A 62,914-nucleotide genomic window follows, 5' to 3' on the forward strand; every position below is an offset into this window, starting at 1 on the left:
AAATTATAAGTTTTCTTTCTTTCCCCTCTGTATCTTATTTACCTTTTCAGGTTTCTCTCGATTTTTGTGGTTGGATATCAAACTTTCCATTTAGCCCCGGTCTTTTCTGTGCAAATACCTGGAATTCTTCAATTTTGTTGAATGCCCATACTTTCCCTTGGAAATATATAGTCAATTTTGATGGGTAGTTGATCCGTGGTTGCAGGCCCAGCTCTCTTGCCTTTCTGAATATTGTATTCCACGCTTTGCGGTCTTTTAGTGTTGAGGCTGCCAGATCCTGTGTGATCCTGATTGTTGCTCCTTGATATTTGAATTGTTTCTTTCTGGCTTCTTGTAAGATTTTTTCTTTTGCTTGGAAACTCTTGAATTTTGCAATGATGTTTCTTGGTGTTTTCCTTTCTTGATCGAATGCTGCAGGTGTTCTATGAATCCTTTCAATGTCTATATTGCCCTCTTGTTGTAGGACTTCAGGGCAATTTTGCTGAATTATTTCTGTTAGTATAGAGTCCAGGTTTTTATTAATTTCTGGTTTTTCTGGAAGACCAATTATTCTCAAATTGTCTCTTCTAGACCGGTTTTCTTGGTCTGTCACTCTCTCATTGAGATATTTCATGTTTCCTTCTATTTTTTCAGTCTTTTGGCTTTGTTTTATTTGTTCTTGTTGTCTTGAGAGATCATTAGTTTCTACTTGCTCAATTCTAGCCTTTAGGGATTGATTTTCTGCTATAATCTTTTTGTTTTCGGCCATAAGCTTCTGGTAATCGGCCATAATCTTTTGGTTTTCGGCCATAATCTTCTTGTTTTCGGCCATAATCTTCTGGTATTCCTTTTCAATCTGGTCATTTCTTGTGTTCAATTTGCTTATCAGTTCATTTGGTTTCTGAGCCTCGCTTTCCAGCTGTAAGATTCTACCTTTTAAGCTGTTATTTTCTTGCCAGATCTCTTCCATTTTCCTCAAAATCTCAGATTTGAACTCGTCCATAGCTTGTGAGGAGTTTTCCTTATTTGGGGAGGGTCTGGATGGTTGTTTGTTCTCCTCCTCTGTTTGCTCGGTTGTCTGGATTTTCTCTGTGTAGAAGCTGTCGAGTGTTAAAGACTTCTTTTTTTTGTTATTATTCTTTCTCTTCTGAATTTCCTGTAACTGGTTAGCCATCATTAGCCCAGCAGCTTCTCAAGTTTATCCTCGCTCTCAGTGTCTGTCTGAGATCTATTGGCTCCTGAGGTCTGAGTTCTAGTTTTTTCCAAGGTCAAGCCCCCTGGTGGATTCCCTTGCTTGATCCTCTGCAGGAAGTTTCTTTACAAGTCTCAGGGCGCTGCTTCCACAGTCGTATACCCGTCTGCACTGGTTCCCCACTTAGGCTTTAGTTCCTGGCTGTGTTTGCCTCCACCCACACCTCTGCTCAGCCGGCACCCACGCCTCTGCTCAGCCGGCACCCACGCCTCTGCTCAGCCGGCACTCTGCGCGCCCAGCGTCCACTCTCTGCTCCCGCGCGCTCAGCTTTCGCGTGCGTTCTTGACTTAATGGGGTCCTAAGTCTTGCTGCTCTCAGGAACAGGTCCCGGAGCTGCTGATGACTCGATGGGTGCCCCAAACTTGCTCTATTTCTTTTTAGCTGGGTTCGAAGCTATAGGTGAGTGTGGAGGGGGTGGGGGTGGGGCGGTTGCTCAGCTCGCGATTTAAGGAGAGCCCTTTTTAGCCTGGAAATGTCTCGATTCCACATACCTTCCACGCTGTGCCCTGTTGTGGGGTTCCTCCGTTCGTCTGGACTTGTTTTTATGTCCCCTTGAGGAGTTTTGTGTGTTTCGGTCAGGAGAGGTTAAGAGCTGCTTCTTACTCTGCCGCCATCTTAACCCGGAACCCCTGTCTTTTTTAATCATATCTATTTTTACTTTGGCTTTGTCAGAAATCATAATTGCCACTCCTGCCTTCTTTTTCTCATTTGACGCCCAAAAGATTTTGCTCAAGCCCTTTAACTTAAACTTCAGTATGTCCACCCGCCTCATATGTGTTTCTTATAGACAACATATGGTAGGATTTTGGTTTCTAATCCACTCTGCTATTTGCTTCCATTTTATGGGTGAGTTCATTCCATTCACATTCAGAGTTATAATGATCAGTTGTGCATTCATTGACATTTTGGTATCCTCTCCTAGTTCTACCTCTTCTTCTTACTCTTTCCTTTTAAATCCGTGGTTTGCTTTAAGCCAGTAACCCATATCTCCTCCTTTGATTAACTTCCCTTTCTACCCCTCCCTTATTATTCCCCTCTTTTTATTTTTAAAGGCCTAATGAATTCCCTCCCCCTTTTTCTCCCCTCCCTTTTTTGATCTCCCCACTCCCCTGTTCCCCTTGGTTTATCCCCCTGGCTTTCTCAGTAGAGTTAGATAGAGTTTTATATCCCAATGGACATAGCTACTCTTCCCTCTCAGGGTTAATTACACTGAGAGTAAGGTTTAAATATTACCTCTTAATGCTCTCTTCCTCTCCTTCTTATAATAGTATTCATCCCTTCCCCTTCCCATGCCCTCTTTGTGTGTAATAGAATATCCTATTTTCTTATTCATTTAAGTTTCTCTTGATGTCCCCTACTATTCAGCCCCCTCTTTCCCACGCCCCATATCATCTTAGACCATTTAGTATTCCAATCTCTCCCTGTGAATTATTCTTCTGATTACTATAATAGTGAATCGAGTTCATTACTGAGAATTATACATAGTATTTCTCCACATAGTAATACAGATAATTAGATCTTATTTAAGCCCTTAAAGAGTCAAATTTAAAAAAGTATAAGTTTTCTTTCTTTTCCCTCTGTTTCTTATTTACCTTTTCATGTTTCTCTTGATTTTTGTGGTTGGGTATCAAACTTTCCATTTAGTCCTGGTCTCTTTTGTGCAAAAACTTGGAAATCTTCAATTTTGTTGAATGCCCATACTTTCCCCTGGAAGTATATAGTCAGTTTCGATGGGTAGTTGATCCGTGGCTGAAGGCCCAGCTCTCTTGCCTTTCTGAATATCGTATTCCAAGCCTTGTGGTCTTTTAGTGTGGAGGCTGCCAGATCCTGTGCGATCCTGATTGGTGCTCCTTGATATTTGAATTGTCTCTTTCTGGCTTCTTGTAAGATTTTTTCTTTTACTTGAAAGCTCTTGAATTTGGCTATTATATTCCTTGATGTTGACTTTTCTGTGTCCAGTGTAGAGGGTGATCTATGGATCCTTTCAATGTCTATATTGCCCTCTTGTTGTAGAACTTCAGCGCAATTTTGCTGAATAATTTCTTTAAGTATGGAGTCCAAGTTTCTATTAATTTCTGCCTTTTCTGGAAGACCAATGATTCTCAAATTGTCTCTTCTAGACCTGTTTTCTTGGTCTGTCACTTTCTCATTGAGATATTTCCATCTTTCCTTCTATTTTTATCAGTCTTTTCACTTTGTTTTATTTGTCCTTGCTGTCTTGAGAGATCATTAGCTTCTATTTGCTCAATTCTAGCCTTTAGGGACTGGTTTTTGGCTATAATCTTTTGGTTTTCCTTTTCAATCTGGTCATTTCTGGTGTTCAATTTGCTTATCAGTTCATTTGATTTCTGAGCCTCACTTTCCAATTGCAAAATTCTGCCTTTTAAACTGTTATTTTCTTGCTAGATCTCTTCCATCTTTCTCATCATCTCATTTTTGAACTCTTCAATAGCTTGTGAACAGTTTTCATTATTTTGGGAAGGTTTGGATATGATTACTTGTTTGTTCTCCTCTGCTGTTTGCTCTGTTGTCTGGATTTTCTCTGTGTAAAAGTTGTCAAGTGTTACAGATTTCTTTTTTTTTTTTCATTTTAAACCCTTAACTTCTGTGTATTGACTTATAGGTGGAAGAGTGGTAAGGGTAGGCATTGGGGGTCAAGTGACTTGCCCAGGGTCACACAGCTGGAAAGTGTCTGAGGCCAGATTTGAACCTAGGACCTCCCGTCTCTAGGCCTGGCTCTCAATCCACTGAGCTACCCAGCTGCCCCCTACAAATTTCTTTTTAATGATCTTTCTCTCTGAGGTTCCCGATTTTGGCTTGCCATTGTTAGCCCAGCACCTTCTCCGCTTTATCCTCACACTCAGGGTCTGGCTGCGCTCTCTAGGCATCCGAGGTCTCAGGTCTCGTTGTTCTCAGGGTCAAGCCTCCTGGTTGTCCCCCGGCCTGCCCCTCTGCCCAAGGCTCCTTCAACAGTCTCAGGGAGCTGCTTCCACAGCTGTGCTCCTGTCTGCACAGGGTCCCCACTAGAGGTCCAAGGCTGGGCTCAAGATCCTAGTACGCGCCTATGGCAATGCCTTTACCTGTGCCTGCACTCAAAGTCTGTGTTCAAAGTCTGTGCGTACTTTAGCCTCTTGAGGTCCTAAGTCTTGCTGCTCTCAGGAATAGGCCCTGGAGCTGCCAATGACTTAATGGGTGCCCCAAACCTGCTTTAACTCTTGTGTACTGGCCTTGGCATTGTAGGTGGTGTGGGGGGTGGGGGAGGGGTTTGCTCAGCTTGTGCTCTAGTGAGAGCTGTTTCACCCCTTTATAGTGTGGAAATGCCCCAATTCCACGTACCTTCATTGCTGCACCCTGTTGTGGGGTCCCTTCGTTCATCTGGATTTGTTTTTATGTCCCCTTGAGGAGTCCTATATGCTTCGGTTAGGAGAGGTTAAGCAGCTGCTTTTTACTCTGCCGCCATCTTAACCCAGAACCCAGATTTGATCTTAAATTAAATCACTTACTCTGTTTTCTTTCCAGAAGACTTCATAATTATTGATCCAGGTGTTCCCTTCCTAGGACTTTAAAGAAAAATTCCTGTAATCTTAGAGTTGAATGAGAAAGAGGCCATATAATCCCAACCATACCTGAATGAGATTCTGTTTTCCAACCTACTTGATCATGCAACTCTTTTTTGAAGTCCTCCACTGGAAGGTTACTATTTCCTGAAGCAATCTAACTTGGGGAAAACTCTGTTTGATATGAAGTCTTTCTTATGTTTAAATTATCTTGATTTGCTGAAGTTGCCCTACTGTGTGGGTGATGAAGCTGTGTAAGATTGACTCTATTTACCTGGGACCCAGAGAAACATCAGGAAACTGACTGTCATGGAAAGTAACAGCCTGGATAAGTAATCAAGGAAACGAGATTTATCAGGCTTGGAATATCAGACTGAATTTGGGTTTCACCAGCCACTGGCTCATTCCACACCAGCTGTAACAACGTCTCTAAAATGAGATAACCAAAGTTCTTGCGCTTTATGGAAACATGTCTCAGCCCACCCTCTATCTCAGATTGAGTTATTCTAGTGCTGTTCACCATTACATTTATTTAACCTTGACAAGATACCTGTTTGTGCTGCTAGTCTGTAGTACATTGTATTTTCAAGTATGGGGACCTGGTTGGTTCATGCTTGTTGTCATGCTAAAGATTGTGTTTTTGCAGATGTCTTTATTCTCCCCTTGCTCCTGACAATATGTTACTCCCATTCTGGGAACTTTCTACCCATTCTACCTCAGATCCTTACCTGGATTGACCCCTTCTGGACCCTCTTCCTGCCTTCCTTCCCTAGAAGATTATTTAATTCACTCTTTGCTGCTTTTTAGCTGAGCTTTTAGAACTAGATCAATTTGCTTTGCATGCAAATATATTTCTTTGCTTAATAAAGATCATTTTGATTTTTAAAGCAGTATCTCTTGGTTATCTTTCTCTTCTGGGAAAGTGAGATGGAGTTATCTAGGGATCTATGTGCCCCAAGATGTTTGCCCACCTTTAGGGGAAAGAAAGACCTAAATTCGATAGAGTTCATGCTTTAGTTTACATTTGAGATTATTAAGATTAAAATTCTCTAGAGACTAATTTATAATTCTTAAATAGTGAAGGCGTGTTGGAGAGAAAAAAGGCACATCATCACATGCTCAGCCACTTAGCTAACCCAAGTTCATTACTCCTTGCATTTCCCATTCACCCAGATGCTCCATTAGAAGAGTGAGCTCTGCTTTCTAGGAAAGCAGTGTGTGCTGCTTCTTAAATCCATAACTTATACCTCCAGTCATGTCACTTTTTCTGGGTCTTCCTTGTTGGACAGATGTGACCTCAGTCCAGGTCAGAGGCTAGTCTTCCAGATGACAGGAGTCACATTGGACAAGAGGAAAGCATCTTCCTGGATGCCAGGGAGCCACAAGGTGTCCTCCTTATACTAATAAACCTCAAGCCTTACTCTTAACCCAATTAAAGGGTGGGGTCTGAATGAAAACCCAAATCACTAGAGAAACACTCTAAGGGTGATCTTATCATACCAAGAAAAGGGGTACAAACTGGAGTTCAATTCTCACAAGATCAAACCTAGAGTAATTTTCTTTGCGGTTTCCATTAATTGTTTTTAGGTCTGTTCTTAAGACAAATATCATGAAAATGAAACTTTTTATGCAAAAATATCAATAGCTGGTTTATGTATAATAGCAAAAAATGTAATAATTTCTAACAAGGGATAGAAATTAAGTGGTATTAAATTGGTTGAGGTAGATTTATATATATGTGTATATATCTATGTACATAGATATATGCATGTGTGTTTATATGTGCATATATGTTATATATCTATTTGGGAGTAGACAGAAATCAAAGGAAGCATCAAACTATAGAAAGTTATGCAGAGTTGTACAAAAATCAGTAGAATGATGACATCTACATTGAGTCCAATTTGAGATTAGTATTTTTTAATGAAACATTTGTTAGTTTCTGTTCATCTATGTAGTTCTCCTATGTAAAATAATATAGGGTTTAGGTGAAGATTATTTCTTAATTTATATATTTTCAGATCTTTGATGTGAACAATAATTTACAACTTTTTCATAAAAGTAGAAGTTAAACTAATCACTATCTAGATATAACTTGAAGTTCTTCCCATCCCTGGTAATAAGTCCACTACTGTATATCAAAATATTCATAACAGAAGAATCTTTCACTGAGTGTCCTCATGCCCATCCCTGGGTGACTAACAACTAGTTCAGTTCATCCAACACAAGGGAAAGGTCCTCATTGTAGGCGGGTAAAGGAAATTGCAGGAAAGGGTTGTCCACAAAGACTGGAAGTGACATTACCTTCAGATTAAGTAGTTTCTGCTGGAATGGCTCCTTCAGAGCTCTTAGGCTTTCACTGGAGAAAGGGTTTCGAAACAGACCAAGATGGGACAGTCTCCTGCATTTATGCAAGTTTGGCAAGATTTTACAAAAGTGAGTGTCCCAAAGATTACATTTTACAACATTTAGAGATATCAGTGAGTCTGAGGCTGCTTCTAGTAATTCCAGGAAGGCGTCTGTTAAGCTATTGCCTGAGAGGTCCAGTTTTACAAGATTAGTCCCATGGTGACTTTGGACCAGGCAGATGAGGTCTTCATTGGTCAAAAAGCAGCTCAACAAATTCAAGGCTTTCCAGGTCACCTTCAATGCCACTGAAAAGAAAATGAAAATAAAGGTATAATTTATCCATTGAAATCCAGAGATCTATTTCTAGCTCTACTCCTATCCAATTGCCAAGTTAAAAACTTCCAGCTTTAACAAGATCACACCTCTGCTGAATATTTTTGACTTCTTGTTGGGAAATTTAAGTTTTGACTAAGTTAAGGGCATGAGAGCTAAAGCAACAAACACCAACTTAGAAAATGGGCAATACTAAGGAGTAAACAAAGTTAAAACAAAAAGTCTATTTAATGACTTTCAAAAATGAACCTCATAGTAAAAAAGACAACAACTTGCATATAGAAAAAGAGCAATAAGAAAAAAACCTGCAGTTGGATGTTGTGGGAAATATTGAGCCCGAGAAACACAGGAAGATTGATCTGGAAGGGGTAGGGTAACTTGGATGTGAAAAAAGATAATATTGGGAATGGGGAATAATAATAAACTGGGACATACCCACACCTCACAAGGGAAAGACAGACAGAGGAACACAGGTAAACCTAATAGGGATGTGAGGTTTGGGAATGGCAGTTAGTAACTGCCAACCTGCCAACCAGGGAAAACCAATGAAGTGGATTTCCTTAAACTAAGAAGAGACAAGAAGTGCTAACAAACTGGGTTTATTTGTAATAACTGAGGGAAGGAGAGGTGTATTTCTATTCTAAAGAATTAGCCTAATAGTTTAACTAACTAGATTTCTAACTAAGTTGGTCTCTAAACTAGGAAGGGCTGAAGAGGGGTTCTCACAGTACAGGTTCAGAGATGCTCCAAGCTGGTCAAAGATGTTACAGGACAAGTTCAAAGGCAGCCAGTTAATTCAAAGCAGACTCCAGGGAGTAAGGAAGATTGATCTGCTGTCCACCAACAGATAACCCAGTCCTTTCCTCAACCTAGGCCACAATGTTTCCTTGAAGAATATTCTTCTCAGTGGTATCCCATACTGACAGCTCCTTGGGTATTTGGCAAAAGTGGACCACATAGCCACAATACCTCCTTTCCTCCAGCTTGGTCAAACTCCTACACCTTTTCAAAATCCCAGCTTCATTCCATTATAGAACTCTTAGGTCTTTAAAGTCAACCTGGCAGCCTGGGTGCTAACGTTTAATCTCCCTTTTACAGTTCCCCCTTTGCACAAAGCCAAAATGTGTTCCACACAATATTTTGGTATTTGTGTACTACAAACTTAACTAAAATTCTACCCCATAATAACAACCTACAGTAACTCTATCTAATGCTATCTTACTCTACCATACACTAGGGATTTTAACAAGGAAAGGTAAAGGGAAAAATACATTGAACAGTTAAATAGTTCAAAGCACAAAACAACAAGTAACAATGCAAAATTTCTAACAAAATTAACAAAATCAACAGAAAATATGAAATATCAACACAAAAGTCAAAACAAACATCAAACACAAACTCCTAATCTAATACAGAAATATTCTACTAATAAATGCAAACAATTTTGGAAAATACATATTTAACACAACATTGCATAAGTTTTTACATAAAAAATTTATCAAACTCACTTATACAAATTACATTTAAATTTTTGCAACTCAAGTAATAGCAAATTATTCACAGAATTTACATTTATATATACACATGACATGTACACATTATATACATGTATGATATACATATGTGTACATATAATATACATAGAAAATATACATATGTACACCTTTTACATATAATACTTACACTATAATACAATTTATAATATATACATACTACTTACACATCTATTTACATTATTTTGTGATATATGATGTGTAGTATATATTCTTCATGTAATGCAATTTTGTTATGTTTGTATCTGCACTGTAATATACATTAGTACTTTATGTTATCCTCTAATCTAATCTGATACTATTCCTACTTCACTAAACTATTCTAAACTATCCCTATGATATTAGTATATTAGTCTAAATAAATCTTACCTAACTAGCTGATCTTTGTTAGTAATTATCCTTTGTTAGTACTTATCCTATAGCTAATTCTAATTTTTGTTAGTATTTATACATTGTTTTATTCACAAGGAATACAATGTATCCTAACATGTTTGAGTTGTATGTATCTGATTGACATGTTGTTCCTTTGCTATATTGTATTGCAACATGTTACTGTTGGATGTATGATACCTACCGAAACTTCAGATCTCCTTCAGATTCCTTTTTCCTTATGATGTTCCATTCCTCAAGGAAATCTTCTCTTCATTTCTCCTCTTCTCTTCTCCATTGAAGTTCTTGATAGTTTTATGTGCAATGTTGGATGCATATGAGTATGTAGTGATACTATTTACATTACCCAAAATACTTCCAAACCATTTATCCAAATTGTTCATGATTAATTCTTTTCTTTAGGAAAATCCTTGAAAACAAAGTTTTTATCAGTTCAATTTTATAAGTTCATCAGTCTGAGTACAATGTCCATAAATCCTGAATCTTCTTCATCCATGTCCTCTTCCATCCAAATGTCCTCTTCCGCTGAAATGGTCCTCTTCTTACTGAACTTTCTGATTGCACACTGATTGACTGAAGATCTCAAATTCCTATAATTTCTTCTTCTTATTATTAATAATTTCTACATTTTCATCATCTATACCATGTGCTAATTTAACATGAGAACAATGATACCACAAATCTCTACCTAAAACTTTTACAGAAGATGGTGAAACTAATACAACTGTATAAGGACCTACCCAATTTTGTTCTGTTGCCAATGTTTTGCCAAAATTTTTCACATAGACCATATCACCTGGTTGAAAATTATCAAGAGAATAATCCAATAGACCAGATTGAATTAATACTCACATATCTTGTAATTCTCTTTGCCAAATTGCTTCATATTTGAGTGCTTTACAGCAGAGGCTATCACTTCCCAAGAGTGATGCATAAACAGCCTTACAAGTTTTTGCTTGCAGTGGAGCAAGTCCAAAGAGCATCTCATGTGATGATATATGTAGATCTGCTCTTGGTCTCGTACGTAGGTAAAACAAAGCTATGGGAAGAATCTCTGGCCATTTGAGATGAGTTTCAGCATAGTTTCCCAACCATAATCTTAAGTTCCCTATTCATACACTCCACTTGACCTGAACTTTGTGGGTAATGAGGAACATGATATTTAGTGTTATTCTTAGATTCTCATAGACTCTTCTAAGGATATCCTGAGTGAAATGAGATCCCTTATCTGAATCTATGGTTAATGGTACACCAAATCTAGGCACAATTTCCTTGAGTAACACTTTCACCACAAGCTTTGCTGTGTTGGTATTTAATGGAAAAACTTCAGGCCACTTAGTCTATATCAACTATCACAAAACAATACTTGTATCTTCCAGCTTTAGGCATACAGATATAATCAATCTGTAAACTCTCAAATGGACAATATGCTAAAGGCCTACCATTCAAACCTTTCTTTCTGAATGTACTTTGATTGAACTTTTGGCAGACTGGACAGCTATTACAGATTTTATTTGCAACAGTACTTATTCTAGGAGCAACCCATTGCCTCTTGATGGAATCCACAACAGCTCGTGTACCAAAATGACCTTTTGTGTGAGTGGCTGACACAAATAGGTATATAAGTCTTTTGGTAACAATGGTCTTCCTGTATCAGTAATCCATATCCCATGTTCTTTCCTAGCTCCAAATTTATCCTTCCATTTCTGGATATCTGAGTCTACCTAAGCTTTTTCTATATCATCAATAGATGTTAAATTCATTTCATATATTGGAGCTTTCTGGGCTGCATACTTCGCAGTGATATAAGCCCTCTGATTTTCTTTAGAGACTGAATCTCTACCACTAGTATGACTCTGACAATGAATTATTGCCAGTTGTTTTGGCTTTTGGATTGCTTTTAACAACTCAGCTGTTATTCCTGCATGAGCTATTGGTTTTCCCGATGCAGTAATAAAACCTCATTGTTTCCAGATCTATCCTGTTGCATGGCAAACAGAGAATGCATATCGAGAGTCTGTGTATTTACACTTTTACCTTCAGCTAGAAGACAGGTTTGCTTCAATGCCCCTAATTCCACACCCTGAGCACTAAGATTACTAGGTAATGAGCCATACCAGTGTGTCAAATTCTGTGACAACTGAAGCACCAGTACATCTGATTCCATTACATAAATATGATGATCCATCTGTGAATAATATCAAGTCTGGATTTTTGAGTAGAGTGTCTTTTAAATCCACCCTAGTGTAAGGAATAAAAATTTAGGTATTTATAGATATATATTAAAATTATGTGGCCGCCAGGAATCAACAATTCAGGTTGATTCCGTAATTAAATCAGACCCAAGTCAGCATCGGGGTTGAAGAGTTTATTTACAATCAGGTAGGTAAAAGTAGGGATAAAGAGAAAAAGGAGGTTAGAAGGCTAAATAAATGAAGCTGTAAGCCACAGGGCCCAACAGCCAGATAGGCAGAGTTTAGAATTGGCCCAGCTAGGCCAAGGAAGCCAGCCTAACTTACCCAATACAGAGTGTAAGCTGTCTGTGGTCTCAGGAGATGCTTCTTCTTCCAGTTCGAGACGGCAACTGCCCCCACAGCAAGTTCACTCACTTACTTAAAGAGATAGTGTCTTTCATCACTTCCTGTGGTCCACCTCTAATTCAAATGGACAAATGGCAGTTTCTACATTGATTTGGACTGCCCAAAGGGCAGTCCCTTATTCTTGATTTGTTACTTATTGTCACGTGTGGGTAACTCGTCTCCCCTCCCCACTAAGGGAGGTGGGAGTGACGTCATTAGCACGCCTGGGTTGAGTAGATTTTTGACTATTAATGGGATAGAGCTAATTCTATTTACACACTAGGCATATCTACAAGATCTACCTCAACGCATTCATGCAATGGCTCACCGTTCTTAGGAAAATCAGGAAGAAGAGTAGCTGGATTGAGTATGCTACATCTCTTCAACAGGATGTTCTCACTACTGAAGAGAATAATTTCATACTTAGATATTCGTTGGTCGGAATATGCTTGAGTATGAAACTTCCTCATTAGTGCTTCTATCTGATGTGAACAATCCCAAAACCAGATCAACTGACTTCTGGACTAACACAGCTGCTGCTGCTGCTACCCCCCTTAGACAGAGTACTGTCCAGGCAGCTACTGGATTGAGTTGACAACTGTAGTACCCAATGGGATGATAACCCTGTCCAAGAGTCTGTGTCAGCACACCAGAAGCTATACCTTTTTTTTGTTGACAAATAGCTGAAAAGGTTTCTCACAGTTTGAAATTCCTAACGCAGGTTCAGATAGAATGGTTTCTTTGAGTCTATTTAAGGCTACATGATGTTCAGGCTTTAGTTTCAGAGGTTCTGGTTCTGTATTCCTAGTCAGATCTGTCAAGAATTTAGTGATCTCACTATATGCAGGAATCCATTGTCTACAGAAACCAGTAGTTCCAAGAATAACTCTTAACTTGTTTTTTTAGTTTTAGGTACACTCAGTTTCTGAATGTCAGCTATTCTCTTTTGTGTGATACTTCCAGAACCCTCTGACAACACAAATCCAAGATATTGCACCCCAGGCAAAACCCATTGTAACTTCGCCTTGGAGATTTTATGCCCTCATTTGTATAACTCAAAAGAATTTTGCTGTCTCTAAGACACACCTTTGCATTTGGGGATGCTAAAAGAATATCATCCACAAAAATGCACCAATTTACTCTTTAAATTTAATTGTTTTTAGATCTCAAAGTCGAATTTGAGAGAACTGGCTAGGTGAGTCAGTATACCCCTGTGGAAGATGAGTCTATGTCCTTTTGGTTTTCTCCCAAGTGAAAGCAAAGATCTTCTGAGAGTTCTCATGAATTGGTATAGAGAAAAACACAGAGCATAAATCTACCACTATGAAATATCTAGCCTGACTTGGAATGGAAGAAATTATAGCAGCTGGACTAGGCATAACTGGATGAGACTTGATGACAATCATTTACTGCTCTTAGATCTTGAATAAAGCGGTAAACATGTTGGCCATTTTCATTGAGTTTTGGCTTCTTTATAGGCAAAATTGGTGTATTAAACTCAGAAAAGCATGGTATTATTATCCCTTGTTGAATTAGGGACTCAATAATTGGGAGTATACTGTCTATTGCTTCCTTAGTCAAGGGATATTGAGGCACACAAGGAACTAGTACTCCCTTTGTCCTCACCCTGACTGGAGTAGCTAATTTTAGCAACCCAACATCTGTGGATGATCTTGACCACAAATCCTTAGGTATATCCTCAGGTATTGGATAGATAGTATCTAAGTCATCCTCTGTACTGTTAGAATCTAAGAAAAGCAATGGAAAGGCCTTCAAAGATTCCTCTGGGAAATGTAAAGAAATCACCAGATACAAAGAAATCACCAGATACATTGGATAGTAGCCCGTAATTTACATAAAAGATACCTCCCTAAAAGATTCATTGGACATTCTGGAACACACAGAAATGCATGTTCTACAGAAAGGGGTCCAAGGGTTAGCATTTCTGGTTGCAATTTAGCTTTCTGAGTTATGCCTGTAGCACCAACTACATCCATTGTACTAACAGCTCTACAATTTTCAGGAAAACTTTTCAAAACTGATTTAATTGCTCCCATGTCAACAAGAAGATAATAAATCTGGTCTCCAATAGTTACAGACACATGTAGTTCTGTGCTATTGGGAGGTTGAAAAGTTTCCAACACAGGAGCTAAAACAGTAACATCATACAAAGCTCAGCTATTTCCTGTCCATCCAAGTTAACATCTTCTTGAGTTACAGAATTTTCTCAGGATTTTGCATCTTTGGTCCTTTTCACCTCTATTCTGGTATTATTGTTCTTATTTACAAACAAATTATCCTTAATTAAATCACAATTTCCATTATTCTTCTCAATTACACAATTACTCAAACTTCCAACACAATTTACAACACTATTTTTCTTTTTCTCACAATTATTTATACCACTAATTAAATTACCAACACCAAGTAAATCATTATCAATCTTAGTCAAATTATTATGAACACTAGTTAAATTACTACTAACAGTGAGTAAATTACCATTAACATTAAGTAAATTACCACTACCATTCATAACACTGTTTAATTTAGTTAAATTAGCAGTAATATACCACTTAAAGTATCATTCCTTCCTTTTAAATTACCATTTACATTGATCCTTTCATTTCCCTATTCCATATGAATGCTAACCTTATCATTTGTATTCTCTGTAACTTCCATGTCCTCCAACACTCATTTCTTTCTCAGACTATCACCTCTCTCCTGACTTGCCCTCCCTCCCTTCCCTATATTGCTCCTCTGGGGAGCCAGTTCAACTGAACTCTATTCTCTACTATTGAATTCCTTAAACCCTCTTATCTAGCATTGTATTACAAATCCAAATCCAAATCCCACCAGCTACTTTCTTCACTCCTATTCAGAAGTGGCTTGAATAGAACTAAAGAAAATTATAAAATTGAGTTGATTTGGTCTATTTCAAATTTAAGTTAGGTGATTTCATTTGGAAACTCATTGCAGCAAAGCAATACCTTTGCACTTTCCTAATCACTTTGCTATCCCACTCACCACCATGGCTATTCCATACTCTTCATTCCTCCTCAAGCCTCCCACCCCACCCCTTCCTCTACCTCTATCAGATTAAGGAACTTGCTACCTATTTAACAAAAAATTTGAGGCTATTGGATGAGAAGTTTCTCTTCTTTTTTTTCTCAGCTCACATCACTCAAACATCTTCTCTATGTCCTCTTTCATTCCTGACTCTGAAAAGGTAGCTTTTCTCCTTGCCAAGGGCAAGTCCCTCTCTATGAACCTTTGATATCAGAGCTTACTCGCTGTCTACCTTATGCCAAAACTTTCTGTGTCTGCATATCTTTATTCTTGCCTTATGTTCTCTTTCCATTAATCCTTAACTCGTAACCCATTTTCACTCAGTCCTTGGTTCCCCTTTCTAAGTGTCCAACCCACTAGAAATATTCGTGAAGCTGCTGGATGGCTTCATCTGGCACCCAGCGTGGATTGACACCTGAGAGGAAGACTGCAGTGCAGGACCCGGGACGGTCAACGGACCTCAGGTGGCCTCTGGGGTGAGTCACTGACCACTAGAAAATGGGTCAGAAACTTTCTTCTCACACTAGTTACATATGATAGCTAAAATCCTTAGTGCACAGGCAAGGATACAGAGTACCAGAAGCTAAACTTCAGGCATTGTTTAAGGTAATTTTGAAATGTGATCCCAAGTTCCTAGAAATATAAGTACTCAATGTACAACAGTGGGACCAACTTGGACAGACTTTAAAGAAAGCGCAAGAAAAGGGACTTAGAGTTGCATCATCAGTATGGTTAACTTGGAAGGTAGTTAGAACAGCTTTAGAGGCAGAAACCATTCAAGGTTCATTGTCCCAACCTGCCTCACTCTTAGACTTTCCTTCTAACCTGAATTTCGTCTATCTTGCTCCACCCATCCCTCTGATGACTTCTTTTCCTTCACAGAATCAAGCTGACTCTCAGCTTGACCTTCCCCTCGAGCTATCTCCTGAGCTCCAGCCTTCAAAGGCTGATTCTCCGATTCTGCTTATTGCTTCCACACTTGTGCTTACTGATCCTCTACCTACCCTAACCTCTCCACTTTCATTTGTTCCTGCTGACTCCATCCCTCCACCATCTTACTCAGTTTCTCTTAGAGCCCATAGGCTTTCTGACACTCAGTTTATTCCTCCTCCACCTCATGCAGCTTCTCTTGACTCTGATGAACTGACTAGTGCTCAGCCCACACCTTTTCTTCCTCCTTCTCCACTCAGTACTAACTGCAGCTTTACAACCAGCCTAAATCTAGAAGAGAAAGCAGAGAAATCAGCTTCTCCAACAGAAATTAAAAATAATCCTGAGAATGCAAAAGTAAACTTAGAAAAGCAGAAAGATGTTGAATTCCAAACTCTTGAAGCTCTCAGGAATAGTGTCATTCAGTATGGTAATGCAGCCCATGACACCACGTCACTGATAGATGAGATTAGCCAGCAATCTCTACCACCAGATTTTTGGTATGAATTAGTTGGATTTGTGCTTAATGCCAAAGATTTCATAATATGGAAGTTATTGTTTCAGGAATTATGTGAGGAACAAGCTAGAATCAACAAAAAACACAATGTAGATATTGCCTATGATGAATTAACTGGCACAGGTAAATTTAGAAGTCTTACTAGGCAATTGTTATATTCAGAACAAACCTTTAATCCAATTGGACTAGCTGCTCAAAGAGCATGGCAGATTGTAACTACAAAACGCAATGCTACAGGTTTCTTTGAGGAGACAACTCCTCACTAAGCGGCTATAAAAGCATGTCAAGACATAAAAACTTTAGACCATAAGAATCTGATGGCAGATCGATTTAAAAAGACAAAACCTGTCTGCTTTGCTTGGTACAAAGCTGGACATTTTACAGGATCCTGTCCCAAATTAAAGTTGAAGTGGACTCATAAATTTTTCAAAGGGTGTCCCAAAGTACAGCATTGGGCCTCACCATATCTCCTGAGAACACAGACTAGGACAGCTACAACCAAACAGCATTTAAACTGTTTGGGGGGCCAGCCTTGAGCCCCTTAAAAATTCAGGGCACCAGAGATAAGTCTTTGATTCCCCCAAAATTTAACTCAGGTAAGAGTAGAAGCCTCATTTCTCAGGGACTAAAAACCTGCCCTGAGGTCATTGGTGAAAATACTAAGGGAAAGATACTAGTCAAATCCAAAGCATTTCACATTTTTTCAATTGGAAATGACAAAAACCTTGCACAACCAATTCTATCTCCAAATAAATCTTTGCTAAATGCAAAAGTTAGTGTGAAGTCAAATTTAAAATTAAACATTTCAAATTTAAATTGGACACAGCAAATTACGAATAAAAGATTGATTATGTTCTACATGAAAAGTAAGACATTTTCTGGTATTTTTTATATATCACGGTCTCTTTGGGAAAGAGATTTTATCTGAAGTAAATTTTAGTCTAAATACTAAGTACTATAGCACAAAAAGACTTTTCAATTAGACACATGCTTAAGATCATAGCACAGACTTGTAATATCATATGTGACTTATATGTTGTTTATCTGAAAAAAATTAAACTAATGCAAGATACAGAAACTGTTCTGTTCTTTCACACCACACAGAATGCAATCTTGCAAAGTTAAAAGGAAAATTTTATTTGCTCTCACAATCTCCATAGACCTCAGACAGAGAGAATTTCAAAGGCAAATGGCCTAGTAACCACTGCTTTGCAGTGTTGTACCCAAATTTTAATACCTAACCCAGGTTCATGGCCAAAGGAAGAATCACACTGACAATGCAATATGCGAGAAGAGGCTCATTCTTTACTAGCAATGATAGCTAGGGTTGCTAGGCAGAGAGGCATGCCTGAAGGACCCCTTGGAATTCTCAGCCAAGAGTTTATATAGAAATGTTTGGGGAAGGGGGTTGGTACCTACATAATTATCAAGGTAGTGTCAGGGACAGGTGGTCAGGAAGCATCTGGGGAGGGGGGGTTTCAGGGTCAGGGTCAGAAGCATTTGGCAAATATACATTAAGTAGGCAAATATTGTAAAGCAGGCAAACATAGACAAACATTCCTCAAGAAGGTTAATATTCATCAGATAAGATAGCTTCAGTTTTAGGTTTATGATAGGGGGAGATAAGGAAGACTGTGCTGGGAAACCTTGGGGGCTGGGGGTAGCTTGTCCAGGCCAGAAATAGTTCAGTAGACTACCAGACTGATTTTTAAATCCAACAGCAGGAAACGGTTAATTTGTTCTCAATATTACATCAGAGTGCAAAATTTTGTGAACCTCAATTTTCTATACAAGTCAATGAAATTGATTGGCAATGCAAATCTTGTGCTCCTTATTCTGACACTCCTCAAGGAGGCAACTGCAAAGTTGTAAGACCTGCACAATTGTGGCAAAAGGATGCATTACAATATGCCTCTTTTGTAAAAATAAAAAATGGATATGTAATTGGAGATAATTACTCTCATGCTGTATGGGCGAAAGCTCAAAATGGAGAAGTATGCAATGTTGTTGCACAACTTTCAAATATTTTTGCACATTTGGCTATTCCAAAACAGTTAAAAAATTGGAATAATAATGCTTATACCAGCAAGAGATGGGCAAAATTGGACAAATCATGGAACATCTCTCTTAAGGCTGGTATCCCAGGAAATTGGGAATTACCAATTGGGAAAAGAGTTAAAGGAAATATAAAAGCCCAAATTCAAAATTCAAAAAGCCCAAATTCAAAACCAAAAAGGATGTTATCAGGCACTTTCTAACAAACCAGTTCCAAGAAAAAGACCCAATGAGTTTTTCATTTGGGGTGGAGATTTTGCTTCTAATTTTCACAGGTATCAGGAATGCATGGAAGAAAACCAGAGTCATCAAGCATTCCCAGAAAAGACCAATCCAGAGAGCAGAGAAAGCAGATGTCTGTCCAGCACTAACCATAGGACAGCACAGCTACCAGATCCCATAAAAACAGCATATGAGCAAACGAGGCACAGCCACTGACTTGAGAACAAGTCTAATGAACTATCCACACAGATAAACTTTTTCTTTAAGAGACAGTTTAACTGCAAAAGACTTATTAACTTGCTTAGACATTTTATTCTAAAAGCATATGGGTATTTATTGAAGATCAACTTTTTACATGCACCCAAAAAATTTAAACTGTATTGTACAATATATATCTTGCAATTATTTTTGTTGGAATTGTTCCATGTTACTCAAATTTGATCTGAAAATTATTTTCATAATTGGAAATGTCACCTATACCAACGTTACTGCTTGTGTATTTGCTCCCTATGTGATGTTATTAGGTGACAATCTTTCCATCACAAAAAATGAAAAGGGACTGTATGAAATTCAATGCTTGAATTGTCAACTAAACCAATGTGTAGATTCTATGCAAAAGAATGCTTTTGTAGCTATCATGTATCAACCACCATTGGTGTGGTTGCCTGTGAATCTCACAGAAACTTGGGCTTCTACTCCAACTGTTAATTTTGTTCAAAAGGCATTTAACCACATAATACATCCCTCCAAACGTTTGATATTATCTATTATTGGAGCTCTAGTCTCCATAATCACTCTTATCACCTTGCTAGCCACAGCATCAGTTGCATTATCTAGCTCTATTCAAAACCAAGGTTTTATACAAGAGGTTGTATCAAATTCATCTGAACTTTGGCACACCCAGCAAAGTCTTGACCTCCCTTTTAAAGATGAATTAGAAACCTTGAAAGACATGGTATTTTGGCTTGGAAAAGAGGTTGAAGCCTTACACACTAGGATCAATTATCCATGTCATTACAACCAAACAGGATTTTGCATTACACCTTTAAAATATGATAATGTCTCTTATGAATGGCAAACCGTGGTACAGCACATAAAAGGTGCTTGGGGGCATCATAATAGCACATTAGATATTGTACATTTGCAACAAATTAACAATTTAGACCAAATTGTTTATGAGCAAGAAGCTAGGAAAATTGCTGCTAAGTGGGAAGAAACTCTGACTTCCCTCAACCCAAGTAATTGGTTTGGCAAAATCAATCTGGCCAGCATTGGCAACTACATCATTTTATCTTTTATTCTTATTGTTCTACTTATAATCTGTAGAAGAAGATGTATAAATAAGGCTTCTATTGAAAGCATACAACCAATAATTCCAAAATCTCATCTTAACAATCCATTGTACAGACATATTAGGGTATAATATTTAGACAAAACTACAATATTATTGTAATATTGGCAGTTTCAAAATCTTACATTGGTTCGATTATTCTCTTATTATTGGTTCGATTGTTCTCTTGCAAACAGAAATTGTTTCTATTCTTCCAAACATAAGTCATAACAGCTTTTAGTCAGCCTTTATAATATGTATTTTCTGTAATTAGACTTGAACTATTTTTGTAATGTTATAACAGTACATTAGATACTGTTCACTTGCATAAGAAATTGTTTCTATTGTCCTAAATGTATATATGTGTTAATTCTCTTAACCTGTTTATGCTATATTTGCAAAAAATATATATGTATATGTCTTTGCTAGAATTTAACTTGTATAAAAAACTATTTGGATAGAAATTGCTAAAACAAAAAAAACCTACCTTTTAATTGAAAGGCAGATATAATGATTCAGCAACCAAATAGTATGTTATAATTTGGGAATATTTGTACTTTTGTATTTGCATCAATTGTTGTATTATCCTGTGTTGAAAAACCCTTTACCTGGTGAAAAATCTCGTGCACTCACACTGTGAATTTGGTTTAGGAAACTGATCTCATTTTGAGTGAGAAACTTTTGGTTGGCTAAAAAATATTTCCACATGAAATGTGAGCCAACAGTCTAACATTTTTCATTATTTTATTTTTCATCTGCAATGAGGCATTTGATTTTTTTTTCTTTCCCTTTATTTTTCCCATTTTATTTTTTCACTCTACTTTGGATACTGATGTATATGGGAATCAGTACCAAGATTTTGATTTTGTAGATTAAGATAATTTTTTATATATTGGCCCTATTTGTTTATCCAAAGGCTTAAGGATGTAGGAACCTGCAAGTATTTGGTAAACATCACAGGCCTAGTATGAATTATTATGTCTGATTTCAGAAGTAGGGACCACGATAGAGCCGTTACAACTTGCCAGAAAGCCTAAGATTGAAAGAGACCTAAAATCCATATAAGATAGATGGATGTCGGTTGCTAAGGTCCTGGTTGGAGGTAAAAGGACACAGTGTTTTGACACCCTCAAACGCAGGTCGGCCTTCTACCAAGTTTCCAACTAATATCTCAATGTGGCTGGCATCTTAGCTCCACCATCCAGTAAATCTGACATAAAATCAGACAAGGGAATAAGACTTCCCTTTCGGCTCAAACTAGATCCTTCTCTCACTTTAAGACTTGACAACTTCCTACACCCTTGACTGCCAATGGATAACATGCTATACTATATGTCCCACAGGTTTGTGGAACTTATGTTTCACATTAATTCGGGCCTTCTTACATTTTCTGATTTGAAATTTTATTTTCCAACATTATATATATATTTTTTAACAAGAATCTTGATTGCTAGATTTCACTTTGCATCTTTTTCAAATTTTTAATCCTCTTCCTACAATTACAGTTTTTACTTTTTTCTTTGAGATTTTCCCTTTTCCCTTTTCCTTTTAGAATTTTCCATTCTTTTTTGTTTTTAAATTCATTAAGTTTTTTTCCACTCTAATAATTTTTCTTCTTTTTTAATAAAAAAAGGGGGATATGTAGCAATCCAGGTATATATTAATTGTGATATTATTTTAAGTATTAAAAAAAAAACTTAACTCTTATACTGCTAATGATTGATCTCAGTAACTTTGAGTCAAATTGCCAAATCCCTAGCCCTTCCCTAAGGCTACACCCCAGAAGAGAGTCAGTTATCTCAGTCTCCTTACTTTTCCTTCAATGATCAATTAACATAGGTATCAAACTTCAGTAGATGCCTTAGGCCATATCCACCCTGGATCCCAATCTTAGCTCTACCTATTGTTTCAGGTTTTGGCAGTTTGCATTTTATGATGATTACCTCATAAAGTTAATGTATCAGGCCACTGGCCTCTCCCCTTCCCCCCATACTGTTGTAACCCCAATAAAAGTGACAAGACATCAGTTGGCAAGAGAGCTCTTAACCATCAGAGCTCCTAACCATGAAGCTCTTGACCATCAGAGCTTACTCGCCTTCTGTCTACCTTATGCCAAAACTTTCTGTGTCTGAGTATCTTTATTCTCGTCTTACGTTCTCTTTCCATTAATCCTTAACCCGTAACCCATTTTCACTCAGTCCTTGGTTCCCCTTTCTAAGTGTCCAACCCACTAGGAATCTTCATGAAGCTGCTGGACGGCTTCAGATATCAACCTCTTTAATCTTCTTCAAAGGATATCCCCACCATCATTTTGTTCATTCTTAACTTCAGTCTCTCTTCGTTTACCAGCTCAATTCTTGTCACCTAAGACATACATATGTCTTCTCCAGAATCTGCTTGATCTTGACCATTGCGCCTCTACTCATTGTCTGATATTTTTCTTCCTCTTTTAGTCTACACTCTTCAAGAAAGCCGTCTATAGTATGTTTCCATCTCTTCTCCACCCTTCCCTTATAATTTGGCTTCAAACCTAATCATTCAACTGAAATTGCCCTTCTACTCCTTTACTCCACCACTGGCAAAGAAAGAAGAACAAAGCTCTGGCCATATCTTAAAAATTTATGCATCTTTGAATGCACTGTCTATTCCCCTCTTTGTCTAGAGATGAGTGGCGTATTTCATCATTTGTCCTCTGACACATTTAAGTATAAACAAGGCAATCTTTTTTTCCTTTGGCATCTGGCACCTCTACCTATAAGATCCTTAGAAATATTTTTATACTCTTCCTCATTTACCTCATTTTACCTAGCACAGGACTAAGCATGTAGGAGACTCTCAGAAACTTGGTGATTGGTTGGTTGTACCTTTATCTCCACAAGCATTTCATCTTCCCCTAAAAGACACCCGGCATCCGATAGATTTATTCCAAAAATTCATTCTCTTCATCTCCCTTAATTATTGCCTGTGGGACTAGCAAGCCCCTATAGGCCCAAACTCTTGAATGGTGAAGGAAATGTCAGCTAAATAGGTTAATATTGATTAATTAGTACAATACAGGAAATCCAGGTGTAATCCCTTCAGCATCTAACAGTAATAATGGAATTAGACACAGGTGTCTTAGTGTAACAATAAGGTAGTATTGGCAGGGAGGTTATGAGAAGGGTCCCAGAAGAAGAGAGTTCAGTGTGACCTCAAGTAATACATAGAGGACCCTCATTAGGTGTATGTACTATTTGGCCATTATATTTTTATGATTGGACTACTCCCTGGGAAGTCTTCAGGTGAGTGGATGGTTGTTGGGCATTCTCAGTGCCAATACTGTAGGGTCTGGGTATTTAGAGGTAACATCTGTTAGTGAGAAGGAGGAAGGGATAGAAGCAGAAAGAGTCATCGGTCATGGGTTCTAGGGGGGGTTCTGTTGTGAAATCATTGTGATGACAGGCAAATCTTTTCCTCTTTTGGGGGCCTTGCCTTTCCTCTTGTTTAAAATGAGAATTGGACTCGGTAGACTTTAGTGTTTTTTCCAGTTCTATGGCATTTTAATATTCTTTGGAATGAAGTAGAAAGTGTTAGGTTCCCTGTGAATGGAGAAAAGGTATTTGGGGGACAGGAAGTGAGGTGGAAGTGGTCAGGGAACTAATAGGGATTTGATGGGAACGGCTGAGAGGCAGTCAATCATTTTTCCCTGACATTTTCCCTTTTCAGAATTGATGAACATATTTACATATCATTTTAAGCTCTAGAAACTTCCTTTCCTCATCAATCAGTGAGGGAGGTAGAATAAATTTTGCTGTCCTCATTTCACAGACAAAAAACCAGAGGCTCAGAGACCTTTAGCAACTTAGCTGATATCCTACAGCTAATAAAGTGTCTGACTTGGCAACAAGTCTCCTGACTTTAAGAAGAGTGCTTCTTCTACACTAGGAGGCTGATAGTAATGTTATTAGTTGGGATAGTAATAGTTTTTTCAGACTATGCTTTGATAAGGGATTAGAAAAATCTACCTAATTCTAATTTTATAAATTGACCAAAGAGGTTTGTCAGGGAGGAGTTAGGACAGACTGGCAAGAGAGGCATCGAGGTAAATTCAACTTAATCAATATTTGTTAAGCACTTATCATGTGCTGGATACTGTGGATACAAGGACAAAAGAATAGGTGGTCCTGGCCCTCAAGAAGTTTGTTTTACTGGGGAGGGGAGCAAAGAGATAAAGCATGTACACAGACACAAAAATGTAAAGTCAACTTGGCAGGGATTTTCCAGTGGGGGAAAAATATTTCTTTGGACTTTTTTTTTAAACCCTTACCTTCTGTCTTAGAATCCTTAATGTGTCTTGCTTCTGAGGCAGAAAGGCAATAAGTAAGGGCTAGGCAATGGGGGTTAAGTGACTTGCCTAGGGTCACCCAGGTGGGAAGTTTCTGAGGACAGATTTGAACCTACGCCCTCCCATTTCTAGGTCTGATTCTCAATCCACTGAGTCACCTCATTGCCCCTGACTTTTTATTTAAAATTTTTGGGGGTGTCATGGACTTCTTTGGCAGTTTCAAAGTTTAAGGAAAAAAAAGTTTTAAAATTATTTATCTCCGGGGCAGCTGGGTAGCTCAGTGGATTGAGAGTCAGGCCTTGAGATGGGAGGTCCTAGGTTCAAATCCAGCCTCAGACACTTCCCAGCTGTGTGACCCTGGGCAAGTCACTTGACCCCCATTGCCCACCCTTACCGCTATTCCACCTAGGAGCCAATACACAGAAGTTAAGGGTTTAAAAAAATTATTTATCTTAGATATATATTTTTAAGTGCAAACTAGAACAGAAAGGATTACAAAGGAAACCAATTATATTGAAACAGTAATTAAAATATTAAACATTTGATAGACCCTAGGTTAACAACTCCTGCTTTAAATGTTTTATTCATAACTTAATACTGAAAATCAATACAATCAATAAACTTGTTTAATTTCTCTTTTTATTTAATTTCAGTGAATTAAGTATATAACACTGTTTTAGTCACTCCCAAGTTCTCATCAGGGTTTTTTTGTGATCTCTGGGCTGAGGGCAGCTCTTCCCATAAAAGGCTTCCTTTAGGCATTAAGCTCTCACATCAGAGTAAAACTCTGGAAAAAAATCTCTAAAACACAGCATACATTTAGCTCATTTCTAGAGTCCCCTCAAAAGAGCTGAACAGAAAACCCTCTAAAAAGAGACGTTCAGTGTGAAAAATGTTTCAGTTATTGGATATTTGTTCCTTTCACCATCCAAGAAATACTTAACACAAAAGAATTAGAAGCATACATTAGTGAAAAAGTAAGCCTAAAAAATAATTTAATATCACCATTATAAAAAAACCTGAACTCAATTCTCTTTCCAGCCCCACTTCCATCCACTGAGAAGGCAAGCAATTTGATATTATACATTTGAAATCATGCAAAGCATATTTCATTTTAGACACACCACAAAAAGAAAAATAAAGCGAGAAATTAATATTTCAATTGGCACTCAGTTCCATCAGTTCTCTCTTTGGAGGGGAATAGTACTTTTCCTTTGGAATTATCCTGAATCACTATATCGATCAGAGATGCTAAGTCTTTCACAGTTCATCATCATTACAAAGTTGATTTTACTGCATACAATGACATCATGGTTCAACTCTTCTCACTTTGCATCAGTTCATAGAGGTTTTCCCATTTTTTTTTAAACACCCTCCTGATCATTTCTTATAGCACAAAAGTATTTCATCACAGTCATATGCTATAACTTGTTCAGTCATTCCTCATTTGATGGGCATCCCCTCTATTTCTAATTCTTTGCCACAAAAAGACTTGCTATACATATTTTTGTACAAACAAGTCCTTTTCCTTTGATCACTTTGGGGTACAAACCTGAGTCAAAGTTTTTTTATAACAGTTTTATAGCTCTTTGGACATAATTCCAAATTGTTCTCAAGAATGATTGGACCAGGGGAGCATGGACTAGCTTATCTATCTAGGTTTGTCTAATCTATGGATAAGGGAAAAAGAGAGAAAATATCTCACCCTGACCTTTGTGTCACAGCAGAATTTGATTTGAGGCATTATTTTAAAGTTGTTTGGATGAGAATATTGGGAAAGTTTGGCTGGATTATTGCCTCTACTCTTTTGCCTCTGCCTCTGGGCAGTTGGGTTTTTTAAATACTTTAGCAGCATCAGCAAATAGTGGTATTTTCACATGGATATTTTTGACTTCAAAGATCACAACAAACGAGCACTTCCCTAAAGGATAGAACCCTCTTTGGGGTCATTATCACTCTTGGGTTATGGTCTGTAAGCAGTACAGCTGGGGTGTCTTTAAAGTTACCTGTCTAATTTTTTTTTTTATTTGAGAGAGAGCCATTGAGGTTTTTTCCCCCCCTCAGGAAGAAAAGGCAAAATATTTTTAGACTTTTTGATCTCTTAATTACTCTTGCTTTTTTTTCTTAAAGAATATTAAGTGAGATTCCTCTCAGGGGATAAGGGATAATATGGAATTCTGGCAATATAAAAATAAGACAAAAGATCTTTTAAAAAGAAAAGGTAACATGCTGAGGGACTTATGGAAAAGAATGCTACCCACATTCAGAGGAAGAACTACAGGAGTGGAAACAGAAGAAAAACAACTGCTTGAACACATGGGCTGAGGCAGACATGATTGGGGATGCAGACTCGAAACTACCACACCAATGCAACGATCAACAATTTGGAAATAGGTCTTGATCAATAACACATGTTAAAACCAGTGGAAATACGCATCAGCCATGGGGGGGGGACTTCAGGGGGGTGAAGGGGAAAGTAAGAGCATGAATTATGTAACCATGTTAACTTTTCTAAAATATAAATATTAATGAATGTTTTTAAAAAAAGAAGAGGTAATAGCAAACATCACCTCATAATATTTTATCTTAACGACCCTTATCTAACTTTGAATTCTGAGTATAAGAAATCATTTAATAATTATACTCACTAAGTAGATAAGTAATAGAATTGGATTGGGGTAAATTGGTTGAAAACATAATTGGTCATTTCCTTATGCTCATTTCCTAGAATGGCTGATAAATTATTTATTTGAGAGTATCCATATAGAACAGTATTGGTGAAGGTTTTCAAGTTCACATGCCCACACACTGCAAGTTCAGACTGCCTTCTGAGCCCCACCATAACCCCAGAGCGTCGAGGGGGGAAGTGCTTACCTTAGGGGGCCACACAGAGGGTAGGACATGCTAAAATGTCCTCAGGAACTGGGAAGAGGGGGAACAGAGCAGCTCCCCCATGCTGGCCCCAGCATGAGTGCCAATACATTGTCAACACTGATATAGAGTCTCATCATTGAGTTAATAGGGTGATATCTTTATGTACCATATAGGAGTATTATTCTTTCCCACTCAATGACTTTCTCAGTATCATGAAGAAGGAAAATACTAAAAAGAATGAATCCATTATATCTTGTGAGAAAATAGAGATTATAAACATATGCAGTGGTAGGTAATTGAAACAAAAATATTACAGAAACCACACCAAAGCTCATCTCCAGTAGTGTTCCTGGGTTTCACTTATTGGCCTCTCTACATAATGGTTTCTACCATTAAGTTCTCTTGAGTTAGGCTCTGTTAAGTGTTTTTTTCTTTTTATTTCTAGCCCTTAGCACAGTGTTAGGCACAGAGGAAATGCTTAACAAGTCCTCCTTGACTGAATAATGGTTTTTAATGCCCTACCACTTATGCAATTTTGCATTTTTCTCCCCTGTGTTTGATCAAGGAGCTGAGATTTCTGACTATACATCCCAGAAATGCTTAATAAAGAGAAGAAAAAATGCATAAGCAGACAAATATGTCAAAAGATATGACCACCAAGGTCCAGGTTGACAATTCTATGAAAATCAGAGTCAGAGATACAGAATCTATACTACTATTCAGTATTCTCCCTTAAAAACTAGCTTTGAGTTCAAGAGAAAGTACCCTGTGGGTCTGCTTTCCTAACTCTAACCCAGGAACCCCCATCAGAGTGCTTCACATTAATAGTCATCCAGAGGACACAATAACTAAAATCTGTGGCATAGTAAGGATAATATATACAATACATTCCTCTCCTCATAAACCTGAGGGCATAGCTTCCCACAACATATAGAGCATTCATGGGAAGAATGGGCATAAGCACAAAGCAAACCAAGGTAGCTCACAACTCTAGGAATTCAATGTCTTTTTCTTTCCTCATGGAGTCCACTTTGTAGCTCCCCACCTGGCATAGAATTCCTACTGGGAGGGGGAGCCCTGCTGGGTATGCTCTTATCCACTCTTCTCTCTCAATTGCCAGGGCTAGTTCTCTCCACAAGGGCAGATGCTCTCAAAGACCTTTGGCAGCTCAGTCCTATCAAAAATCAATGCCTCTAATAGGAAAAAAAAAGTGTGAATGGGAGAAGGTCCTCCATCTTCTTTCATTACCAGAGGCATATATGGGTCCTAACTCCAAGGGCCATGACCATAGGTATTACCACTTTACTTTTGGCAGGCAGTCCAGAATGACTTGGGGCATAGCATCTGTTCACACTAACAGCTCTCAGGGACCTTATCATCATATCTTTGAGTTGTACAATTGGCACCATCTCTTTCTTTATATCTCTTCTTTATGTGAAACAGACATACATGCAAAATTGAAACTAGAAACTTCAAGTGCAGATCTAGCACTTTGAAAAAGACCTTTCATAATCCTATTTCTAACAACTACTCCTTACTCCATAGATAACTCTAGTTTTGTGCTTGGATGATTGATACCTAAGAATCTCAAAAATGCACGGACTTTGACAACAATAGCTAAGCAGCTGGAGCCTACTTCAGCTAAGGTTATAGGGACAATGGTTGGAAAGTGCTTTGTAAACATAAAAACTCTAAATGCTGTAAGGATTTTAATAGCAGCCATGTTGGGTCAAGTGTGATGGCCAGTTACCTGAATGGAATCAGAATGAACATGAGCCTGGTGTGAGCTAAGGGGCAGTTGGAAACAGAGTAGATAAGGGGTGAAACTGAACCTATCCTGGTCTCAGTCTTGAGATACAACTGGGCAAGGAGGGAGGTGGTTTAGGTTTAGGCCGGGGCATAGTATATTCTGATATTAGTCTCAACCTTTATCAACTAGAAATATATTCAACCTTACCAACTTCAGTTCTCTGATATCTACATCATCAAGAAGATTTATTCAAACAACCAAACCATCATCTGCTGAACAAACCTTCAATCAATCAAGCCTTCCAAAGGCTCCTGAACATCAGTTAAAATATCTGGGAGATTTCACAATTATCCACCAACTTAGATTCAAACTTAGAAATCCTATTCCCACTTTCCATCATCAATCCCATTTCCCCATCACCTATTTTTACCAACATCACACCATTTACAAAGAAGCCATCTGCTGACCTGTCTGTGATTTCAAGATTCCAGAGAAGGAAGGTGTCAGTTGAAAGCCATCTTGGTTGTTAGGGAAAAATACTTAAAAGTTATTAATTCTCAAATCAACTTTTGAGTTAATCTGCAGTCAGAATCAGTTACCTAAACTAATTAGTCTTGTTAAATCTAACACACAAGTCTATAAGTTTAGTAATTAAAAGAACACTTCTTATCTTCATTAGTTACTTAGGGACTTAGTGAGAACTGGTCAGTTGTGTCCACCAATCAACTGATTTTTCAGTTTCTAGCTAAGGTATTAATCAGCAGTCAATTAGATTAGTACCAAGGTTGTTCTGAGCAGTTAAGTAAAGGGTCTTCCATAAAAGCCTGGCTGAGACAAGTACTTATGAACCTAGAAATACAGAAAAGAGATGATCCAGAGATGCCCAAAGGGTTAAGAATGGAGGCATGGAGATAGGAATGATAATAGTTCGATAAGAATGGAAAAATTCATAATGGGATACACCAGGACCTCTGAAAGTGTTATAGCAGGCTGGTCTGTTAGGCCCCTAAAAACACTGAAGATTTTAGGGTTTAGAAGTCAAAGAATATAGGAATTATATTAGGAATGTAAGTTTCGTAAAAATATAAAGAAAATTTCTTCTTATTGTTCTGTCATTTCAGCTTCATCTGAATCTTTGTGACCCTCATTTAGTATTTTATTGGCAAAGATGCTGGAATGGCTTGCCATTTCCTTCTCATTTTATATATGAAAGAACTAAGGCAAACAGCGTTAAGTAACTTATCCAGGGGCACACAACCATTAAGTATCTGAAATTAGATTTGAATTCAGGAAGATGAGTCTTCCTGATTCCAGGCCCAGTGTTCTATCCACTGTGCCACCTCACTGCCTCAGAAAAAAAATTATAAACACACTAATAACTATGTTGATAACCATACTAATAATTAAAATAATAAAAACCATGAGAGCATATTAGTAAAAGAAGAATATAACTCTTGACAAAATACAACATATTTCCATTAAAAAACACTTAGAAAGTCTAGGGGGAAATGGCCCTTTCCTAAATATGGTAAATAATATCAGTCTAAAACCAATAAACTATCATCATATGTAATGGGGAAATTCTAGAGGACTTAGCCAAAGAACAACAGGTAAAGCAAGGAGATTTGTTATCACCACTGTTAAGTGACATAGTCCTAGAAATGCTAGTCATAATAAGACAAGAAAAAGGTAGATATTTCAGTGGATTGAGAGCCAGGTCTAGAGATGGGAAGTCCTAGGTTCAAATCTGGCCTCAGACATTTCCTAGCTGTGTGACCCTGGGCAAGTCACTTAACTCCCATTGTCCAGCCTTTACTGCTCTTCTGCCTTAGAACCAATATACAGTATTGATTCTAAGGTGGAAGGGTAAGGTTTTTTCAAAATTAAAAAAAAAGAAAAAAGAAAAAGAAGAGGAATGCATGGGCAAAGAACAAACAAAACTATTGCTTTTTTGCAGATGGCATGAGAGTATTTATAGAAATTTAGAGATTTAGCTAAAAGTTAATCGAAGCAATTAAGCTCAACAGAATTCTAGGACATAAGATTAGCTTACATGATTTTTTTTTACTACTAACACAGCCAAAGAGAGAAATTCTGTTTGACAAAACTATTTTGGAATCCATCTACTAAGACACAAACTATAAAAGAAACAGTTTTTTTTAAAAAACCCTTGTACTTTGGTGTATTGTCTCATAGGTGGAAGATTGGTAAGGGTGGGCAATGGGGGTCAAGTGACTTGCCCAGGGTCACACAGCTGGGAAGTGGCTGAGGCCGGGTTTGAACCTAGGACCTTCTGTCTCTAGGCCTGACTCTCACTCCACTGAGCTACCCAGCTGCCCCAAGAAACAGTTTTTAAAGAAATCTAGACAAATAATTGTTCAGCTCTTAAATGTACATATTTAGTCCATGTCAGTAGAATAAAAATGATAATATTTTCACATGCCGTGCCAACCAAACTACCAAATGTTTGTTTTGGAACTAGAAAAAAGTGAAATTCAAATTAAAAAATAAGATCAAGAATCTCAAGGAAAATATTGGAATGGGGGTTAAAAGGTAAGAGGTTTAAGAGTATCATATCTTAAACAATAGCATACATAGAAATCATAAAGTGATTTCATTCTGACTAAAAAGTAGAAAAGTTAATTTGTTAATGAAATTAACTACACAACATACAAAAACAAAGTAGCATAATAATATAATATTGAACAAACACAAAGACTCCAGCCAATTGAATAGGGACACACGACCTAACCTAATTTCCACCAAGATGCTTTCTAAGGAATTTTTGTTAAGACTATCATATACCATACTAACCTCCAAATGGATGAATGTCCTAGATGTAATGTCATATCATAAAGACAGTAAGGGCCTTTGGAAAGGAAATGCATTTCCAAAGAATGGATAAGGAAAGAATTCTTGACCTAACAAGAAATAGAGATTACATGAGATAAAATGGAAATTATTACATAAAATTAAAAATCTGCTTCACAAACCAAAAATAATATAGGTGTAGGTCTTCCCCAAATGGGCCACCATTAAGTTAGGGTCCCTAGAATGTGTGGTTACCTAATTCACCCCTTAGGGCTCTAAGTATCATCCTGGTGTCTTGGCTTCTAATATTATGGCTCCTTATCCACCAAAGTCTTCCACATAAGTCATATAGACTCCATTAAATATATGATCCAAAGATGTGAACAAGAAGCTCTCAAGGAGAGAAACTCAAGCTGTCAACAGTGATTCAGATACATATGTCGCCTGTTGTTGTTGAGTTGTTTCAGCCATGTCCAATTCTTTGTGCCCCTTTTTGGGGCTTTTTGACAGACATTGGAGTGATTTGCCATTTCCTTCTCCAGCTCATTTTATTTTACAAATGAGAAAACTGAGGCAAATAGAATTAAGTGACTCGCTTAGCTAAAGTCACACAGTATCTGAGACCAGATTTCAACTCATGAAGTCTTCCTGATTTCAAGCCTGGCACGCTACACTTTGTGCCACGTAGCTACATCACATATTCTGCATAATTCTCCCATTATTAGACTAAAGTGTATCTTCTCTATCATAAGGTCCAACCACTAAGCAGCTTTCAGAGACTTTCCCAACTTTTAGAGACCAATGAGCCCACTTACCTGAGTAGAGACTGGACCTGGCCTGAAAAATGAACATTAAATCCTTAAGTTGTTTCAGATCACTCGGTTCATTAGCAAAGGAGTAAAAATCATCCTTTTTCATAGGATCCAACTGCCACTCTCCACATAGATCAAAATGACACAGTCTCAAGGTTTTTAAGTTTTGGAACCTAGTCAACTGTGCTACTAAATACCTTGCTGGCAAGAAGTCCATTTCCCTAAATCCCAGGTCTACTCTTCAGTGTGGTAGAGGGTCAAGAAGAGCCAGAAATCCTGCAATGGTCTGAGCAGGAAGGTCAACATTCAAAAAATCCTGACTTACGAGGCACAGAGGACTACTTTTATTGCCCTGGGAGGCTGCCTTTAGAAATATGCCTGGGACTTGAAGCTCATCTGTGTAAGAAGGAAAAAGGGGTTTTTTGGTTTCAATATATTAAGAGGGTCGCCAGAGGATTGAACTATTATCAATCCTCAATTAAGAATAATCTTAAGTCAAAATTGACTTTTACGGAAGTTTATTTACAATTAAGAAGAGAGAGAGGAAATAAGGCAATGAGAATCTAACTCAGTAGGTAATTTACTACGATTTTCTAATTAGTCCAGGTAGATCTAATTAACCTTCAGTCAGAATGAAACAAAAAGGGGCAGCTGGGTAGCTCAGTGGATTGAGAGCCAGGCCTAGAGACAGGAGGTCCTAGGTTCAAATCCTGCCTCAGACACTTCCCAGCTGTGTGACCCTGGGCAAGTCACTTGACCCCCATTGCCTACCCTTACCAATCTTCCACCTATAAGTCAATACACAGAAGTTAAGGGTTTAAAAAAAATTAAAAAAAAAAAACAGAATGAAACAAAAATTCATTCACAGAGTCTATTTAAAGAAGTTTCTTAAGAGAAGTTCAAGAAGATTCAGTCTTTAAACTCAGCAAGTGGAATTCAAAAGAAGATATTTAAAGTAGTCTCACTAAGGTCTCAACACTCCTTCACCAACCAGAAGAGCTCTCTTTACCAGAAGCTTCCAGCTAACTGAGAGCCTTCTCCTTTTAAAGGGGTCACTTATTGTCACTTCCTGTGCCTCCCTCCTAATTTGCATGTCCAATCACAATAGACACTTCTCATAGCACACCTAGGGGGGCAGTCAGTAGATTCTGATTCATCACTCACTCTAGCAAACTGTGGGTTGGGACCTCCCAGAATTGGGAGGTGCTCTCATCTTTGGTGATTAAATCTAAAGATGGGCAGTGTAGACTTAATCCAATTGTCACACCTGGAGGTCCACCAGGAGATCTACACATGCTTCTGAAGGGACTGTTGGGGAAGGAGATGCTTCCATGGCCTGGCCAATGGTCTGGCTTTGTGGGCCAAATGTGTCTTGGTGGGGGAAGACTGAGGCTTGTGCCCAGACCAATGAATTGGTCCACATATACTCATGAACCAGGCATTCCAATAAAATTGTCATTATTGAGGAATCCAGTAACATTCAGCTGCTGTTGCCTCCTACAGCAAGGACAAAATAATTTAGATCATGGCCCAGAAATCCCTCCTGGACTTCAGTTTACTCTCAGCTTAGGGGGGCCAGCCAGACCCAGAAAAAAACTGTCCCCCAGGAAAAGTTCAATAAAAACAAGAACTAACTCTGTTGTAGACTGAGAGATGATAGTTAGAGTGGGGACAAATCCAGCCTCCACCACCCCAATGGAGTTAGAAAATTGCCTAGGTTCTAACATCAACTTACAAGTATCACTAAACCGCAAGGTTTTCTTTGATTACTGTCTTTACACATATTGCTCCCACATAGCCCCAAGACAATACTGCCAGTCTTATGTTTTTCAGGACCAAGACCTGTCTCCTGCAGCATGCCCGAGATAAATTTCTGAAGGTCTCCCAATTAAGAGCCATATTCCTTGTCACAAAACCAGGTAATTAAGGGCTTGGCTAGATATTAAGGGCAGATGTAGAATTTTCTCATGACCTGTTTTCACCATTGGCTCTCTCCTCATTCATGGATGCTCTCTGGATTTATTCCCCAGTATTCAGCATATTCCAAATCCCCTGTTACTCTACCCATTTCAGTGAAATTGAAACCCCTACCTACCAAATAATACAACTTCCTCCCAAAATTCAGTTGTCTGCTATCTCATTCACATCTCCCATTCCCTCAACCCCTTCCCCAAATAATCTATTCCCATTGTGTCTACCCTTTCCCCCCCCGCCCCCCAAGACCTCTGCGGTACCTGCTCCATAATTAATATACTTTCTTTTCATTTAAAAACTCTTCTTGTACCTTTTGGCACTCACTAAGACCTATGTCTAGATTCCCATGCATCCTTGACCATTTTGTTCAGTATTGCTCTTGCCTTCTCTCATACCCTCTGATTCACCAGTCTTGGCAGGGGATCCTGAAGACTCATTGGTATCCATTAATTTCTTTTTACTGCTATCATTCAGAAATCTCTTCTACTTTAATATTTATGACCTATGTTATTCACCCGCTCCAAATCCTAGAGGCATCTAAGCAACAAGCATTTCCCCTTTCACCCCAAATTCTGTTCCATAATACATTTTATTCTTATTTTTTATTATAAATAGCAAATATCCTTTTATTTTTTTTAAACCCTTAACTTCTGTGTATTGGCTCCTAGGTGGAAGAGTGGGAAGGGTGGGCAACGGGGGTCATGTGACTTGCCCAGGGTCACACAGCTGGAAAGTGACTAAGGCCGGATTTGAACCTAGGACCTCCCGTCTTCTAGGCCTCTCAATCCACTGAGCTACCCAGCTGCCCCCACCATAATACATTTTAAATAGATATGTGACCTGAATATTAAGATCATACTATGAAAAATTAAATGGGAAACATTTTAAACATTTCATAACTATGGGGAAAAGTTTTACTCTTAACCAAACAAGAAATAGAATTACCAAGGGAAAAGTAGATACATTAAAATGGAAAATTTTTGCATCAACAAAATTAGTGAACCTATGTAGAAGGAAAGAGGGAGATAGGAGTTAAGATATTATATCATAACTCCTATCTCCCTCTTTCCTTTCAACACCTAGAATAAGAAAATCCATGGAAATTGGAAAAATCTTTGTCAGATTTTTCAAGGATTTGGTATACAAGATATATATTTGTGTGTATGTATATATAGAGACATACACATACATATAATATAGAAGGTATATATATGTGCCTAGTAGTGGCAATTTTGGGTCAAAGGGTATAGGCAATTCAGTCCATCTATTTGATAAGATCCAAACTGCAATTTATATATATGTAAATGCACATATACATATAATTAGATACATATTTGTACACATACATACATATGTGCATCTACTGCTATCCACAAATTAGTAAGCAGTTGAATGATATAAAAAATAGTTCTTCAGGGAAATTTGGAAAACAATATGGGAGAGATTAGGTCTAGATCAACATCTCACACCCTACACCAAGATAAATTCAGAATGGGTGAACGACTTGAATATAAAGAGGGAAACTATAAACATGTTAAGTGAACACAGAATAGTATACTTGTCAGATCTCTGGGAAAGGAAAGACTTTAAAACCAAGCAAGAGTTAGAGAAAATTACAAAATGTAAATTAAATGGTTTTGATTATATTAAACTAAAAAGCTTTTGTACAAACAAAAACAATGTAGTCAAAATCAGAAGGGAAACAACAAATTGGGAAAAAATCTTTATAACAAAAAACTCGGACAGGGGTCTAATCTCAAATATACAAGGAGTTAAAGCAATTGTATAAAACATCAAGCCATTCCCCAATTGATAAATGGGCAAGAGACAGGAATAGGCAATTTTCAGGTAAAGAAATCAAAAGTATCAATAAGCACATGAGAAAGTGTTCCAAATCTCTAATAATTAGAGAAATGCAAATCAAAACAACTCTGAGGTATCACCTCACACCTAGCAGATTGGCTAAAATGAAAGAAGGGGAGAGTAATGAATGCTGGAGGGGATGTGGCAAAATTGGGACATTGATGCATTGCTGGTGGAGTTGTGAACTGATCCAGCCATTCTGGCTGGCAATTTGGAATCACGCTCAAGGGGCTATAAAAGAATGCCTGCCCTTTGATCCAGCCATACCATTGTTGGGTTTGTACCCCAAAGAGATCATAGATAAACAGACTTGTACGAAAATATTTATAGCTGCGCTTTTTGTGGTGGCAACAAATTGGAAAAGGAGGGTATGTCCTTCAATTGGGGAATGGCTGAACAAACTGTGGTATATGCGGGTGATGGAATACTATTGTGCTAAAAGGAATAATAAACTGGAGAAGTTCCAGGCGAACTGGAGAGACCTCCAGGAACTGATGCAGAGCGAAAGGAGCAGAGCCAGAAGAACTCTATACACAGAGACTGATATACTGTGGTAAAATTGAATGTAATGGACCTCTGTACCAGCAGCAATACAATGACCCAGGACAATTCTGAGGGATTTATGGTAAAGAAAGCTACCCACATTCAGAGGAAGGACTGCAGGAGAGGAAACATATAAGAAAAACAACTGCTTGAACGCATGGGTCGGGGTGGACATGATTGAGGGTGTGGACTCGAAACTACCATATCAATGCAACTACCAACAATTTGGAAACTGGTCTTGATCAAGGACACATGACAAAACTAGTGGAAATGCGCATCGGCCATGGGTGGGGGGGAGGTGCGGGGTGGGGGGGTTGAAGGGGAAAGGTGGAGCATGAATCATGTAACCATGTTAAAAATGAATATTAAATAAATGTTAAAAATAAATAAAAAATAGTTCTTCATAAAATTGCCAACTATTAGCAATCTTATAAAAACATGTTCTGAATGGAATGGAATAAGCATTTATTAAACTTTTGTTATGTTCAGGACACTGCTAAATGCTTCTTTAATATCATCTCAATTGATTTTCCATCTGCTTTCAATGTCCATCCTCTTCAGAAGATTAGAGGAAAGAAAAGGGTCATAATTGGAGGACAAATAATGTTCCAACTGCAAAAGAATAATAAAATAGCCTATAGACTGTAGAATTTCACTTCCATTTATTGCAAAAAAGAACATTTTTCCTCAAGAGAGGGCTTATCAGAAAAACTAGGATCTCTTCAAGGGAGCAGAGGCCACCTTTCATGGAATTAGCCTTTCTGCATTGACTAAGGGCTAAATGATCCGAGGGATGTTCTGGCACATTTGGGGTATGGAAGTTTTAATCTTTTCTCCATGTCCAAGTTCCATACCCTGCCTATTTCCAAATGTCTTGGTAACGCTTAACAATGCTTCTACATGTCACTTATGTGCTAGTGTATCTTCAACCCTGACTCATGCCTATAATTGCCTATCGACTTAGGTTTCCCACATTCTCTGAACTGGAAATTGAAGCCTAACGAAGTGTTTGATAACCTTCGGTCCTGTTTCTCTCTAGTCAAGTACAGAAATTCATTCTTATTCCAGTCTTGTTGAAAATAAAGCTACTACAAGATTCTTTCTTTCCACAAGTTCTGCAAATGTCAAGATCAAGTTCTAAAACTAGGCTTTTCAGCTTTTCCTGTATTGCCTTCAACTAGTTGCTCCCATTTCTAAGTGCATAAAAAACCCAAATGGAGCTTCATTATGTAATGTTTAGGATACATACTAGAGATGCCCCTAGTTTTCAGCCACTAAATGCTAGAACTTCAAAAACATGCAAAGTGATAAATGACTTTCCTTATCATACGATATTTGCAAACATGAATACCTTTGGATCATGAATTTAAGACAGTAATGCAAGTCTTGGAACTGCCACCGATTGGAAGGCAAAAGTTTGGAATTCAAAGACATAACTGACAAAATGCCTCTAGCTCATTAATATTGGTTTTGAATTAGAGACTCTTGTCCCCAAAAGCTAATACCTCTCTGGGTTGACTCATTTCCTATTATGAATTGGTTGCTTTCCCATAGGAATTGAGAAGGGTTGTTTACCCACTTATCTGCTGTAAAAAACTTTGAGATTTTCTAGGAAAGCAGCTAAGCTTGCCCATACCTGACTATCATCTAGCCCAGGGGTGGCAACCTTTCTGGCCGTGAGAGCCATAAACGCCACATTTTTTAAAATGTAATTTCATGAGCTGTACAGTGCTCCCAGTGTGCGCTCCTGTAACAGCGCCTGAAAAAAATTGACTTTATGGCTCCTGCAGAAAGAGCCTAATTGGCTCGAGAGCCATACGTTGCCGACCCCTGAGCTAGCCAAATCTTTTGCCCAACATAAGTCTAAAGGCTCTTCAACTTGTTCCCTACCTTCTTAGAAGTATTAGATTCAAGTGGCAAATTAAAGCTAAGATTAAGGTGATATGACATTGGAGAATTGCTTGCCAATTCAGATACATGGCTCTCAGAAAATGGGTTTCTCCATAGTGAATGGATTAAAATTGTCAGATGCTTGACAAAGAAACTGGATAACAGTTTCAAAACAAGACGTTAGTGAATTGTATTATTTGAGGATGTTGAGATTTGGGTCCAGCTTCTTTGGGCTGTCCTCTACCCTCCAGCTGATTTGACTTCTATTAGGATCTATAGAATATCCCTTTATCTTTCCTGACTGCTCCTTTTCAGTTCATTATGATTTTTGCTGAATAACTCTTGAAGTATAACTTCTAGAAACAAACCTGAGCAGTAGATGATAAAGTAAATATCCTGAAGATTTCCCTAACAAGTGCAGAACTTTAGTTTCATCATTGCCAAGACTTCTGGCTAATTGAATCTTGAAAGGATTTTCTAAGGATATTTCTAGGGACTAAGGTCAGTGATTATGCAAGTCATTGGATAAGAAACTTATTCCTCCAAATTCTTTTGCTCATGGTTTACTATTAGTTTCACATCTGGGATTTTAGCCTTTTTAGAAGAAAGGGGTAAGTGAATCAGAGAAATTGGTCTTTACTCAAGAGAATATTTCAGTTTCAAGGATTGATCAGGTTGTTTCTTTGTCTCTTTGTAAAGTCTTATTTTAACTTGACCTTTGATGTGACTAAGAGAGACTCTAGCTCTGATTCTGATCTTATCTCCCTTTCTTTGGAAATGATATCTAACCATATTTTCCTTCATGTCCTACTTTGGTCCCCAATATTAACCCTCGATTTGTTTTTCCCAGAACCTAGGAGGGATTAACATCTTTTCTTTCCATTTCTTATTTAGGTAAAAGGAAATTTAATGCCTATTGAGCACATAAGAGTGACTGAAGGACTGCTGAATATTGAATACTGACCTTAAAGATGTTTGAGACACAAAGGTAAAAGATAATGACATTTGGCACGCAGCTAAGATCATGACCCCCCCCCCAAAAAAAAGAGACTATTGCAACACTGTAGGCTTCATCCTTCATAGTAAATCTTAAAGTTGGATCACAAAACTTTTAGGAACCATTAAGCTTGAGGTAATCATTGGAAGATTAGGATACTGAATATACATATATTCACATATACATATATAAAATATATATAAAGGTTCTTTTGTTTACGGTAAGTGCATTTACATTGTCTAATACTACTTGGGAAAGACATTCAACACCAGTTGATCTCTAGAGTCTTTCTACAGCTCTTATATTTAACAGGGCTTTTACATCTGTGTAGGCATCACATTTTAAGAGGTTTTGCCAATAAAGAGCAAATCTCAACATCCTCTTTAGCTTAAGGGATGGCAGACAAGTTATTGTATTGAGGAAATTATACAAAATGTTCAAAGCCAGTTGATCTCTCTCATAGAACCAATGCTATAACAGTAGTGACACCATCTACCAGGATCTACCATCTATCCCCTACCATCTACCAGGATCAGGCCAAGCCAAGCTATATCTATTCTATAAAGAAAATTCATTATTGATATCCAAGGGTTTGGGTGTGTTATATAGATGGGAGATAGGGCATTTTCTCCCTTGAGGGTATGCTAGCATCCAAAGAAAGTTTTAGCTTCAGGACAACTTTCATGCTACTCTTCTTAGGACCTTACTGTTCAGTTGAGAGGTCAACACCAGCTTTATCAGGAAAGTGAGGGTGAAGCATAGACTTTTTAAGGGACTTGCCAAAGACTTATCTGCCAAAACAGGTGAGCACCATAGTATTTGGTGGGGGGTTGGGAACTCATTTTCCCCAAAGCAAATGATGAAACTCCATTTAACTTAAGAATCAGATCTTTTGTTCAATTTAAGGGTGTTAGAATATCATCTGTTTTAAGAAATACCACCTTTTTGCTGAAGCGACACATTCACCTATTGATATGATATAATCATCTGTCAAGCTTCGATTAGGAATCACGCACTTGCCTTTTAACTTGTGGTGGCTAGACACCAAGATTTACAAAGACGTGCATTATGTCACATCCCCCTCTGCTCTGCACCGACTTGACTCCATATACCTTCTATACTTTGGGGTAATGCTTCTGACAATTCAAATAAGAAAATCAAATGAATAACCCTACCAAACCTCCTGGGTTTCTAAGAGCTTCCTAAACAGAGCTTGAAAGACATTTTATGCTTTTAGCCTTTTAGGCAAGCTTCTTCACATTTAGACTTGCTGCAGAATGTTTTCATTGGTTTTTCTCACTATTTGTCAGCCATGCAACTAGGATAGGGATTGTGCCTTTGGGGAAAAGGGCCAAGAGTTACAGTGGAGGAGGTCAATTTTAAGATAGAATGACATTAAGATATAGAATCCTTTTTTTCTTTGCCTTCATACAATGTAGATTCTTCCCTCAGTGAAGAGTTTCAAACAGTAGCTATTTTATCTTGACTGTCTGATAGGAAAAGATTGTATACAAAGTTAAATCAAGCATACTTTAATGGAAATGTTAGTTTTATGATCAAACCAGCTTTCCCAAGTTTCAATTTGTCAATGTATTTCCACCACGGATACCAGAAATCCGTTATCAGCTTGCTGGAATGGTCTCATTTGGTAAGAGTGGGAAACCTTGTATTATGATTTCCAAACAAGAGGGAAGAGATTCATGAGGTGCACTGAAAAGCTTCTTCATTTTACATTCCTCATGGTGTCTTCAAAGGGGGCGGCTACTTTTTATCCATCTGTCAACAGATACATTCCACCAACCAGGGTCCCCGAATGCTTTAACTTCTCTTGTAGTTGGAGTTATACATGTTGATATTTTCAAGGTTAAGAGGCCAAGTTAACTATGGAGAGTGAAGAGGTAGAGTTCCCCAACTAGGAGAGGAGGTGGCTTTATTTCCTCAAAGACAGACCTTTCCAAGTTTTACTTTTTCACTCCAATTGCTCAGAAACAAGAGACAGCAATCAGGGATAGAGATGTTGCTTTGACTTGCAACACTAGGAAACTAGAAATACAATCCTGTCTTCTAGGAACTTTATCATTCTAAAATGAACTCATGTACAGTATCACATTTAGCTAGGTTTATATAGACATCTCTAACACATTGTAAGTTATTATTGAAGCACAAACTAATCCTGGGTTAAAGCCTAGTCTCTTTGGCTAGAAATCGAGTCAACTTAATGCCCTGAAAGAGACTGATTTTATTGCTAATATCAGAGTACTAAGAATTATAAAAACTCTTAGTAATGGTCCTGGTGGACTGGCAGGCAGTAGAAGTCTCCCTGAACATTCAGGGAAGATATCCCCAGAGTGAACTAGGAATCCCATGTTTGTCAAGACACAAACCAGCACGGTTTGCTTTCATTGACTGCCTAAGTTCTGTTCTGCTCTTTGGGAAGATTGTGGGAGGTAGGGGCAAGCCTAAGACGTCAGATTAAAGTTAGCATATTTGGCTTTTTCTATTATCCTTCCCCTTTACCAATTTCTGTTTAAGCTAAAACATAGTGACTTTTCCCCATGCCTAATTTTGCTAGCCATCTTGTTGGTGGGTGGAGAAGTCCTTAGCCATGTGCTGCTCCTACATGATCTGCACTTGACAGCAGTCTATTTTACAGAAGTTAGATGGGATAGTGGGGTGGAAAGAAATAGTCCTTGCTGGTTAGAAATTTGCCAAATAAATAATTCTATACTAGAGAAGTTAATGGTAGAGTTGCAAATATACCTCCCTCTGCACTTGGAAATGTTAGTTTTGCCCTGGGAGAATGATTCACATCCCTAAAGTGAAGAAGTTTCTTGGATGTCCATCAAAAACTCTAGTCCTCATTATCTGGATTTGTGTCTAGACCAGTGATTCCCAAAGTGGGTGCTGTAGTGATCCAGGGTAGTGGTGATAGCCATACTTTTTTTGTAGTAAGTTCTATTTTGAGTTCAATAAATAGTTTCATAATTTCCAGGGCCCTAAGTAACATTTTTTCTGGAAAGGGGGCAGGAGGCCAAAAAAGTTTGGGAACCACTGGTCTAGACCCTCCTCTGCTTCTTGGATATGATATTCTCCCTTGGAATTCCAGTTCTGGTTCTGGATATGTTAGATACTCTTTAAGGAGCTGGCAAAAGAAGGATGGCATTAAAAGTACATAGACTTTAAGGAGATTGATAGATTTTTAAATAGGATTTTTCTTCAGTACCTGAACCTGGAGAACTCAGTCACCACAAGGGAACAATGGGATCATTTATCATGGACTTAGAAATAAATGCTAAATCCTACTAAGCATACTGTGGGATATATTTCAGCAAGCTGAAAATGTCCTTATTCTTTAAGATTGGGATCCTCTACACTATGATGAGATCAACAAACTGCTTATGGAAAGACTACTCATTTCTTGTGTTCATGTCCAAGGAAGCCTACTTATGTTCTCTATCTTGCTCTCCACTCAGACTCCATTTCTGAGAGTTAAGCTGAGGTTAGTCTTTGGTAAACCTTCATCTCGTGATCTTATATTTGACCCCAAGAAATTACTGCAGATAGAAAAAAAGAGCTTGAAAAGTCATCCTTGCTAGGTTGACATGAGTGCCAGAGTCTACTGAAGCAGAGTTTCTCCTAATGGTTCTTCAGACAAGTCATTAGTGCATTTTTAATGCTTCTCAATTGCAAAAATGTGGCCATAAACTATGTAAACAGCAAATGGCTACACCAGATTGCCAGATTGTTTAATCTGGTTTGATGCTGGTCATTTCCATAGATTATACAGATCCAATCCACTGTTTCATGCCTAAGAGCTAGATTCCAAGAATATTTCTGGGTAATATTTTCAAGACTGACTAAAGAATACATGATTGGAAGTTTCTGTTGTCCATTTGGGAGGTGCCAATCAGAAGTCTTACAAATGTTTGTGATTTTCTCTTGTTCCAAAGTAACCTAGGAGAATTAGAGTTGAGGACACCAATTAGTCTCAGGAGGGAGGTAATGCTTCCCCTACTGCGACCATGGCTGCTACACCTCAGGAAAAGAAGTTGCCCAATTGCTGACAAGATCTTTAGAAGATAGCTAATGTAGACCCCCCATCTTAGAGTTGAAGGTCTCAGTTTTTGGAGGATATTAACCATTTCTTAATTTTGTACATGGAATTTCCCCCTTATACTTGTTATTATGCCTCAGTTAACTGCTTAGTCAAACAGTTCCAGTCAAGTGTCTGGGAAAAGGAGTCTCTTTAATCAAATAAGTCTATAGCATTCACCCCGATTAGATATACTACTAATAGTTTGGGAAAATCAAATTATGTCTGCACAAGTGGATGACGCAAAGCACGCAGTTCCTTTCCCATTAGAGTTGGATAAATAAGAGACTGAATTCAAGTGTATGATATCACTTCCTTATTCTAAAGAAAGTACCCCAGAGAATTGCAGTGAACTATCTTCCCTGTACCCACCCTCTACTCTGGGCATGAAAGGAATTACCTTAGCAAGAAGAGGAAACTGGAATCACACCGTGTGTCTCAGTGTGAGTGGAGACTCTAGCCTGTGATAACGGGCATTCTCATGTCTGGGATGTGACTGACAAGCCCAAGTTTGCGAATCCGAGCATACCTAGGGCCTATCTCTGGTGGTCTTTCAGGGAACCTACATTGAGAAAAGTCTTGGTTAATCTGACAGGCCCATGTGCTTTGGTGAAACTGGCCATTCCATTTACAGAGATGTATCTGGACCACGCAGATGTCAGCTGAGAACAAAGATGCTTTCGCCTCTCCTCAGGACTTGTTTGACCCCTCAGTCTACTTGGACATAATTGGGGTGCCCAGAGAAGCTCCAGATAAATTCAAAGTTAGAAATCAAGTAGTTGCTGGTGTGGAATTTCTTTTCTAGTGGGTAGCAATAAACAAAACTGAGTTCTATTCATTATACTTACTATAACCAACAAAGGTTTATAAATTATATCCAGGATGCAATGGTAGATTTATCCCAACAACTAGATGCAAGTCGTCAAATGACTTGGGAAGATAGAACGGCCCTGGACATGATTTCAGCCAAAGAAGGAGGAGTTTGTGTTATGATAGGAGGCAGTTGTACTTATATCCCTAATTACACATCCCTGAATGGATCTGTCATGAGGATGCTCCAAGGATTAAGTACTCTAAGGAGTTGAAAAAGAATTCAGAGGTGAATATGACCCCTTGGGTTAATTGGTGGGACTCAATGTTCCTTGGACAATTGAGCAAAAATTGTACCAGTGATATTTGTAATTGCATGTCTCATTTTGATTATTCCTTGTTTAATTCCATGTTCTATAACTCTCATTCAGAGGACAGTGGAGGACAAGCATGTCATGATTCATAAGTCCCAGGTCCAACAGGGAGACTCAAGAATGATGATTTTGAGGAAACAGTCTCTAGTGCTGAGATAGAAAATGAGGTAGAATCAGAAGCTGAATACATGTTCCAACTCTGGGATATGGAATCAGCCAAGGAATGAGAACAACAACTTTGAAAATTAAAATAGGAGGAATCTGGTGTTATTCTCAAAGTAATAGCTAGAAATATTAATCTCCAAAGTCAATACCTCTAGAACCCCATAATTAGTAAAGCCAGTCTTTCCTTTCTTGGCCTTCATCCCTTTTTTCCCCTTCCTCCATTCAATCTGTATTCCAAGGTGCCTGAGAGGCCAGGTGATAAGGGCTCAATCTACTCCTGCTCTGTGCCTGTCTGCCCTGGCTGACAGCCTTCCATGTCTCCTTCCCTTCACCTTTTCCCAAATCCAGCCTGTTCCAAAAGCAAGGCATCTTTACCCCTAACAAAATATAACAGTTCCTCTGGGAGGATTCACAGCTTGGGTAGTCCTTCCCCAATCCAGGCACCAAGCACTTTTTGGTTTGTATACTTCGTAAAGACACAGATCCCAACTTTTTAACCATCATTTGAATCAAGAACTATATTTTCCTAGAAGTGGGGGGTTCTGTTTGGGGGCATTTCTCTTGAGCAGTTACCTTGAATGTCCCCACTCCTGAGCTCCTTTGATAGAACCATATATGTCTTGCATTCTTAATGGCCTCTCAAGTTTACTATTTGGGCAATTCTGGGTCACCTCTGGGAATTGAGGAACCCAGATTCTTCTATCCTGAACAGCAAGATTCTAGAATTTAGAGCCTACTTGGTCTAATTTAAGGGATTAGCTCATTCCCCAAAAGTATCTCCCATACCTGGCCTCAGAGACCTCTCTAAGCACAAATCCCAGTCCAATTGCACATGAGATATTCCCCATTCAGGGGCTTGTTTAGAGGATACCCATAGCTCACTGCCAAAACCTTTGGGTGGAGGGAGAGACAGCAGTCTTCTCCCAGCATGCTTGAATCCATGGGTCTGCCTGCCTTCTGGGCCAATGCTCCATAATGTCTATGGAAGCTATTTTCTCTTACTCAACTTGCCCCCATTTAGTCTGACAACCATAAAAATGGTTTATCACTGTATACCAAACTCATCTGGCCTCCCAAACTTCTATATTTTTCTACAAAATAGGCCTGGCATTTGTCAGTTGCCCAAGACTTGAACCTTGGCATTCTGGAACAGAAGGAAGCCAAGAGAAGACTACATTTAATTTGGTCTCTATTTCTAAGACAAACAATGTATTTGGGCCTTAGAATTTGGCTTTTTCTTCTGACACTCAGATCAAGGGAGTCCAGAGAGAATATGAAGGAGAGTTTAAGCAGTCCTGGGGACTGTTTGTTTCTATTTCACTATTTACAATCTTTGAAGAATGGCCAAGATGTAACCAATACAGTACTTCTCAGCTGTCCCACCTGCTAAGTCCTACCTCATCAAGGAGGGCAAGCAGGACACGGCTGAGAAAAAGAATATCTAAAAAGGATGAGCTGGAGGTTTGAGTAAGAATGCTCACAGAACAATAAACTCTGTGACCTATTCAGGAGGGGAACAGGTGAAGACCTGAATGAAAATCAGTCCTAGAGGAAGTAAAGAAGCATAGAAGAATCTGTGCCTGTGGAATGATCCCAAACAGAGCAGCCTTAACCAGCTTAAGTAAGTTCCAGGCTAACTATCCCCATCAAGTGTGGCCAGTCAGAAAGGATAAAGGATCTCGGGGTAAACAGTGAACAGCCTCAAACCCCACACCTAAAAGGTTGGGGAATAGGAAGTAATGGTAGCCTCTTAGATTGAAAAAGTAGTTACTGAGGAGAAAATCTGTAGGATCTCTAATAGGAGTCAGTTATTGTCTGCTTTCCTACATGCAAAAAGGTGAAGATCTAAATGAAAGCCAGTCCTAGGAGAAGGAAAGAAGCACAAAATCTCTGCCTGAAATCATCCTAAACAGAGGATCCTAATCAGCTTGTCTATTTCTAGGCTAACCGCCCCTCTCGAGGAGCACTGATGCCCAGGGGGGAAAGGATATCATTTTAATGTCCTGATACAGAGTCTTCAGGAAGGATAAACATTTTTCAAGGTACAGTGAACAACCTGAATAAAGGCAATGCTAAGGAAGCATCAGAAATGGCTTAAAGTAAGAGCAAGTTAAGAACAGGAAAGATGTAATTTTGGTAGTCAAGATAAAAGAGGAAGGAAGGAGCCCTTGGAAGCTGATCCAAAAAAACTTATGAAAAACGCCCCAAAATGAATTCTGGAGCAACAGTCAACCAATGTGGTGAAAAGTGAGAGAATGTGGCGAAACAGTTTTCTTCACATAAGACAGGACAGAGGGTTGACTCTAAAGATTCATCTCACTGGGAAAGAGGGGAGAAGGAGCTTTTGAATTGTCAGGTGGGGCACAGATTTCATCAAAATGGAAAATGTGCAGAGCAAACCACTCACACGTGAGCAGCAGGAGGCCCTCCAGAAGGCCGAGAAGGAGGCTATGGAGCTGACCATCAAGAGTGTGTTTGAGGCATTAGGCAAAATAAAGACATGTTCTTTGGCTGAGGATCCAAACACAGGCAAACAAACTAGGGCTTGATCAAATAAGAACTGGCCCAATCATCTGAGGACACTGTCTCATCCATGAATCTCTTTAACCTGGGAGGCAATGCCTTCCGGTAGACAAGAAGTCCCACCACCTATGCCCCTGCTTACACCTGCCACTCCTAGGGGGTCTCCCACCTGCAGCTGCTGCTGCCACAGCCAAGATCCCTGCCTAGGAAGCAGTGTCTAGTGCAGCTCTACTAGGCACTCTGGCCACACCTGAGCTAGTGTCAACAGCATCGCCTCGGGCCCAGGCCCTAGGAGCTCCCCCATAAGCTGTCCTGGCAGCCTGGGTCCCTGGAGTCATCAGAGGTGTGACCCCTGCAAGAACCCCCATCCCTGTCACCATTCCTTCTATAGGGGTGGTGAACCCCATTCTGGCTAGCCCTCTGACACTAGGCCTCTTGAAGCCTAAGAAGAAGGAAGAGGACAAACTGTTCCCTGAATCAGAGTGCCCAGAGATGCTGAGTGAGCAGGAGCACATGAGCATTCCAGGAAGGTGTGGCCACCACACAGTCATGCAGAAGCTGCTACAGAAATAGGAGTCCACAGTGAGGTTCTATGCAACATGGTGGACCCCAAAGACATTGATGAGGATCTAGAGGGGGAAGTGACAGAAGAATATGGCAAGTTTGGGGCTGTCAACTGTGTCATCTACCAGAAGCAGGGTGAGGAAGAGGACGCTGAAATGATAGTCAAGCTCTTTGTGGAGTTCTCCATGGCCTCAGAGACACACAAGGCTATCCAGGCTTTCAATGGGCGTTGGTTTGCTGGCAGAAAGGTGGTGGCCGAGGTCTATGACCAAGAGCGCTTTGACAATAGTGACCTGTCTGTTTGGTTAAATCTATCCAGCCCTCTTGGCTAGAGATCTAACCTTCAGACCTCTTGGATGCATCTAATGGGGCTTTATAAACCTTATGAACTGTAGGTAGTGAGACCAGATCACTAATTTATTTACTCTAGTTCCCTTGACACCACACAGTTCTAAAAAATTAGTGGCCCAAGACACTATTTTGAAGTAAATTAAAAAATTGAGGAAGACTGAAGTATCAAGGAAGCCTCCAGATTCTACTTTCTAAGTCAGTGACCTAATACTTCCCATCCTTTCCAAGTGAAGTACTCTGCTGTTTGAGTTGTTAATTAAACAAACAACACCCAAGGCCAGACCCCCCCCCCACAAGAAGGATAGGGACAAAGATGTAGCATCACCCAGATGCTTTGAAACCACTTAAGTGTCCCACATTTGACATATGGAAGCTAGAGTGACTGTTAGAGGTCTCAACGTGTGTTGGGGATAGGGGAGTGATGAGAGAAGGAGAAGATTGATCTGTGCCACTATGTGAAACTATTGGGTCAGAGTGTTTTGGTGCTCAGCAGGATCAGAACCCTCCAACCTGCCCAGGGGAAGCCACCAAGCAGACTGAGTCTCTGTCCATCTGTCACATTAAGAATGGGAAGACTATGAAGGCTGGGGCAGAGGTGCCAAGGGGCTTCTTAGGAGACCAAGTGCTTCACCGACAAACAGCCTAATTGGGGCAGGGAGAGGTGGGCTGCAAGAACCACCAGATCTCTAAACCCTGTACTCCTATTGGGGTGCCAGGCACCTGAGTCTTAAACCTAAGGCCCCTTAAATAAACTCTTGCCTCTACCCTGTAGAATTACAACTGGACCATCTTCCTGAAAGGCTAGGTCTCAGTCAGATCCTGGATTTGGGAGGCAGGGCCAGTTCCTCAGTGAACCACAAGGCATATAATTTTAACCAATAGTAAGAGGGAATGCATGAGAAGATGGGTTATCCACGAAGTTAAGCAGGAAGGAGCTGTGGTTCTCCTATCAACCCCCACAGCCTTATTCATTAATCCAGGAATACTCTCCTCCCCAAACAAGAAGCTCCATCTCTCATCTACAGGTTCCTCCCCGCCCCCCCTTCACTCCCACCCTTAATTGGCATAGCCACAAACCTATGAATGGGATGGCAATCCATACTATCCACCAGGAGGATAAAAGGCTTCTTACAGAAGGTGGTATATTCAAATTGGACTGTGAAGGACACCAGAGACTGATACATCTAAGTCTCAGCTGTGGGCCCTGTAAAACTAGAAAACACCTGAACTACATTTACCCAGCATCCTTTTGAGTTATGTGCACATTTGTGCTCATTTAGGGACTTGGGAGATAAATTTAGCTGAGACCCACAACATTGCAGGGCTCTTTTTTTTTTTGAAAAGTGTGCTTTGGGTAAAGTGCTGGGGGGGGGGGTCCTCTGGCTCTCTGTGCTCTCCTCACTTTGCTAAAAATCTTCCCCCCCCCCACTTTGTTATTAAATACTATAATAAATTTTTTGAAAATTTATTCATTTTTTCTCACAGCCCCCATCAGGGATGCTTTATTAGGTCCAGAGCCTTCTTACCTATCAGAAGTGGAATGGTTGCCTCAGAAATTAGGTCTTATTCCCACTGATGCTAACACCATTCTTGCTTTGGATAAGAAATAGAATATAGGAGGTAGTGTCTTAGGCTATGAATGAATCAAATTTCTTCTTAAAAGGCCTCATCCCAAGTAGAGATCACTAATTCTCTATCAAATGCTTTGTTTCCTTTTGAGCCTTTTAGATACACCTGGCACACATAAATGTAGATGCTAAGATAAAAGCAGTTAAGAACCCTGAGCATTTCTTAGCAAGGCCCCATGAATAGACTTGGCCAGTGTACATCCTGAGAATTGAAATGAAACCAAACTGGAACAAGGTTTATGCAGTTCAAACTACTTATCAACCAGAAGTTTGAGTGGTAGGTTATGCACCCTGAAAACAAGCACCCAACTAAGGTTTTTTTAATTTAGCCATCCCCAACAGCTCTAGAATCAAGAATATCTCCTACCTGTACTGGTGAGCAGTCAATCTGAATTCTATACTATGTTAATGAGATGGTTTGTCTGGCTTTTGCCAGGGAAAAAGGACTCAGTAAGCCAGTATAGCTTAGTGGAAACTTACAGCACAGACCGAGTGTGCCATAAAAGTTGAGTTGTTACAAGTCTCTAGTTTCCTTCGACCAGAGACTGAAAGTTTAACACTCATTCTAGAGTTGGGAGAAGCCTCTTTGAAGAAGCTTCTCAAGGCAACTTCTTTGTGCTCTTGGAAGGGTCATATGGAATGTGGAAACCTAATAATTTATTATATTTTTCAGTTGCGAATTGCTCAGAGAGTTGGTTCCACCAATTAACTAGAATATACAAAGGTCCAAGGAATCACCACAATTTATCTTCCGGTGTAAGGAGAGAAAGGACCATACACATCAATAAGAATTAAGATCTCTTTAGTTATTTGTTGGGCATAGGTTGATTGGTTGGAGTTTCTGAATTACTCCTCTGAAGAAGGTTTGTAAGAGGGAGGATTTATTGCCTCTTCATCCCTCTTCTCTTTGAGGGGATCTAGAACTTGAATACTAGACTCTGGCATCTGGTCATAAACCATACCCAGTTGTCCAATCCTCCATTACTCCAGAGATAGCAGCAACCAGTCCAGTGATACAAATAAAGAGTTATTAGATCCAAATCCTGCCAAAGAAACTGCAGTCATGTCATGGTTCTACATATGTCAGCCATGTGACTGTAGGAAAGGGGACCCCTAACACCAAATAGGGAGAGTTCCTGGACAAGAGCCATAAGGAGAGTATTGTGCAAAAGTCCCTGCAATTGTAGAAGTGGGGAGGCAATAGTCAAAACTCAGTGTGATAAGAGCTTTGGCCTAGTTTCCATTTATGAATTATTTGAACTAAACCTTGATGAGGAAAATTGTAACATCTCTAAAAGCCCTCCAACCGAGGACCCTCAGAGCAGCCAGACAATAGTTAAGTTACCAATTCAAGAACCAATGCAACATGACAGGAAGGAGTTCTACCTCCATGAAAGTAAAACCCCACAAGTCTATTCTTCCCATTGATCTGGAGCCTAGAGATATGCACCCCTCTTTCAACAATTCCTTCCCAAACTGACCATGAACTCTACGTGGAAGAATTTATTCCAGTGCTTGCCAGGTCACATTTTACTGCCTTGGACATGAAATAGGTTGTTCCAGAAACCAAATAAATAGCGATTCAAGACTTTAAGCAGCCCAACCTGAAGTCGAAATAGTGTCTTCCTGACAAGATGATACCTTGAGTGTTTTTCCACTGTTGAATGATCCCTTGAAATGTTTGAAAAAAGCCTCCAGAGTAAGGGTAATGCAGAAATGTTTTTCCTGTCCCAATGAAAGATGACAACCTTGGGAACACAGGGATGCAGACTTTTCCCAGTGCACTGCTTCCTAGTGATGCTGCTGCCATTGCCTGCTCTCTCCTCTTCCTGCAGAGGATACAGACTAGAGAAGCAATGTTTATTGACCCTTCCAACTCTAAGCAGAGGGAGCTGGCTCACTTTTCTTCTTTCCCCACTATCAAAAGCCTTGATCAATTTTTCAAGTCCAATAGAGAACTTGGAATCCAAGGATGAGGAAGCCCTGAAAGCTCAGATGTACCTTTCTACTAGCCAGATCTAGAACTGGTAACAAAAATTAGAGGAAGAAATACAAGTCATTTACCTGATTGCTAGATGGATAGACAAGAACCAGTGCTTTCATAATCTTACCTAGAAAACTGAAGGCTGATACATCATCGATCTGATGATTGCTTTTGATCCTCTGCTCGGGCTTCCCCTGGAGAACCTGCCCAAAACAAGGACCAGATTTTATCACAGGAAGCTGACACCAGAAAGACTGAATGTCCTGAGCAAGGAACAGTCTGGGATCTGGTGTAGGTGCCATAATGGAATGTCTTCTGGAGAAGGGAAGTTCATCTGGCGAACTCAAGAATATCTTGTGCCAAATTTTAAAATCTTGTATGTCTCCAGGTCAAATAAAGCAACATGGTGCCACATTCCCTTTGGGGAAAAAGTACTAGGATTCTAATCCTTGCCCATTATTACTGGGCACTGGGATTAGCCATGTCCTATTACAATACAAATTGGCTTTCTGGTTGTATAATTTGGGGTACCCTGTGTAGAGTCCACTGCATTAGCAGAGACATTAAGATCAATAAGGAGAAAAGGAAAGTTTGAGAGTTGAGTTTGTGTGTCAAGTTACTTCAGACAGTTTCTTCAAAATGGACACTGCTATAGGTTAGAGCACGTTCTAGATTGACCTGAGAAGGATATTATGGATGGAATTGAAGTCAGTATTCAATTTAGATGTTAAATGACTTAAGTTACTTGAATTTTGGTTAACAATTAAAGGGTTTACTTAATAGCATAAGAAGGATATTCAATGACACTAATATGGACAGATAGACTTTCTAGGTGGAAGCTCATCTGTCAATCTGAAGGACTGACTTTACATGGGTAGTTACCAACCAAGCAGCCACACACTATTTGTCTAGAGGTCCTAAAGAATATTGTTTAAAGTGAGGCACTTTGAAGCTTTTGCCTACCATGTAAATCAAATCCTGGGGATGAGTTTCCCTATTCAGGAGGAAAAAAGAACAACTTGACCCTTCCCATGTAGCAGAGGAAGGACAAAAGTCAATAGATAGTGGCTCTCTTGCAAAGACTGATAAGCTAAATGCTGAGAGTACTGTAACCTTTGACAGACATCAGGTCAATCTAAAGACTAGCTGAAGAATATCCAGGATTTATCAAGCACATACTCTGTGCTAGGCACTTAGTTAAGTACCTTACCAATATCTTACTGGATCCTCACAATAATAGGTATCAGCCATCTTTTTTACTTGAATATTCCAGAAGATCTGGAAAAAACTAGAATTTTATTTTTTAATTTAATTAAAAAACAAGTAGTCTTTTCACTTCCCCTCTGAATCAAGAAAATATGAACAAACCCTTTTTACAAAAAACATAAGTAAAGCTAAACAAATTCTCATTGGTCATCTAAAGAAAGTGAAATCTCAACCTGCACATACCCTCTAGCAAGGGGTAGAGAATGCCAATCCTCATGAATTGCTTGGTCAGAGTTCTCATGCACACACACATATATATTTAGTCAGCCAAGTTCCAATTTGTTATCCTTCTCCCCTCCTCATATTAAGGGCACAAGAACAAACTCCATTGCATACAATGTATAGTCAATTTAAAAAATTAGAAGTGATTGTCCTAAAAACAATTTTTCATACTGTTGTTAACTTCTATCAGGTGATAGGATCAATGGTTCATTATGATTAATCCTCTGCAATATTACTTGGTCTTTATGCTAATCTGAGTTCAATACAATAGTTAGTATTCCATTAAATTTATGGACCCAACTTGTTCATCCATTCCTCCATTTATGGGGTAAATCCCACAGATTCCCATTCTTTGTCATCACAAAAAACTATGTTCTTATACCACCTTTCAATTTATTTTGTTTAGGACCAATACCACCCTGCCTCTATTTCACTGTTTAGGGTCTATACCCAGTTCTATGTGGTATGCATTCTTTCTTCTTTTGACTTGAGGTTCAAAGCTCCCACCCACTCTCCCTCATTTATAGGTCTACTTGTGGACCCTCATTATGTGAGATAGTACATTTCCTCATCTTCCTATTCATTTGCTCAACAATATTTTCTTCTTTTTAACCTTTCTAGTCTTTTTAAGATCTAGAATCACTTTCAGGTCTTTTCTGATAAGGTTTCCTCTATGAATTCTGAAAGATCAGAGGGGACACACATACCATCTCATATTTGAATGTAGAGGTTTGTCTCACTCCCTTTTTTAAGTCCCTCATGCCTATTCATTTTTATTTAACTATGTTTCTCTTTACTTGTTTAAAATTCAAAGTTTCTCAGCAGTTCTAGTCTTTTCCATCAAAAATGCTTGGAAGTTCTTTTATTAAAGGTCATTCCCTCATCCCTCATTTCCCCCCCCCCCCCATTACATTATACTCAGTTTTATTGGATAAGTTATTCTGGTCTTTAAGACACCATCCTTTGCCTTCTTGTAATATTATATTCCAAGCTTAGCTGTTCTTCAGTATTGGTTGCTGCCAAACAATTCCTACAATGACTCCTTAGTACTTAATTGCTTAACTGCTTGCAGCATTCCCCGCCCCTCATCGAATGGGGAAATCTGCATTTTTTCTGGGAGGTGATCCATTTATTTCTACATTGTCTTCTATGTCCATGAAATCTGGGCAGTTTTAAAGATTTCTTAATCTTATATCCAAGCTCCTTTTTTTAGGCAGCTAGTCCAATGATTATTTTCCCCTTGTTTTGCTTTCTATGTCAATTTTTATGAGATCTTAACATTTTCTTTTTAGCCTTTTGAATTCTTTCTAAGATTTTGGCTTCTAATTTGATCTATTCAAATTTTTAGATTTTGTTGTTTGGGCACAATTTTGTACTTCTTGTTCCAAGCTTTAACTCCTTGACTCTTCTTAATCTTAGCTGGGACTTGAAGTCAGGAGATAGAAATGAGGGAGGGCATTAAAGATATGGAAGACAGTTTCTTGGGTGAGGAACTCAAAGAGGCAAGGCAAGTTGAAGAGTATATAAAGACAAGGTGTAAGAAGACTGAAGTTTGGAGACCACATCCTGAAGGAATTTAAATGCTAAAAAGGATATACCCTTGATTCTGGAGGTTAATTGGAAGCAACTATCATTTATTCAGCAGATCTATGACATGGTCAGACCTTAACTTTAGGTTAACTTGACAGCTGAATGAAAGAAAAACTGGAGTGGAGAGGGACTTGAGGCTTCCATAGCAAGCTATTGCTATAATCTTGGCATGGGAGTCTTTTACCAGAATGATGGCAATGCCAGAGCAGAGTCAGGGTTGTATCCCAGAGATATTAAAAAAGGTGAAACTGACAGGGTTCCATTGCAGATTTAATAAGGAATGGGGGTGAGATACTAAGGTCTGGAAAGAAATCTAGGTCACTGGGGAAATTGAACCCTTTAAGAAGTTACTACTGGTACCTGAAGAGATTATCTAGGTCTAAAGCCTTATTTTAGATTTCTGATTGGGGGGGGCACTAGGTTAATACCCCCTTAACTGGAAACCAGTCACTTCTTACATAGAAGTCCAGTTTTTAATATCCCAAGACCTGCTTGTCCAGGAAGCAACTACTTCCTTCCCTGGAGACTTTTTAGGATAGTTTTTTTTTAAAACTTGGTGGGGGTAGAAATAAACTTTTTCCCCTGAGAAAAACCTTTGTTACACTGGAAGCAGTAGTGATTTTGGTGGGAGGGAATAAGAGCAGTGGAGTACAGAAGACAGGTTAAAGCAGAGTACTGGTTCTATATAGGCTTTTGATTTTTTAGAACTAGAAGTGTTAGGCATCTAAGCCAACCCCCTTTCAGCAGGGAAAGGAGACCTAGGAAAAAGTTGCCCCAAGTTACATGGCCAGGCCTCTGATTATCTAGAACGTGTTACTGCCTCTCTCCTTAATTACAGAAGCTGAGCAGACTCCTTGCAGCTAGGAGGACCAGAACATTTCAAGCTCCTTTATTATACTGTACAGCGGCAATCAGTAGTCTAGACACTAAGTGGAAAATAGTCCTGTGTCCCCTTTCTCAGTATATTCTTCAAGTCTCCCTAAAGTTTGAATACTTCTAAACCCTTTTAATGGGGCTGAGAAAAGCTAGTAGCTGGAAACTCCCCATTAGTGCCTACAACTTCATATGTATGGAATGAGAAATCTCAATGTAACAAATAAATTGGATCCTGTTGCCTCAATTTCATCTCGAATTCTTGGTTTTCCTTTCAGGTTTAGCAGAGGCAACATTTCTTCAGGCTTTTCTTGATGTTTTAGAAAAAGCTTCCCATCTACTTAAATTGTAGGTCTTATAAAAATATGAAAGTTAACTGTTCTTATGCCCAAGGAGCACTAAAAGACTGTCTGCCCTTTGATCTAGCCATACCACTGCTGAGTTTGTACCCCAAAGATATCAAAGGGGGAAAGACTTGCACAAAAATATTTATAGCCTTGCTCTTTGTGGTGGCAAAAAACTGGAAAATGAGGGGATGCCCTTTGGTTGGGGAATGGCTGAACAAAATGTGGTATCTTCTGGTGATGGAATACTATTGTGCTCAAAGGAATAATGAACTGGAGGAATTCCATGTGACCTCCAGGAATTGGAGAGTGAAAGGAGCAGAAGAAGCAGGAGAACATTGTACACAGAGACTGATACACTGTTACAATCGAACATAACGGACTTCTCTACCAGGAGCAATGCAAGGATCCAGAGCAAGGCTGAGGGACTTAAAAGAAAGAAAACTAGCCACATTCAGAGGAAGAACTGTGGGAGAAGAAACACAGAAGAAAAACTGTTGAAAGCTGTTAGATGTAAAGAGCCAATTGGAGAAATAGGGTCAAATTTAGGACCTGTTATCTGGATTCCCTACGTGACCAATCCAGGCTGAGGCAGTCTTTGTGTTTGGTCCTGGTCACCTGAGCCCTGAAAAGCTCTGGTACCAGCAGGTAGATTAATCCAAAAACAACTTGACCCCTCCAAGAGGCTATTAGGAGTCATTTAGAGAAACAGAGTCTGTAATAGATGTTTTATCTGGATCCCATTACAAAATCATCGGCAAGTAAAACTGCGTGTATGATTTTTCTGCACTGCATGTCAGATGCAGATAGAATGGACCATCTAAGGTAAAAATCTGAGGCTCCTCTTTTGACTCATTTTTAGATCCCCACATTCTCTCAATATTCTTATTGGAAAGCTTTGAGTCCTTAACCAGACCAGCAGCTACTGAGTTAACAATTCCTCTCCTTGATAATTAAGAAGCCTGAAACCTAAAAAATATATTACTTAGATAAGGACTGGAGCTGGAGAATTTAGTCCAGACTATCTGACCAGGTGCAGATCTGTAAATCAAGGCAGAACGCAATTAGTAAACATCTCCATGAAATTTATTTCTGCTTCCAGAATTATCCCCTACTAATTGGTGGTTGGAACTTGGCCCTTGTCTTTGCACCCATATCTCTATTTTTTAGGCTTTAATGAATTGTGTATGATTTGTAACCCCTTCACAGCTGTGACTCTTTGTGTTCTTTGTTTGAAACCAGTATAAAATAAAGTCAAAAATCCCATAGCGTGGGATCAGCATGGGCTAACCTCTAGTTCGGCTGTTCTCAGTTTCTTTTTCCTGTCTTAGCAATCCGACGCCATAAAACGCCACTCAGGACCCCTACCATATAGAGCTGGTCCTCTATAAAAAACAATTGCTTGAACACATGGGCTGATGGGGATATAGACACTAAATGATAACTCCAGCCCAACTATCAATAATATGGAATTAGGTCTTGATCTATGATACATATAAAACTCAGTGGAATTGTGCATCAGTTATGGGGAGGGGGAAAGAACATGAAACATGTAACTATGGGAAAATATTCAAAATTGTAAAAAATAAAGTTAGCTGTTCTATTGTAGCAAATAGCCTCTTCATTATATCCAGGTGTCCTAATGGAAGGTTTATCTAAAGGAGTCTTCCCTCACATTTAAGGCTTTTTGGCTTCTTTTAGATTAGTGAACCATTAAATTGGCAAAGAACAGGCTTCAACTATACCCTAATTTATGAATTAGTTTTTATCAGCTCCTTGTGAGAACTTGGTAGAAATCCTGTTATTGGTTGCTTTTTACCCCCATCCCTCACCTCTTAAAAATAAACTGGACACTGGTTGGACTTCCAGGACTTTGTCTCTTCATGTTCTTCACTACTCTTTTAAAGCAGACTTGCCTTCATCTGAAGTTGGATTTCTTCAAAAAGTGGAAGCTGACCTACTTCCCAGTGAGGAAGTGAAGCCCCAATAACAAATCAGCTACAGCTGTCATCTTAAGGCAGTCTCAGGTGGAAGCAATCTTCCTTTACCCACGGACCAAAGTTTTATTCAGTGGAACTGGAATGCCAACAGGCTGGCAATACCTATTCTAACTGGAGCGTGGTTGATAGCCACTCATTGTGGCTATTACTAAAGAAAATTAAGGTATTGTTTACTCTCTAGAGATTCCAAAAGAACAGACTTCAAGTGTTCTCCAGACACACACTGGCTGTGTGACCTTAGGCAAGTCTCCTGAACCCTCAAGTCCTCTAGGCTAGAGGTATTGAATTCAAATAGAAACAGTGGAAGCTACTAAACCTATATACTAGCCCTATGTGGATTTAGAAAACCACCTCAACATTGTTTTCCATCTTATCTGTGTCTTGTCAAGTGTGTCCCACTCATATTTTAATCCTGTTTCTCTCATACAATGTTGGTTGCTTCCTGTTTGGCACATTCCTGACCCTTCTGCTCAAAGCACCTCCAAGTTAAAGATAGATTGACAGCGGTAGGAATTTTGCTATATATTTGGTGTCTGGATCAGAGGTGTTTTGTTTTTAATTTGAAAATTTTTGTTTAATTGATTTAGAATGTTTTCCCATGGTTACACTATTTGTGTTCTTTCCCTCCCCTCCTTCCACCCTCCTGTAGCTAACGAACAGTTCCACTGGGTTTTACATGTGTCATTGGATCAGACACTTCTTAGGTCTGGTCCCTAAGAAGGGAAGACCACTCACAGATCTTGATCTGTGATGTAAAACAATTCTAGACGAGTTAGATAGAGGAGCAGTAGTGTAGGAGTACTTGCATTCTTCTTTTTCCCTCAACCCCTGACCTGGACTTGGTTCAGAGACCACCCCTCCTCCATATCTTAGTCTACCCTGCATCCTTTTCTCTAAACATAAAACAGAACAGCCACATGATTTTTCCTTTAGCACATGCACCTAGTATCAATCTTGATGGGTCATTTCCCAGTTGGTTTCTTTACTAAAATACATGACTCTTGAGTGCCTAGTTAGACCCTTTGGGATCAAGATTTTTGGGGCTAATTTCCCTTATTATCCTCTTGTATTTCACTGTAGACCCCTAACCTCTCCTTCCCTGCCTTCTCAGCAACCTTGTGAAGAAAAGAAAGTTTCCTAAGGAGAGAGAAGAATCAGAATTAAGTATTGGAAAGACCACTTGGGAAGGGAAATAGCCAGGAGAATGGAGTGAGAAAGAAAAAAGTCAACAAATGTGAACTTCTCCCAAACATTGTTACTAGGATTATCTCAGATCATCCTAGGTGACTGTCCTGTCCTGACTGTACTTTGTTCTAGAGGACTGACTCAGCAGAGACTTAAGTCACTCAACCTTTTAAAAAAACTGAAAGATTAAGTGGCAGAGTAAAAGCTGGAGGTGAATGCTCTCAGGCAACCAAACCTTGTCTCAACCTTATTATATACCTTTCCTAGCCCTTCCCACCCCCACCACCCCAACTTAAATGGAATTACTTTCACCTGGAGCCAGTAAAATGATCTCTTTACCCAAATCCCTTCTCCACCTCTTCAGGTGTTTTGGTTCAAGGCAGATGACTAGAGCCTTTCCTCTATTTAGGAGAGGTTGTTTGTTTTTTTAACCCATACCTTGCTAGTCAGATGAGGGTATCTCCAAAAGTCATTTCAAGAGTTCAGGTGATTTTGTTTTAATGAAAGAATTTGGTGAAACAGAATGGCAGGGACAAAAAACACGAAAAGTCATTTGTAACAACTGTGATGAGCCCAAAGATTTTCTCTCTTTTCCCAGAGTACTAGAAATGGGATAGAATAGAATTAAATGAGTACGGCAGAAATTTCATTTGTTTGGGAAGAGTGTGTGTGCTTGTATGTGTGTGTGTGCTACAGAGAGAGAAAGCCTTATTCAGAAGAAAGATTTCTAGAATCAGAGTCAGATGTCTTGCACTTTAGTCATGGTTTTGACCCCTAATCAATGCGTAATCTTGGAAAAGTAGTTTCCCCTCTGTATGTCTCAGTTTCTTCATCTGTAAGCTTGGTTAATATGACGAAAGAGGAAAATGACAAGTATCGGATGGGATAAATAATAACAAACACACTGGTCTACTTTTGGTTAAGCTGAGGAAAATGGTCTATATGTATAAAAATATTTATAGCGACTCTTTTCATGAAAGCCAATGATTTGGAAACTAAGATTGTGTCTTCCTCTTAAAACGATAAAATGGGCAGCTTCAGAGGAAATCTCTGTGAACTATGGCAGAGTAAGGTGGGTAGAAATAGGAGAACAAATTATATAATGATAAAAGAAAGACAAACAATTTTATTTTGCTAAACTGCAATTATATACTGAGGGCTCTCTTTTTCCCTTTTAATTTGTTAGCTGGAAGGGGCGAGGAGAACAAGAAAGGGGAAGTTAACAGATTAATAAATATTTTAAAAGAATAAAAGGGAATAATTGTAGTATAAAAAGGAAACATAACATTTTAAAATTAAAAAATAGTTGAAGCAAGACCAAATGCACAGAGGATTATAAGAGAACAGGATCATAGATCTAGAATTGGAAGGGAGGGACCACAGACAACATCTATTCTAAGGATACTTTGACTAGGATCTGTGAACATTTAAAAAATATTTTGATAACTGTACTTCAGCATAATCGGCTTCCTTTGTGGGAAGCTAGATGGTGCAGTGTATAGAGCACCAGGCTTGGAGTAGAGAAAACCTGAGTTCAAATGTGGCCTCATTTATTTACCAGTTGTGCGACCCTGGGCAAGTCACAACCTCTATTTGCCTGGTTTTTTTTTTTCATCTGTAAAATGGAGATAAAAATAATACCTACCTCCCCGGGTAGTTGTGAGAAACAAGTGAGATAATATTTGCACAGTACCTAGCACATTTCTGTTTAGTAATTTCACTCATCTCTAACTCTTTGTGATCCCATTTGGGGTTTTCTTGGAAAAGATACTGGACTGGTTTGCCATTTCCTCTTCCATCTCATTTTATAGATGAGGAATTGAGGCAAAAAGGGACAAATTACTTGTCTAAGGTTACTCAGCTAGTAAATGTTTGAGGCCAAATTTGAACTCAGGAAGATGAGTCTTTCTGACTCTAAGCCTGACATTCTATCCACTGTGCCATCTAGCTCCCCACTTGGCACGTGGTAGGAACTATATAAATTTTGCTATTAATATAATCCTGTGTATTTTATTTTATACATTTAAACACATGTGAGAAAGGGTCTACTATATTGGGGAAAAACAGGTTAAGCTCTCTGATCTTGTAGGACCCCTTAATTTTACAGATGAAGAAACTAAAACCCAGAGATGTTAGGTGACCACCCTAGATCACAATGCAGTAAGCATGAAAGCCACAAATAGCATAGGAGGTGCTCACCACATATTAAAGATTGAAATTCTGTTCAGCTTATTAGGGAAGGGGACCAAATGAAGGCCAGAGCAAAGTTACTGAATATCTTGTTTAGGTCATGTACTTAATGAAGGATTATATGATTTAATTGACTAATCTTCCTGGCATTGTAAATAATACTAGGACTCCCAAATTTTACATTTGAAAATACCTTTAGAGAGTAAAAAGAACATCTAATCCAATAGCCTCCCTTACTATGTATTTTACAGTTTATAAAGAACTTTGCTAACAGCCAACAAATGAGATAGGAAATACCCCTATTATTCTATTTCTTGCCTCAACTATATTTCTAATTTGAAATTTTTATTTTTTCTTCTTATTCTGGAATCATTCTCTTTTTTTTAGTTTTAAAAATATTCATTAATGTCACTCCCCTATTTTTTCTCTCCTCTCCCTGCACTGAGAAAATTCAAAAAGTAAAAAGAAAGTCTTTTATATTCTGCTTAAAAAAAACAAAAACAAAAACAACTCCTCCTACGTAGCCATGGCCAGAAATGGATTTCTCTTTCTGCATTGGAAGTTCCTTCACTCTCAGGAAGTGAGTGATATGTTTCCTACTCTTTCTTTAGGATTCATGGCTTATTATTGTGTTGCTCAGAGTTCTAAACAGCTTTCAGAGTTGTTTTTCTCTTATTCTCATTTTACTTCTGAACAAAACTGAGGCTTGAGGAATTTGAGTAACTTGTCTCCAGTAACATGGATATTTAAGTGGGACTCTAAACCTGAATAGACCTTTTGACTTTGAATAAGCTTTTTTTTT

General features: G+C 38.8%; 2 pseudogenes; one reads left to right on the forward strand and one right to left on the reverse strand.

The window, feature by feature from the left end:
• Nucleotides 1-6,966: 6,966 nt before the first annotated feature.
• LOC123255892 lies at nt 6,967-34,687 on the reverse strand (annotated as a pseudogene).
• Nucleotides 34,688-47,770: 13,083 nt separating this feature from the next.
• On the forward strand, nt 47,771-48,811 carry LOC123255902 (annotated as a pseudogene).
• The last annotated feature ends 14,103 nt before the right edge of the window (nt 48,812-62,914 follow it).

The sequence above is a fragment of the Gracilinanus agilis genome, chromosome 1, assembly GCF_016433145.1.
Source record: "Gracilinanus agilis isolate LMUSP501 chromosome 1, AgileGrace, whole genome shotgun sequence".
NCBI classification, from domain to species: domain Eukaryota; kingdom Metazoa; phylum Chordata; class Mammalia; order Didelphimorphia; family Didelphidae; genus Gracilinanus; species Gracilinanus agilis.